At 51.2% G+C, this 59,099-nt stretch overlaps 18 protein-coding genes across 18 annotated transcripts; 9 read left to right on the forward strand and 9 right to left on the reverse strand.

Annotated features, from left to right (window-relative positions):
- Positions 1-602: 602 nt before the first annotated feature.
- On the forward strand, positions 603-1,565 carry N0V96_003026 (uncharacterized protein; the record flags this gene model as incomplete). Its single annotated transcript, XM_053189820.2, has 1 exon — positions 603-1,565. One exon carries the CDS (start codon positions 603-605, stop codon positions 1,563-1,565), a length of 963 nt encoding a protein of 320 aa, XP_053052743.2.
- Positions 1,566-4,836: 3,271 nt separating this feature from the next.
- Positions 4,837-5,856, forward strand: N0V96_003027 (uncharacterized protein; the record flags this gene model as incomplete). Its single annotated transcript, XM_065756712.1, has 4 exons — positions 4,837-4,982; positions 5,036-5,125; positions 5,253-5,482; positions 5,564-5,856. The coding sequence occupies 4 exons, from the start codon at positions 4,837-4,839 to the stop codon at positions 5,854-5,856; spliced, it is 759 nt and encodes a 252-aa protein (XP_065614479.1).
- Positions 5,857-7,108: 1,252 nt separating this feature from the next.
- Positions 7,109-8,473, reverse strand: N0V96_003028 (uncharacterized protein; the record flags this gene model as incomplete). The annotated part of the gene is made up of 2 exons (XM_065756713.1): positions 7,109-8,016; positions 8,470-8,473. The coding sequence occupies 2 exons, from the start codon at positions 8,471-8,473 to the stop codon at positions 7,109-7,111; spliced, it is 912 nt and encodes a 303-aa protein (XP_065614480.1).
- Positions 8,474-9,443: 970 nt separating this feature from the next.
- On the reverse strand, positions 9,444-10,136 carry N0V96_003029 (uncharacterized protein; the record flags this gene model as incomplete). The annotated part of the gene is made up of 2 exons (XM_053189817.2): positions 9,444-9,795; positions 9,850-10,136. 2 exons carry the CDS (start codon positions 10,134-10,136, stop codon positions 9,444-9,446), a joined length of 639 nt encoding a protein of 212 aa, XP_053052740.2.
- A 782-nt stretch (positions 10,137-10,918) lies between these two features.
- Positions 10,919-12,067, forward strand: N0V96_003030 (uncharacterized protein; the record flags this gene model as incomplete). The annotated part of the gene is made up of 2 exons (XM_053189816.2): positions 10,919-11,644; positions 11,696-12,067. The coding sequence occupies 2 exons, from the start codon at positions 10,919-10,921 to the stop codon at positions 12,065-12,067; spliced, it is 1,098 nt and encodes a 365-aa protein (XP_053052739.2).
- Positions 12,068-15,445: 3,378 nt separating this feature from the next.
- N0V96_003031 (uncharacterized protein) lies at positions 15,446-16,151 on the forward strand (the record flags this gene model as incomplete). Its single annotated transcript, XM_053189815.2, has 2 exons — positions 15,446-15,837; positions 15,986-16,151. The coding sequence occupies 2 exons, from the start codon at positions 15,446-15,448 to the stop codon at positions 16,149-16,151; spliced, it is 558 nt and encodes a 185-aa protein (XP_053052738.1).
- Positions 16,152-16,752: 601 nt separating this feature from the next.
- On the reverse strand, positions 16,753-18,255 carry N0V96_003032 (uncharacterized protein; the record flags this gene model as incomplete). Its single annotated transcript, XM_065756714.1, has 5 exons — positions 16,753-16,943; positions 17,009-17,171; positions 17,237-17,409; positions 17,708-17,915; positions 18,055-18,255. The coding sequence occupies 5 exons, from the start codon at positions 18,253-18,255 to the stop codon at positions 16,753-16,755; spliced, it is 936 nt and encodes a 311-aa protein (XP_065614481.1).
- A 2,727-nt stretch (positions 18,256-20,982) lies between these two features.
- On the forward strand, positions 20,983-21,993 carry N0V96_003033 (uncharacterized protein; the record flags this gene model as incomplete). The annotated part of the gene is made up of 3 exons (XM_053189813.2): positions 20,983-21,037; positions 21,093-21,605; positions 21,680-21,993. The coding sequence occupies 3 exons, from the start codon at positions 20,983-20,985 to the stop codon at positions 21,991-21,993; spliced, it is 882 nt and encodes a 293-aa protein (XP_053052736.2).
- Positions 21,994-22,512: 519 nt separating this feature from the next.
- N0V96_003034 (uncharacterized protein) lies at positions 22,513-23,764 on the reverse strand (the record flags this gene model as incomplete). The annotated part of the gene is made up of 7 exons (XM_053189812.2): positions 22,513-22,836; positions 22,902-23,031; positions 23,084-23,149; positions 23,208-23,262; positions 23,320-23,456; positions 23,513-23,684; positions 23,746-23,764. The coding sequence occupies 7 exons, from the start codon at positions 23,762-23,764 to the stop codon at positions 22,513-22,515; spliced, it is 903 nt and encodes a 300-aa protein (XP_053052735.2).
- A 1,582-nt stretch (positions 23,765-25,346) lies between these two features.
- On the reverse strand, positions 25,347-26,507 carry N0V96_003035 (uncharacterized protein; the record flags this gene model as incomplete). Its single annotated transcript, XM_053189810.2, has 1 exon — positions 25,347-26,507. One exon carries the CDS (start codon positions 26,505-26,507, stop codon positions 25,347-25,349), a length of 1,161 nt encoding a protein of 386 aa, XP_053052733.1.
- Positions 26,508-30,861: 4,354 nt separating this feature from the next.
- N0V96_003036 (uncharacterized protein) lies at positions 30,862-31,660 on the reverse strand (the record flags this gene model as incomplete). Its single annotated transcript, XM_065756715.1, has 2 exons — positions 30,862-31,536; positions 31,655-31,660. 2 exons carry the CDS (start codon positions 31,658-31,660, stop codon positions 30,862-30,864), a joined length of 681 nt encoding a protein of 226 aa, XP_065614482.1.
- A 641-nt stretch (positions 31,661-32,301) lies between these two features.
- Positions 32,302-33,253, reverse strand: N0V96_003037 (uncharacterized protein; the record flags this gene model as incomplete). Its single annotated transcript, XM_053189808.2, has 2 exons — positions 32,302-33,066; positions 33,131-33,253. 2 exons carry the CDS (start codon positions 33,251-33,253, stop codon positions 32,302-32,304), a joined length of 888 nt encoding a protein of 295 aa, XP_053052731.2.
- Positions 33,254-35,703: 2,450 nt separating this feature from the next.
- On the forward strand, positions 35,704-36,398 carry N0V96_003038 (uncharacterized protein; the record flags this gene model as incomplete). Its single annotated transcript, XM_053189807.1, has 2 exons — positions 35,704-35,934; positions 36,027-36,398. The coding sequence occupies 2 exons, from the start codon at positions 35,704-35,706 to the stop codon at positions 36,396-36,398; spliced, it is 603 nt and encodes a 200-aa protein (XP_053052730.1).
- A 457-nt stretch (positions 36,399-36,855) lies between these two features.
- Positions 36,856-38,271, reverse strand: N0V96_003039 (uncharacterized protein; the record flags this gene model as incomplete). Its single annotated transcript, XM_053189806.2, has 2 exons — positions 36,856-37,759; positions 37,820-38,271. The coding sequence occupies 2 exons, from the start codon at positions 38,269-38,271 to the stop codon at positions 36,856-36,858; spliced, it is 1,356 nt and encodes a 451-aa protein (XP_053052729.2).
- Positions 38,272-39,193: 922 nt separating this feature from the next.
- N0V96_003040 (uncharacterized protein) lies at positions 39,194-39,961 on the forward strand (the record flags this gene model as incomplete). The annotated part of the gene is made up of 2 exons (XM_065756716.1): positions 39,194-39,232; positions 39,581-39,961. 2 exons carry the CDS (start codon positions 39,194-39,196, stop codon positions 39,959-39,961), a joined length of 420 nt encoding a protein of 139 aa, XP_065614483.1.
- A 305-nt stretch (positions 39,962-40,266) lies between these two features.
- N0V96_003041 (uncharacterized protein) lies at positions 40,267-41,969 on the reverse strand (the record flags this gene model as incomplete). The annotated part of the gene is made up of 3 exons (XM_065756717.1): positions 40,267-41,113; positions 41,166-41,243; positions 41,299-41,969. The coding sequence occupies 3 exons, from the start codon at positions 41,967-41,969 to the stop codon at positions 40,267-40,269; spliced, it is 1,596 nt and encodes a 531-aa protein (XP_065614484.1).
- Positions 41,970-43,895: 1,926 nt separating this feature from the next.
- On the forward strand, positions 43,896-48,144 carry N0V96_003042 (uncharacterized protein; the record flags this gene model as incomplete). The annotated part of the gene is made up of 8 exons (XM_065756718.1): positions 43,896-44,505; positions 44,569-45,124; positions 45,179-45,516; positions 45,570-45,756; positions 45,810-46,048; positions 46,113-46,373; positions 46,430-47,645; positions 47,697-48,144. 8 exons carry the CDS (start codon positions 43,896-43,898, stop codon positions 48,142-48,144), a joined length of 3,855 nt encoding a protein of 1,284 aa, XP_065614485.1.
- A 1,551-nt stretch (positions 48,145-49,695) lies between these two features.
- Positions 49,696-51,056, forward strand: N0V96_003043 (uncharacterized protein; the record flags this gene model as incomplete). Its single annotated transcript, XM_053189802.2, has 2 exons — positions 49,696-50,352; positions 50,412-51,056. 2 exons carry the CDS (start codon positions 49,696-49,698, stop codon positions 51,054-51,056), a joined length of 1,302 nt encoding a protein of 433 aa, XP_053052725.1.
- Positions 51,057-59,099: the final 8,043 nt, after the last annotated feature.

Below are 59,099 nucleotides of genomic sequence, written 5' to 3' on the forward strand. Positions count from 1 at the left end.
GATCTACTTACCTGATCAGGCAAGGATACTTGCTGATTTGAAGCCTGAGGTAGCCTGCAGGACATCCTTCAAACTGATGAAGACAACGAAGTTGAGTCCCGGGCGAAGGCCTGTCTGGAAAATGTTACTCAAAACCGTTCCCCGTAACCTCAATCAACTGATTAACCTTTTACGTAGATCAAGTCCCCGCCAGGATGAAGGGATCTCATCTGAAATTCAGGCTCTACTGATGTATTACCGCTTTATGCAGTATGAAGGTAGCGACTTCGGCACCTTGTGGCATCCTTGACCGCTACATGTGCATCCGTCACGTAGCTGGTGTTCAGTCGACAGTAATTCGGCTGCGTACAGGCCCTCACCGCCGAAGAGAACTCGAGACGTACAAGCTTCATTACTAAACAACAAACACTGGACCCCGCCCTTTCTTGGTGTATTGATTGTGCATGTGTGACCATGAGCAAAACCCAGAAATTGGAGGCTTAATTGAGACCAAGGCAGATCTTCCTAATATAACTCAAGTCCCGATCCCTTCTTTCGTAGCGTTCCTAACTATTGACGTAATTACGCGAATCTTACAAACCTGGTTGTGCCCCAGATTCGAAATGTTCCGCCCGTGGCCTAACCAGCCCCAACCAGACTTCAACTGGTTTCCATTCAATAACGCAGCTGGCAACAGACCTGGCGTCAACTTCAACAACTTCGGGCCCTACCCACGCGGCCCTGCCACTCCAGCCTTTGCGAACCCAGGTCCCCGCCTCTTCGACTTCTCACAACTCTTCAACATCACCAACAACAACTTCGGCCCCGCACCCCTGCGCCCCAGCCAGCCAGGCCGGATTCGCAACCGAGTCACAGTCCTCCTCCCCGATGGCTCGCGGGTTCTACTCGAGCGCGACCTGCTCCATGAACACCTCCCCCGAACCCGAAACTTCATGCAGCAGGGTCTCTTCCCCGTCCCAGAGTTCCTCCGAGGCTACGATGATGGCTTCATGGGAACCCTGATGGAACCCCAGAATTTCGACCAAGCCTTCGCCCGCGGCGCGACATTCATCTTCCGACACCTCGAAGGCCTCAGTCAGGCATGCGCGCCGTCGTACGGGGCCGCGGGCGCGGGTATGGGCGTGGGCACTGGCAGCCGCAGCGGCGCTGCCTTTGACCTGTTCGCCCGGCCGCGTTACCTCCTCGCGAACGCCCGCGATCAATTTGTGACGGTACGGGAGATATTCTGGCACATCTTCATACTGTGTTGTGTGCTAGACCAGGACCGTGCCTTTGGATGCTCCGATTTGCTGGCAAGACCAATTGCAGAGTTCCTCCTCGACTTTCTGCCGAGCGTGGAGGCATTTCTGCCTCCAACCGCGATGCAGATTCTGTTTGTGGGATACGCTCGCATCTTTCGCGAATCGATATTCGAGATGGAGGTGTTGAGACAGATGTGGGAGTCGATGGATGCTATGGGCCAGACACACATCAGGGGAATGATGAGACCGCAGTTGGCGGCGAATGGAATGGGAAATAATGTGCAGAGAGTTTGGACTGCTCTGAGACATCTTGGTCTGGTGTAACCTTCTTCTCTGATGTTCTTTCCATTGCCAGATATCTTATTCCTTTCTTGTCCAACTCTGGTGTATGGCCATCTCATCTCGATTCATTTGTCTTTTGAACTTGGGCCAGCCAAAGAAGCTGCTTTACCTGCTGTTCTGGATAGCGATCCCACGACTAAGCCTGCTAAGCGGTTTCGGTGCTCATACCCAAGCTCCCCCCTATGTAGTTGTCTAAGAAAGTGAAATCCAAGTTATCTAGTGCCCAGCTTTCCTCGCATGGGCACTGTACCAGATTCTGCAGTTCCTGATCTCCAGGAAGCGGAACAACGGTGTCTTGTCTTCCGGTTGAGCACGGAACCTCATCTTGAGAACAACGATGGTACAGAGATTGCAAATTCGATCCGATCGGTATCGACATCCCGTCATGTAACTTTTCAACCCTGATGACCCAAAAGTGCGGGAGACAGATGTTCAGGACAGTATCTTGATCCGTCAGCTTCACCCGGTATCCGAGATCGTCATCCACGGATGTTTCTGGCGAAAATGCAACCTTGTATCTCTCTCCCAACGTCATATCTTCCTGGATGTGCAATAGATGTTTGAGAAGCGTAGCCACTCTTGTAGCAATCTCGTCGTTGTACTGGTCCACAAGTTTCTGCATCACGACCAGAGCCTGCTCTAGCATGCCCCGATCGCTAAGACGTTGATGTGCAGAGAAGTAGAAGCTCTTTCTGTCCGTCTTATCTTCAGAGGCGTCGCAAATGTAGGCTAGACACAATGCAGTGCAGGATAGAAATGCTATCAAATCAACCCCTCGGCAATAGAATTGCGCGGGTCGAGTCGCGCGAAAGGACAAAAATCTGGAAAGAATCTCTCGACTTGCCGTCACGGCTGTCGCTTTGTCATGCTTCGATGTTGGGCGCAAGATGTTGGGGAAATGGAGCTGAAGAAGGAGATGATAATACATAAAGTGGTCGTTGAACCGCAACGTTTCCCGAATCATCTCTAGATGGCCCTTTTCCGAGGCTAGGGTCGGAGCGACCCACCACTGCGCTGGCATCACGGTTGAGGCTTCTTGCAGCAATTGGTCAATTTTCTTCGCCTTTCCGTAGTTATATACTTCCGAAGGATCCCGTTGTAACAAGCGTCCGCAAGCGACGGTGCAGAGGCGGAGAAATCGATCTAGTGGAAGACAACCTTCTAGGGTGTCTGGGCGAGCGTAGACGTCTTCCAGTGCGCTCTGTGGCAAGCCTAACATGAGGGAAAGGTAGCGATCAAATTGTACGAGCCGGAACCATAGATCATTCGGTTCGATGATTGAGCCGACGAGGGAGCGTGGTTTGATGCCCCGACTGAGGCCGAGCATCTGCGCAATCGCGACTCCCCGGCGTCCGGCGAGCCAAGAAACACGCAGATTGCCGGCGTAATTCTCGTAGAGGCCCTCCAGCATGATGCATTCAAGGCCTTCCAGAGAATCAACTAGCTCGTCCTTGCATGTGACCAAGTCGTGGGCCGTCTTTACCGCTCGGGACATCATGCTGTGCCAGCTGGTGCTGAGCTTCTCTAGGTGATGGGCCGCGGAAAATGGCATACCTTGGAGGAACGAGGCTAAGATCAATAGACTCCTCGCGATGAGTACCGGATGTGACCCAGTGGGCGGTAGTTGTAGCAAAGCCGCGGATAGCGGAAGGGTGGACGGTTTTGGGCTTATTCTCGTGCATATGACAGCTCGGATGATTTGCGAAGTTTCCACCGGGATTGCCAAGATGATAGCCATGTCTTCCGGGCTTGGCCATGCAGCGAGTAGGTGCTTGGAGATAGTCTCGTCTGGTTGTGTGGAGGATTCAGGGAGAGTTGGAGGTGCGAGTCGCTCGACTGAGGAGCGCACAGGCGAGAACCTCCTCTGAGAGCGTGTCTCCTAGACGATAAGCCTCAATGTCGTGCCATGTGCATCTACAAACACGTACCAACGTTGTTGCAGCTCGAGCATCATCATTTGGAGATTCTGAGCGACGGGGTTGAGAGATTACAGTTGAGGGAACGACGGAGGAAGCCGATCGCCTAGGCGCAGTTCTCTCATCCCCGATTTGGTCCTGAGATTCAGCTGGAGAGACGGGCCGCTCTTCAATACGGTACTCTCTCTGGGTTCCTGATTTCATCAGCTGTCTCACCAACGCCTCAACTTGGCCAAGTCTATCCACGATATGCTTATTGCTGCCAGGAGGAGGTGGCAGATCAGCGACCTCTTGACTGACGCAATCACTCCCGCGGCGCTTACAGCCATCGCAGATTTCCTGTGTGGAGGGCGAAAATGTACAGCGGGCTTTTCGCCGCTTGCATTCCCAACAGCTTTGTGTGCCCTTGCGCAGCTTCCGCCGTTTCGGCGCCGGAGCGGAGTCGACGAGTGGAAGCTCCTCGGCCGGGATTTTTTCGGTTGCCGTCATCGTCAAGTTTAATTCGACGCACTGAGCACAAATCTTGAGGTCAATGATGGTCAAGTGTGACTCGTAAGAAGCCCAAAAGGCGTATCTTTGTTCGACCGCCGGTTTGACGGAGGAGTGTAGCGGCGATCAGCTGACAAGGAGGGAACGTTGTCCATTAGTAATCCCCCGCCATCCTCCGCCGCCGCACCGGTGAATCGATATGACGGTGGGGCTAGTGGACTATCAGGGGCTGGAGATACGATCCGATGCCTAGCACTCTTACACATCCCAGTCCTCACAAGTGTTGAGCCCATACGGGAGAGCCGCATGAACGGCGGAGCCCAGGAAGACATGTGTTAAGGAGGTATGCAATCATCTGCAACGACATGTAATAAGTTGTGTATATATGCTCCACGCCTTGCGCCCCGTGTTTCTGTATTCATTCAATCTTCAGGCTCGCAAAGATCCAATACGTGCGTGGTCGACTTCCAAACCAAGAACAACAGTCAAGGGCAGTCATAGCTTGGAAAGATCCATCCCACACGAGGACACCAACGCTTCAGAATGGTTCGAATCGCGATTGCTGGCGGCTCTGGCAGTAGGTTCCGACAGTGTTTTGGTTCATTTCTTGGTAGCCAACGATTAATCAAGAATCCCGCTAGACGTCGGACGAGAGATCCTTGATGCATTAGTAGCTAGAGGCAAGCACGAAATCTTGATTCTATCCAGAAAAGTTGCTTCATTCCTGTCCCCCACGCCATTTCCTTTCAAGAATCAGCTGACTTTTGCAGGATGACCCTGCCACCGATTTTGGCCTAGGAGTGAAATGGGTCAAGACAAGCTACACTGACATTGCCCACTTGACTCAAATGCTGCAGGGAGTTCACACTGTTCTCTCTTTTGTCGCCGGACCTGCCGATCCAACGAACCTCGCACAGAGAGATACGCAGAAGAATTTGATTGATGCATCCATCAAAGCTGGCGTAAGACGATTTGCCCCTAGCGAGTGGGCTTCGTGAGTCTTCCCAATCATGTACCATGCATCTACTTTGTGTCTAATTGGTCTAGTTCCAAATTCGAGCATATGTTCTGGTACGGCTTCAAGGAAGAGACTCGAAAGTACCTCGCAAGCATCAACAAAGACAAGAAGGTATTCAAGTTTACGATTTAACTATCCCGACCCTTGTAAGACACACGCGGCTTACCAGTGTTGGATATATCAGGTCCTCGAATACTGCCTGTTCCAACCGGGATTGTTCACCAACTATATGACGTATCCGTTCAGCTCCTCTAAGCATGTACAACTCTTCGAGACACCCTTCAACTTGTATCAACGCCGCGCTCTGGTCGTCGATGGAGGTGAAGACGCCATCATTACCTTCACGACTGCACAAGATCTAGCTAGAGTAGTCGCTTTAGCTGTGGAGTATGAAGGCGAATGGCCTCTCATTGGCGGGATTCAAGGCGCCCAGGTGTCAGTCAGGCAGCTCATTGCGCTAGGCGAAAAGATCCGTGGTACGTAACTGAACTTACGATAATTCTTGCTCCCAAGAATCTTGTTTCTTCTGTGGAAAAGTCACTAATATGCGAACGTAGGCGCGACGTTTGATGTGACTAAGCTCAAGTCCGACGACCTCAAGGCAGGGGTAGTCAAGGCTCCTTGGTTCCCCAAGATTGAGCACCCATCGATCCCCCCCGAGACCCTAGACGCCGTCGCTCCTAGTCTGCTTTCTGGAATGTTGCAAGGTATTGTGGCTGGTAACCTGGAGTGCTCTGACGAGTGGAACCGTCTCTTGCCCGGCTACGAGTTCACTCAGCCGGAAGACTTCCTGGCCACCGCGTGGGCGGAGATAGATGCGGGAGCCACGACCGTTTTCGCGTCCTACTAGGGAGTTTGAGATATTTGGAGAGCCGTTGTCTTTAGCCAGCACTACTCGCGACGTTCTGTGCATGAGGTATAGCAATCGGGTCTTTGCGGATAGCCTTTCAAGGCTCTAGAAGTCGCCAGTGACTATGTTATGGCAGATTGAACGGTCGAAAATCGCCCTAGATAGCACATTCAATGAAGATAAACTTGGGGACCACGTGGAGGGCATAACTATGAGACAAAGGGCTCACAGGAGACTACGGAAAAGAACAGGGTTGAAAAAGAATGAAGTTATTTGTTTACTAAAGTACCGAACGGGACCTTTGCAACCGGGTCGCTTAATTTGACTAGGCCACTCGAAATGCGGTAGGTAGTACACATAGACTATTATGGTGGAACCTGTCGCGGTGTAAGTGTGGAGGTTTCGACCTCTAGCCTTCAATTTTCTGATGTATTCCATTTTCAAAGCCTCAGGGCAGGAGCGCAGTCGGGGCAGCTATTCCTGGAAACCCCGTGACGACAGGTCTTTGGCCTCATTGGTATGCACATTCTGGATAGTGTTGGCTGTAAATATGGCTGGTCTTTGGCGTTTTGAGAAGCTCGATGAGGTTGCTTGAATTAGGCTCGAGTGTTCCGTAGAAGAGAGCTCCTTGAGAGATGTTTGTTTGGGTGTGATGATGGGAAGTAAGTACTTCCCTGCCTTTTTGTCGATGGGTGGGTTGTACTTATATTTATCCCTAACCCACATAGTGTTGAAGTGAATGTGGTGGGTGCAACTACGCCTCCAGTTCACTGATCCTTTGCATTTTAATCGCCAGCTGCCTTATTATGTCCATAACAACCAACTTAACCGTGATTCACACTCTCGAGCCGCAACATCTGCTATTATAGCCTTGTCTGTTTGCTGTTTTCATTCCTAAAAAAAAAAACTTTGAGTGAGTCGCAGATATAGGCATCTGGACAAGCTGCTGCGGCAAAGCAAAGGCTGCAATTATTGACAGAGACGGTCTACTTATCAATTGATCTCAAACCTGTGGCTTTAGCTTCACTCTTTGACGCCCTATAAGATTCAATATTAATTCTTCTACTCAGGCACTGGCCCGATTGTTAATATAGAAAGGTGTTGTTTTGGTGGAGCAAATGAAGCATCGCCTGCAAACCTCCATTATGCGTCCCTAGCAACAACGAAAGGAACCTCATGTACTTGTTAGGTGAATGCCCAAATCAAAGAAATACCTGCAAAGCCTTCATCGGGTAGTGATAATCCTAGCCCATCAAAGGGTCATGCGAGTCTTGAAGAAACCACCGAAGCTGTCAAAGAGTGCCTGATCATGCCCCTCCCTCCACCGGCACCTTAGGATAGTTCCCTCTCTCCCAATATCCAGCGCAATCTCAAATCCAAACTTGCATCCCTCAGAGTTTGGTGACTCCTCGACAGCAGTCTTGCCCTCTCGTTCCTCTCGCATCTTCTTCCGTCTCCAGGCACGACTCCACACGTTCTCCCGCGCCCTGCCGATACCGACAAGTTTCTCACGGTCCCATTCCCAAGAAACCAGTTCCAACGAAGACATGAGCTCTTGGATCTTGTCTTGAAGCTTCCCTATCTCTGTGTCAAGCGGGAAAGCAGCGATCTCGGATTCCACACTCGGAGGTAGCAGCTTCTTCCAAACTGCAGCCTTCATCCCCCTCGCGGCTTCCTCCGACGGTCTCATCGTGCCAAAACTCCACGCGACGGCCCAGCGCCTCGTTTTGTTACCTTGCACAAATTCCGTCACGGCGTAGTTGTCAACGCTCTTCTCTTTCAGAATCGCGATAAACCCCTCGAGGCTCGACTGTTTCCCAAACATGGACGTGTACCATTGTATCCTCTCGCGCAGGATGAGTGATTCCTCGAGGATTCTGGACACGAACTTGACTTCGCCGCCGTCTGTCACCATCTCCACTGGCGCGCCGGTGCATGCAGTCAAAGGGGGGCACGACTTTTGCTTCGCCGAGTTTAGGAGGTCGTCTTCGGATGTGTAGAATGGGGGATTCGTCATGACAAAGGTGAGTGACTCTGTGCCCAAATCGGTCAGGGGGATCATGGGATCCTGAGGTGCACGGGCAATGACGGAGATTCGACTTTGTAGATTATTCAATTCTACGTTCTTCTTGGCGAATTCCAGAGTCTTGGAGTCGATGTCTGCTGACAATCAGTGTCTGAACGGTAAGCATCCGAGAAATGGTAACATACCAGTCGCGAAGAAAGACCATTTCCGCTGGGTACATCCTATGAGCGGGTAGATACAGCTTGCTCCAGTGCCGATATCGAGCCCGAGGACTCTTTGATCTGGATCACCATAGGTGGTACTATCTAGTAGGGTCTTTAGCCAGAGGATGTAATTGTGGCGATTTGGTACCTTTTACCGTCAGCAGTGAAAGGGTGAGATTTTCAAGACTTCGGGAGGATTGTACTTACAGGTGGACACAAACGATCGTCAGGTAGCTCAACATCCAGTCCAAAGTCAGCTTGCAGCAGCGTCTTCGTGAGCTGCATCACGGCAGATGGATCGTTGAAATCAAGATTCCCACGTTTGAGCCTGGGGAAAAAAGTCGGTCAGCCGTGCTAACGCAAAGTCTAGTGATGATATCACACACATGGCTCCGAAGAGCGGATCTTGGCGGCCCAGCTTTCCAAAATCGGGTTCCGTCGAGTAGAGATTGCGGTAGTAGGCGTCTGCGTGGGTACCGGGCTCTGGTGGCCGTATCACGAGTCCGCGATCAGCCCGGCGAATTGTGTTTTGTAAGCTGACATCGTAAGCTGCGGAAAGAGTGCTTTCCGAGCTTCTTCGTCTTTTGCCTGTCATTGCTGTCCCGGGTGTTTGGTGTCTTTACTCGATCCACCGTCACCGAGCGAACTTTGGATTAGACCGGTGGCAATTGACAACATACAAGATGTTGGAGAGCGAATCAAACACTTTTTTTCAACGGGATCATGAGATGGAGAACATCAGACCCGGCTCAGATGGTCGTGTCGAAGTTGCTTTGATTTCAACGTTCGCGATGTGTTAGTGAAGAGAAATTGTTACTGGTGGTAGGTAGACGAGAAGTGGAGACATTGAGTGGGAAAATTGGATAGACAGATATGCGCGTGTAATTGCTGAGTCATCGCTATAAGCGGTATCAGCGTTGATCGTGAACGACACGTCGTTGAAGATCTGCTGTCCACTGTGATTATTATGGAGAGTTTTCTCGTAGTCACATAAATGGAACAATTCACAATTGAAATGTTTCATTCATAGTCTCAGTTGAGACTCTTCTGCCTCTAGTCGCAACAGAGCTTTGTGAACTTGGGCCCCTGATGGCCGACCAAAGTATAGGAAGCGGGCTAAATCTCTCGACATGTCCTGAGGCTAAACTTGATGGTATGACATTACAAGCTAGGAATGAATAGGAAGAGCTATCCCATATAGCAGAGTAGTCGTGAGCACAAACATGTCTGTGGTTGATTCTTCAAACGTATTAAAGCTCCGGAAACAAATCGAAACCTGCACGCTTCCATACTATGCAACGCTGTCGTTTTCTCATGTCCGTCATACATGCTCACATATGCATCATACCTCGCGTAAATCACTGCCCCCACATAAGGACTCTCCACCGCCAGCCTTCGAGCAACTTCATGTCCTGGTCGACAACCTCCACGTCACCCCTCTCGATCTTTGCACTTAGTCGCTTCAATCTCTTTGACACGGTCTTGGCCACCTGCAGAGAAACCTCGTTGGTGAAGACGTAGAGTACGGCAAAGACAAAGAAGGCGATGCTGGCGAAGCTGTTGCGACCCAGGAGACTGTCCTTGATGCGGGCTACTAGTGCTTTGCTGCGCCAGAATGCGTACTCGGTGCTGTTGGACGCCTGAACGTCGGTTTCCGTCTTATCGGAAGGGCGGCGGAAGATGCGCTTTACAGCTGGGATGAACGTTGCTCTGTAGGCAGTTGTTAGCGAGGTCCCACGATCTCCTCATACCATAAGATCTTACACAGCTCCACCGATGAGCCAGTTTCGCCAGCGGTGATTTTCGCCATCTTTGATAAGTGTTCCGACCTCCTTCCGTAAGATCTTGAGATCACCTAGCAGGACACGACCTTGAGCCCTGATCTGATCCTCCAACTCCAACGACATAGCACCATCCAGTCGACCTCTCTTTCTTTGCAGGGACAAATATTCTCGGAGTGCAAATTGGGTCCCTGTCTTGACCGTTTTCAGGTCCTGCGTCGTCGTGGCGAGAGGGTTCAGGGCAGCTGAAGGGCGCGGACCCTCCACCATGCTAGCCTGTTGGGCGTGAGGGTTTGTATAGGCTGCTGGGCCAGACATGTGCTCAACTGGAGCTATACTCGTCGGCCCAGGAGGCGGTCCTCCATAGACTGTCCCAGGGTAAGGAGCCGTGGGTGTGGTAGACTGGGGCGGCCGAGAATACGGGTCGACTGAGACCCCCGGCGGCGCTCCAGAAGGTGGTGGAGGGTACGACCCGGGCCCATTGTACGGACCAGGCGCCGTTGCAACCGGCCGGCTGTCCATAGTCTCGGGAAGCAGACCGCCCTGACTTAGCGGCGGTGAAAAATAGTGTCTTTCGGGCTGCAACTGGAGCAGAGCGGATCAGGCGGGAGTGGAGGCGGGTTTCTCAGATCAGAGCTCAACTGCGACAAAAGAACAACAGAACAAAAGCAAGGAACAAAGAATGGCAGTTCTATGGACAAGGTACGGGGATAATATGAGCAACGAGAAAATAATGAGGTGGCGGGGGAGCGAACTTGGAGGAGAGCTGGAAACAACTCAGCTCACTGCAGGGCGAAGGCGGAGGGAAGGTGACGGGAAGGTGAAGGCGGCATAAAAGTGGGGGCTTGCCAGCGAACGGGATCCACTGCGGGATGTGGGTCTATCACACCGGTCGTAAGTGTGGCGCAAACTCGAGGCCTCAGCCACACACTGACAGCTTCGCTTCTTCCTGAGGCGCCACTGTCTGCCAGAGCTCGCCCAAGTGTGAAGCCTTTTCAGTCTTTCGCAAAGCCAACACCATCGCCGTCGCCAATCCCCTGCATATATACACAATGCCCGATCCAACGAGCTCACGGTTCACTCCGTCCAACAAGACAACAACTGAGCGCATCTCAGACAGCACCGTAGGCCTCGTCGCGCTCTCCGACTTTCGCAAGCGACGCGCCGAGGTCCTCGACCAGCAAGACCGCGAACGAGAAGCTGCCCTGTCCGGCACATCCACACCCGATCGATCCAATTCCGCGACGCCAGACCCCGGAAGTGACTCGGCCAGCGGTACGAGCAAACCAAAGAAGAAGAAGAAGAAGCTCGGCGGCAGCAAGCTGTCTTTTGGCGACGATGACGAGGAAGAGGAGGATTCGATGCCAGTAAAGAAAGGCAAGAAGGCCGACGAAGGCGAGGATGAGAAAAGCACAACCGCGAAGAAGTCCAAAGTCGTTGCCAACTCGTCCGTCGCGTTTGTGCCCAAGGTCATGTCGAAAGCAGCCTTGCGACGCGAGGCGGCTGAGAGAGAGGCGCTGCGCAAGGAGTTCCTCGCGATACAGGAGGCCGTCAAGGCTACAGAAATTGCGATACCGTTTGTGTTTTACGATGGATCGAATATACCTGGTGGCACTGTCCGTGTCAAGAAGGGCGATTACATCTGGGTCTTCTTGGACAAGAGTCGAAAAGTTGGCGCCGAGTTAGGCGTGGGAGAGAAGGCCAATGCACGAAGAGAATGGGCGAGAGTTGGTGTGGACGACCTGATGCTCGTCCGGGGCTCCATCATCATTCCACATGTGAGTCAGTTCAGCTTCTGTCTATTCAAGTCTTTCACTAATTCTCTATAGCATTATGAGTTCTATTTTTTCATCATCAACAAGAATGCTGGCCCAGGTGGCCAACAATTATTCAACTACAAAGCCGACGCGCCACCCAAGAAGGACGGACCGGAACCTGACGAAGTCCCAACTGCCCCATCTGGTGGTCTGACTACCGCAGCTGCCCTCAAGGCGGCTGCAGTCAAGGCCCTGCCCGACATCAATACCCTTGAAGGTGCCACAGACGACCCTACCCTAACAAAAGTGGTGGATCGGCGTTGGTATGAGCGCAATAAGCACATCTATCCAGCGAGCATGTGGCAAGAGTTTGACCCCGAGAAGGACTATGATACGGAGGTGCGGAAGGATGCCGGCGGCAACACGTTCTTTTTCTCGAGGTGAAGGCTGTTTCATCGACTATGTCTGGCGAGCCGGAATCAGAGGGGGGAAAGTTATGCCACGAGTGGCGTTCTTGCTCGTTCATCCCGACAGCGTACGAAGAGTCAAGACGAGGCCCAGGATAAACAACCATCCCGGCCAGAAGACCATGACGATCAGCATGTTACCTCCCGGGCCCAATATCGTTGTTGCAAACTCCATGAAGACCTTCTTCCTCAACTTCTGGATTCGTTTGGATTCCCACACATGTCCCATGGACGTGCGGACTGCCGTCGTCGCCTTCTTGATGGCGAATAGCGAATGAAAGGCGAAGAGTCGGGTTGCTATGACTGCCGATGTGAGGGTTGAGGTTGCGAAAAGGTGTGCGTAGAGGAAGAGGAGCGACGACGCCACGGCCACTATTCTTTGAAAGCGGACCGCGATGTCGAAGGTAGGCCCGAGTGCGGCAACGAGATCTGACCGTTGGCGGATGGTAACGCCCGGCTCGTGTTTGGACGAGGTCAACAGGGCGACTTTGTTCATGATGGCGACGGCAGAAGAGGTCTCGGCGAAGACGTGGTCACGACCTACAGCGGTGCCTTGTTTGTTTTGACATGCTCCAATGCTATCAGAAGCGTGGCGAGCACTTTGCACCTCACGATATATATCAAGGGGCATCTGAAGAGCAGCGGCAACTGCATGCGATTCATTCCACCCTATGGACTTTTGGACTCGCGGTAAAAGCGCCTCTGAAGTTCTCGATAACACATAAAGTTTGGATGAACATGGACATCAGGAGTGATAGAGCCCGCCGCTGCCGCGGTGCTATATGCCTAACACAAGCGATGTCTAGAATTTTCTACCCCTCCATTGTGTCAAGATTGATGCTGTGACAGCCCCACCACCGCATCCTTTCCCTGGCGACAAACCATGTCGACACGTGGGGCTGGCTGCTCGCCGGATCGGTTCTTGAAGCTCACATCGGGCCTCGAGGCTGGAGTGGAAAATCAGCAACGTGGATTCTCATCGACTCTTATTCGTGGAATCCTATGGTCCCTCGTGGGATGTTGCAGGCTAGAATCTCCAACTTTCAACTTTGGAACGTTTGCGTTACCCCTCGATGGACCCTCATCTTTAAAACTTCAGCTTCCATTGGCTGTGCACATCAGTTTTATCTTATCGCGTTTATCGCGCCCGTGATTGAAGAGACACCACCTTAGGTAGGTAGGTAGGTAGCTCCGGATTCCCTGACCTCTCGGAGTTGGATATGGAGGCATGTGGCGGGCCCGTGTTTCGGCCGTCGACCGTGCAGCAAGAATGCATTCTCACGGGTTGGTGTATCTGCCGTTTCCGGGATGCGTCCGACTTAAGCAGATTGTTGACTCCGGCATTTTCGGGTCATCTCGGTCACATTTGGAAAATGGGGAGCCAATTACGCCACATTGTGGTGCCACACTTAGTCATCCAAATTGGACATCTCCCCCTCACTCTTGGCTAGTGCTTTCAGCCACCCTCACAACCAAGCTGTCACCAACTCTAATGCGAATCTCGCTCGTCACGATCAATGCCGCACAAACAAGATTCATAGTTATCTTCGCCGTCTACAGTAGGTATTGGATAGCGACAGACCGCCTTCTTCAGCCGCTTCATCTTTTCTCGAAGCACCGACGGCAATCATAGTGTGCACAGAGCGGTCAGATCTCGCCGCCGATGTGTTCCTGCATGTACCAGAAAAGCCAGCACATCCATTTCGAGAGAGAATTCGTTTACCGAAGAGTCACAAGTCGGAAACGGACCCAAAGATTGTTCGGCGGTCCTGAAGTCCCAGATCCATGAAGTCGGTGAAGATTAGAACACAACCGCGGCGAGGTGTAACGTTCCCACGAGGGTTTGAGGCGAAAGGGAAACGTTTGAGCGGCGATCGAATTCACTGCTTTCCGTCCGGTCCGACAAAGCCACCCGCCAAGGTCCTTCGCCTACGCAGTAAGCGAGTGGCTGGTCGAAAGGCACTTTGACAATAGGCACGACCGGCTTTGTCCGCCCGTCAACGAGGAATTGAGCGCGCCGCCCGCCCACCGGAGCCGAGTATGGCATGACGAGCATGACAAGCGCCGATCCGACAAGTGGTTCTTCAGTGGAGATGCGGCTGGAAACGAAGTCACTTCCTCCAGGCTTCCTCCCCTTGCGACTTGAATGCACCGCATGACGGATGGGACCAGAAAACAAACGCAGCGATATGCATATTTTGCAGCCTGGCTCCATGCAGGTTCCAGTTCATCGATCTTTCTGGTCGTATCTGCCAGCGTTTGCATCACTAGGGGCCACCGAAGAGGGCGCGGTTCATCTATTCTTCCCTCGTAAATCGAGAATATGACCGAGGAAATCCCATCCGGTCTTTGTCATGACAACTGGTTGGGATCAGACGAAGAAGAACAACGAGACCCTGGAATCGTCCCATCCGCTACCCAAAGCGTCCAAGGTGTACCCGTGACTGTCAACAAGGTCGTCGCTGCAAGCAAGAGGGACTATCACTGAGACCATTCATGCATATCCCATCCCACTGGCATCCCCTTTGCTGTGTTCAACACGAGCCAGCGATCGGCAGTCCCCTCCAGGGCACACGCTGTTCGAAAAGCTGCTAGCTGTCAGCTGCCGAGCCGAACACTAGGCAGGCCCCAGCTGAGTTTACGTGAAAATATAGTGATAATATGAGGAGGAGAGACAATTCTTCTAATAATACACATCTCGCACCAACCCGAACCAGAATGGTGCCTGCAGCGACAAGCCGGAATCGGGCAATTTTGATCGTTCTTCCAACACCCCTGCTCCGCTCAGCACCGTCTTCACCCACTACCTACTGTAGGAGCGAGCAATGCGACCCCCCTCACCCCTCTTTTTGTTTCTCCCGCTTGTCTGCCAACGGGCACGATCTACGCCGCGTTTGTGGGGGAAGAGGGGATGGGATGGGATGGGTGAGAAAGGATGTCGCTCGATGGCGATACGGTCTATCCAGTTGACTGCGGTCGCAAGAAATACGAGAATGGTACCCTTTGTGCTACGTCATGGTTCAACGGTGCCACCTCTCCGGCCTTACCGACTTTCATGCGATGGATGGCTGGGACTCCCGGGTTTAGACTCTTTGATGGCATGCTGTATGGAAAGGCAACTGGCGATCTTTTGTCAGTGTCGATGGGACTGGTAAAAAGTTTGACGACGCTATGCGTACTTAAACCTGCGTGATGTTCCTCGTCTGAAGTCTTGAGATTTTGCATCACAACAGCACGCCTCTCCCATCTCATCTCAACTCATCTTACTTAATCCCACTTCATAGTCAATAACATCAACACATCCTCTCAAATCAAAAGCCCCATTAATCCATCACAACCCTCACCGGCCCTCAAAATGCACTTCCTCGCAACCCTCCTCCTCGTCGTCCCAGCCCTCGCCTCCCCCATCGCCCAGCGCGAGGAGACGTGCGGCCAGAAATCAGGCAAGCTCTCTGAATGGACGCTCTCGGGCTTCGACTACCACGCCAGCTACATTTTCAGCACGCCCGCGCACCAAAACTCGTGGGGCTACATCAGCTTCAACGTTTCCAACCCGGTACTTAACTACACCGTAGCCTGCTCCGCCGCCAGCAGCCGTCTCAACGACTTCTTCTACGGCGAGCAGGTCTACCAGTGCACGCCGCCCGAGGGCGGGGAGAGCACGGCCACGTCGTTCACGTGGAGTACGCCTGAGAAGGCCGTTGCGTTGAACCAGTCGTGGACTTGTAATGATGATCCCAAGTACCCGTAAGTTACATCCTCTCTCTCTCTCTCTCTACAGTTGGCTTTCATCGCGTGGGGTTTCTCCTGTCGATGAAACATTTGTGCCGAAAATGTGACGGAGTACGTTTCTGCCATGAGGGACGCTCAGGCTAATTGGAATGTGAACAACCAGAGCCCGCTACACCGCAAAGGGCGGCGCCGTCGCCGATCTCCAGTGCGAGGAGACGTTTTGGCAAAACGACAACTGGACGATTGGTCAGATTTACTCGACGCGCAACATCGACTGCGGCATCATCACGCTGCCTACCCCGATCAAGGAGATTTCTGCGGTCGCGTAAATGGCACTATTCTCAACCACGGTTCACGGGTAATCAAAGCTCCAGCGCGGGGCCCAATTCCATCCGCGCATATTAATCGACGACGCTTTACACGACTGTTATGATGATTTGGCTATTCGCTTTCACGACACTCCTTTGACAGATGCTTCGCACTTTTGCATGGTTCCGGCGCCTAGAAAACCTTTCCCGGTCATTAACTATATTGATGGGAATGGGAATGCTATTTTGGGATGAAAATGGGAAACGGAGCATATAGAAGCATATTTGGGATAATTCTAATGATCTAATTCTTCTTCACAACCGAGCGGAGTTGCTGGTTGCGCTATTCGGATGACCGTGACTTACTGTGTACGCCCAAAAGTCTTCATATGCAGCGCTTATGGTCTAACATCAGACGCCTCTCGTCATTCATGATAGACGTACTGATAAGACACCTGGACAAACAAGTTATGAACACAATTTCGGACCACAACCTCCCAAGAAACTTGAATCAAAGGTGCATCAAAGCAATTGGGTATCTTTTCTTCTCCCTCCCATTAACCACCTTCCTCTTCTTTGTCCACATCTCGGAGGCTTCACCCTCATATCAATGAGTCTCCTTTCAGTCATCAGCCGTCTGCCGACACAGCCATGGGTCCTCCATTAGCTCTCGGGCGGATAACCTATCCTCCGGTTTCCACTGCAGCATCTTCCTCAGGAACACCAAAAACTCGGCTTGCTCCGCTCCCTCAAGATTACACTCCTCCTCCTCGAACGAGGACTCTGGTATCTCGCCGTCCACAATCAGTTTCCCTGTCTCTCTCGCGTCAGTCTCAGCCAGCCTGCGTTGTGAGATACTCGAATAGCCGACGACAAACCTTCTTCGTCAAAAAAGTCTTTCCATGATGACCCTCTATCCAGGAGATCATCCGGCGGGGGTCCAAGCAAAGATACCGTCCTCGCAAAGTGGGCTGCCCGGGATGCATTCCGATCGCGGTGTCGGGTGTTGTAAAGAAGCTTCCCCTCGAACAAATCCCAAACCTGGTAACGGCAGAAATTTCAGCGTCAGCAATCGGTAGGCCCCTCGCCGCGGGCTGATCTCTTACCATTAGTCCTAAAGCCCAGATATCAATCTTTTCGTCCCAGGGAATTCCAAGGATGATCTCGGGCGCGCGGTACAGATCAGGCATCACCTCGCCGTCGAAGTCGCCTTCTCCGTATTGCGCATCACCGAAATCTGAAATGACAGGATCGCCTGGGTCATCTGGGATCTCGAGCCCTGTTGATGCGTAGGTGGTACGATCACCCATGACTTTTCTCGCACTTGGAAGCCTCCATTCTTCGTTCACTAGTTCGTCCAAGATTGTGGTGTCTGAAATTGAGAGCATAATGTTTCCGTCCTGAATGTCTGACCTGTGTGTTAGTGAAGCCGATCCGGGGAACGATGCAGAAAACACCCTCTGAGGCGCCTAGGGGTAGGGTGATGAAGAAAGAAGCACAATCATCCTCACCTGTATGGACGACATGTGCAACTGAATGCATATAGTCAATGGCCAGTAGCAAGCCATATATCAAACCCTTTAAGAGATTCTCTGGCAGCTTGCCGCCTGCTAATTCTCGAATATCGGCCAGAGATAAGCCGAGAGGTTCGAAAATCAAGCAAACGTGCGGGCCGATTTTCCCCTGCAGCTCAAAACTGTCCTTGATGGAGCGAAGGAGTTTCTGTCCTGGGTGCTCAGACTCGAGGCGTTCCAAGTGACGAAGCACTACTTCCTCGTTACGAGCCTGCCGATGCCCGGTCTCATAGACTTTCAAAGTCACATAGCAATGCTTCCTAGACTAGCAGTCAGTTAACTATCCTTTGAAACGACGACAAGTCTAGAAATAACCCGCGTACATACTCAAGATCACGACACAACCATACTGTTGACGCAGAGCCAAAACCCAACTTCAGCAGCACCTGATACCGCGACTCATAGACATGACCAATCTGAACCGGGTACCATTTGTCGGGATTATACCAAGCGAAAGCCTCTTCTTCAAGGCGCACCTCTTGGCCGTACAGCTCTTCCGGTTCGGCGTCCGGCAGCCGCCGTGGGGGCGAGGCGTCTCTCTCCGCGGCCATTGGCGTCAAGGAGCCGCGACAATGCGGTTGGAATAAGCGGTGAGGTGTGGACTTGGAGACATGGCGTTGTTGCGCGCAGGGTTTGCTCGAGGCTACAGCTATTTTTTGTGGGGTGGAGATGTTAAGTGCCCGTGGTCCTGCGGGCTTCCCCACCAACAAAAGTCTCGTGTGACCACTTGCAACTTGATTCGGTTTCCAGCCACCTCCATTTTTCTTTTGCGCTGGAGCTGAGTAAGTGAGCTGATCAAGTAGAAACTTTGAGATGATGCGCAATTGCCAAAAAGAGCAAATCTCGCAGAAACCTTTTGTTCACGATTTTCATCCCGGCTTTGGTCAGGATCCTCTTTCGTCTTTGCAAAGCTTTTGGTAATCTAAGCAACGCAACCAGCTACAATTAACTGGTTATTTAACACTGGATGAAATTGACCATCATCTAATGACCCTCTTATCGAAAGTCCTTATCGCGTGACGAGACGATAAGTTTTTAGACATGAAAACCCCCTGCCTTTCTTTTGTGTATATTCTACAGCATACCTTAATGGTTGTGCACAAGCAGTGAAACAGGTAGGAGCCAGGCGATGAACTTCAGGAATGAATGCTTCATCCCATTCGTAATCCTTGTGCATATCGGACTTTGAGATTGGCGAATGCAAATGTTACTCCAAAGCCCGTAAACTATGGCTATCCAGTGCGAGGTATAAGAAGGAATAGAACATTGGAATAGGTGTAATCTCATCAGAACTTTCGACAGAAATGAACAGGAGAGAATCTCATTCATCAGACACCGCCTGCAACTTAGTTTCAAAGTTGAATTCAATACTGTAAAAACACAAGTAGAAATATCCATCCAGTATCACGCACCTGGAGTTCTGTTGAGTCCAGTCCCAAAGCTTGCTAGCCTGGTCTTTATCTTGTCCGTCCTTCCCTGCAACACACGAGACTTTAATACGCTCGTAGTACTATGCGCTCTTGAACTCTTTTGAGATAGATGCTCAATGTTGGTTGCGTGCGGCCCTTTTGGAGGAGTTGGCCAGTGATTGATTCGCAGACTGCAATAAGTGTTGCATAGCTTCAGTTGACCCAGTCGTGTCAATCGCCAAGTTGGTGCTGATAACACCAGGATAAGCAGCCGCAACCCTAAATTTTGGGCACTCTTTTGCTATTTGTCCTGCCCACGGCATGCTCGACAACTTGCCTTGAGAGTAGAGCCCATAAGGACCTAATGGCTCTGCCTCCAACTTGAGGGTGCAGTGCTGGATGCCCCCCTAAAGGGCATAGGCCTTACCATGGGAAGACAATGAGATGACTCGGACATCAGAGTTGAAATCGCTTGTGGTGACCTTTTGCAGGAGTGCATAAACGAGGTGCCTGGGTAGTACGTGTCCCATGCGGTTGGTTCCTATTTGAGTTTCGTAGCCCTTGTTGGTCAGGCCAGTTCCTGTGGCCATGGTGCCAGCGTTCAGTATTCAGAGATCGAGTCGCTCTCTTCCCGTTGATGCAGTCGAAAGAGCCGAGGTCAAGCTCAAGCAGTTTGATAGGTGCGTCGGGGGGGGTTTTCTACTTGACCTCGTCTGCGGCGGCTTGGGCTTAGTCGAGGGTCGGCACAGCGAAGAATATCTGCGCTGGCTTGGATCTTCAGGCCGCGTTTTCCCCCCAGACCCGAGTTTGCGACGGTGATTAGAGTGACCTTTTCCTCGAAACTGTGGATGACCCGCTCGGGGTCGAAATGAATGGCGGTACTATTGAAACCGGCATGTTTGACGATCACTTCAATTCTTGTTGCTTGAAATGCGCAGCCGAAAGAGTGTCTTCGTATGCGACTGATAGTTTTGTATCTTGTCCTGTTCGTTGTAACATCTGCAAGTCTAACCTGACAGCTCATTCTCATCTCGAAGCTTTCGATGTTGCGCGAGTCTGCGCCCATAACGGGCCTTAATCGCCCTGGTTCTCTCTGGAAACCGTAATTTTACATCTTGGAGTCGTCAGCAGCTATGCTACTAGGCCAATAGTAACGCTTAGTCGGTGGTTTAATGATGGCACAGCAGAGGCACGTTGTCTGTCAGACGATACAGCTGGGATTATGACGGAGATAGTAAGGCTTCAGAGTTCGACCAATGGACAAGAATGCTAACGATCAGATATGTTGATGGACTCGTTGGTTCTTAAAAAGCCCGAAGGAGCGAAAAGGGACTATGGTAATCGCTGTATTTCATGAGCCGACTCCGAAAATTAAGCCAAGGATGTAATCGCAGTGAGAGATCAATTAAGATGTGGGGGAGTTGTTCGAGTGCGAAGAAAATGCGAGACCAATGGCAATGAACATTGCCGAGTGCGAGAAACATTTCTCAAGCACTAGTGTGCTTTGCTGTATCTTACCAGATGCGAATGCGATTGCCGTTGCGTTGCAGTCTGACCAACACCGCTTGAGTCACCCGACCGGCACGGTGAGAAGAATCGGGTTTGGGCTGTCAGCACCTTGAATCCTATCTGCGCCACACTTTGGAGCCGATAAATCAATTGAACCTCAAGCCAGCAGTGACATGTGTGAGCCTTCGAGTCAGTACTATAAAGTTCAAGAGGTTACTTCCGCGACGATAAGCCGGAATTGGGACAGAAACGTTGAGATAGATAAAATAATTTCAGTCTGATTACTCTCTCACACCTACTTGTTCTTTACCAGACTCGGTCGTCAACAACATCTCGAAAACTTCAGTTGTCAACGTCAATATGAACCCAGTTAACACCAAGCCCTACACTCTTGCCCCAGGCGCAATCTGGTTGAGTAAGTCTCAGCATGTTGATAATCGCTTAGGTTCACGCTTCTAACATACGACCAGTCACCGGATGTTCGTCAGGCATCGGTCAAGCACTGGCAGCTCTAGTCGCAACTAAGCCGAATCATCGCTTGATCGCAACGGCTCGGAGTCTCACCAACCTGGATTACCTGCCCGATGACAATGCCAACCTCCTCAAACTTGCCTTGGACGTGACATCCCCAACCTCGGTGAAAGACGCATTCAAAGCCGCAACCGAACACTTTGGCCAAGATTTCCATCTCGATGTTTTGGTCAATAATGCCGGGTATTCGTTGTCTGGCGATACGGAATCTGCGACCGAGGATCAAGCTCACCAGGAAATCGAAACCCTCTTTTTCGGCACGGCTCGGATGACTACTCGTGCCATCGAGAACATGCGGCAGTCTGAAACCCGACGAGGCGGTATCATCTTCAACATCTCCTCTCTTGCTGGACAATGCGCCTTTCCGGGTCACGCCTACTACCATGCGGGGAAGTGGGCCGTCGAAGGATGGACTGAGTCTGTGGCAAGGGAGATGCACCCAGATTGGAACAGTAAGCTAGCATCATATCTCATATGGAAACTCGTAGGAGTCGCTGACGGATTTCAGTAAATTTCTGTATTGTAGAGCCGAGCGGTGTCGAGACCAACTTCGAGGGGCATAGCAAGGCGCGTACTGAGCCTCATCCAGCCTACGCCGAGAAAGACATGCCGGCACGTGTTCTCGAGAGATACGTGGAGATGGGTATCAAGTCGGGAACTCTTACTAAGCCGTCCGCAATTGCAGATGCTATTTTCAGCATTGCGTCTAGCAAAAAACGTATTCCCCTGCGTGTTCCCCTCGGGGAACCTGCTTGGGGCTTTATAAAGCAGAAGCATGAGACCTGCTTGAAGGACCTCGAAGACGTCAAGGACCTCAGTCTTTTGGTATCTAAGACGTAAGGGAACTAGGCATTCAGAATGTGTCAGGAATCTGCGGATGCAAGACTCGAAATGGAGGCCTAGGGTTCAGAAAATGTAAACTTTTGTATCTCTTTGGATATTCCGGTGAAGTTTGAAGTGAAATGGGAGCGCGTGTCGTCCATCCACTATGGATGATTATTGAGTTCAGGCTGTCGTTGCTTAAGCATCCTATATGGTTAAGGCTTGCCAAGAAATTATGCCGCTTTGAAATCTCTAGTCCGGGTCCATTCAACTGCTTGTTCCTAGAGATGGTCGCCAAATCCTCACGCAGCATTGCAGTGGACTTTTCCCGTCACTCCAGTCTTTCGTTACCAGAACGTCATTAATTCGTACCCAACCGGCCAGCCGTAGGAGGACGGCTCGCAATATGTACATATATTATACATCTCTTTTCCTCAAGCAGGCACCAGATGGATGGAGCCCAACCATCAAAGCAGCTCTATAATACCGCGTGGAGCTTGCCTCGTAATCCACATATTAGTAGTTCCCATCGACCCATTACCGGCCCACCTCGACGTGGTAATCCTTGGTGACTTGGATTCCTGAGTTATAGTTTCCTCCGTCATCGGAACTTCTATCGTCCGCAAACGCCGTGGTCTGGCTTCTGGCGCCTTTCGGGTTGACAATATGCTCCTGGCTTCCTACGGATGTGTCGTCAAGCTTCTGATGGCCATTTCTGACGCGTGACATCTTATGGGAGCTGCCGGTGCCGCCGAACGTGACCAGGCCGGAGTGGGGAGTACTCGGATTCGTGGAGCCGGTGCGTCGATGGGGGAAAAGCGGCTTGATTGACGGAGCGTTCGTGCAGATAATCGCAACAACCTGATAGGGGGGGGTATTAGCCAAAACGAAGTTTAGAAATTGGGAAGCACGGCTCTTAAGCTTACCGTTTCACGGATGGACCAATTCAATCCCAAGTCAAGTCGCTCGGGGGTGCTCAAGCAGATAATGCACCGTAATAGCGTGCAGATTACAATGAAGAAACCGGCACAGAACATTAGGCCGAACGCAAGTTTCCTGTGGCTTTTATAAGAATCACATGCGCATTTTGTGTTCAGTCGCAACTTACTTTTGGAGAGTGGTCTGCAATCTCCACAACAAAGGGATGGGAATGTACATGATCATGATGTCGGTTCTATGAATACGCGTCAGCTCAGATTTACTGTGAAAGTTTCAGATGCATCAGGACTTACACAACGTTTGTAGTCACCAAAGCGTAATACTTGGAGGTGTTTTGCGTGCAGTCATCTACCGGACGTTAGATTCTCGCCGTTCGACGTTTCGAAACCACGCTAATTTCCTTACCTCCAGCATATGGATACACTTGCCAAAGCTTGTGCATAGGACGGCAATGTCCTGTAACAACCGCAAGTGTAGCCAAGTAGGCAAAGACAGTAATGACGGACACCACCTTGACGAGGCGTTCCTCGGGCAGAGTTTTTCTGCAAAAACATTGTTTAGCGCATGTTTTGTAGGAAAAGGCTTGATAGCAACTTACGTGACTCTGGAGAAAAAGAAGAGCATGATGCCCTTGAGACTCCAGATCATGCTAACGTAGACATACCACGCAGCAAAAAGCCATTTTGCTCCCGTTTCGTGGCTTTTGTATTGTTCTGGCGTGAGGCTCAGCGCGACTTCGTCGGTCATACCGGTGATGCTTCCCTTCTCAACTAGATAATGGTCGTTAGAACAAAAGTAAAGTTTTCTTGGCACACAAACATCTGTTCTTACCGATGATTTGACACATCATAACCTCCAACTAAGGTTCAAGGTGCTGTCAGCGGAGCCCGCTCCGTGGTGTGGTAGGGAATAGGGGTTGCCCGTTGAGACAACGAACTAACCGTGAAGAATATAATGGCCGCTACGGCCAGGTAATCGTCGCCTTGCCATTTGAAACCCACCACCTTCTTGCATCTCGTGAAGATTCGTAGAAAAAGAACCAAAATTCCAATGGCATATTCCACCCACATCTCAATCACCGCCGGCATCAACGCTTCAGCGACCGCCATTGTTGCTGGGTTGTCGGAGTTGACCGCAAGTACGCGCGCGCACACACACTCGTTCTAAATCGGGGATAGGCAAAAGCAAAGCGCGCTCAGAGAGTTGAAGGAGTAGACCTGCGGGTAATGCTGAACCGGCTAGACGGACGCCAGTTTTGGGCAGCTCGTGCTTAAGAATCGGGTCGCAAAAAGGTTGCAGACTCTGCCGCCTGCAGGACCCATCTGCAGGTTACTTCCAGCCTGCAATCGGCAGTTAGGATCGACCAAACCCTCGTTCATTGGGTCCAGGGGAACGACTGGAAGACATCAAGATACTGAACCGTGATTGTGGACTAAGGTAGTAATTCTACGTTACAGAAAAGCGTTCTCAGGGTTGGAGGAGACAACATAGGTCCACAGTGCTGAATCGGTAATGACGAGAGAACCCCCTTTTCTCTCTTTTCCTCTGGACGTATCTGGCCGAAGTAGATTGTCTGAGAGGTCAGGGTGTGGAGATCGGCAAGCACATTTCCACATTCAAAAGTTCTGCCCATGGGACATGACTTAGCAAGCTGGCAGACAAGGACTGCATTGGCCCGCGGAAGGGAACGTCAAACTCACTTGGCAGCAGAGAGCATGGGCTCCTGAGGCATTTGCGTGGCATCGGAGAAAACGACATAACATGACTTTCGTCCCATGCGGGATTCGTAATAATGGAGAGTTCATCCTATAGCTGGTTGTGTGAACTATGAAGTTGTAATGATGAACCATAAGATACTTGGTAAAGCCGTTGGATCGTCAGCAACGGGAACCACTAGGGAACCACATCCTCAACCACAATCAGCGGATGGGCAGGTTAGATCTCGGTCGACGGTCGCACATCCCCCAAAACCAGACCATTTCTGGTAAGATAATAGATCCCTCCCGTGGTCTCGCCTTCTGGCCCGTTGGGCCGCGACGAGGTTGTCGGCCGGCGGACCCCATGCACGTTGCATTTCTATTAGTCGTTGCTGAAGAACGGTCCCGTCCGGGGAACTGGACCGGCTTGGAACAAGGGGCCCCTGTGAACTCTATTGTCAACGACTGACTCAATCCCAGCTAGCCCCCACTCGGAAACACTTGCTGATTGTGAATGTGCAGTTCCTGATTGAGCGAAATTTTGGCCTCGTAATATACCGGATGAACGTGGAGCACGGAGCAATGAACACGCAAGACGGAATGCTTCTCTGCTACCTGTGCCCATCGGCTGGTAGAGGAGGGTTTTCATCTGTTTATCGTGAACGGTCACGCATAAAGGAGGGTTACGTGGGCGGTTTTGACACAAACATGAGATGACATTATTACTATTACGGTTTACCATTCAATGGGCTGGGACTTGATCGGTGCGTCGAAGAACGCTGGCAGCTTGGCGATGTCCACCTTTTCGCTCGCGAACGCGGGGTGGGCGTCGTATGCAAGAAATCCTGTTCCGTCATAACACCCAACGTACTCCGCGTCCATTTCTTCACCCTTCAAAACTGCCACATCAACCCAGAGCAGCAAATCACCACCCTCCATAACTCCACCAGGCCCGTATGCACCGAAAAAGTCGCGTCTGAGCTTGACGTGAACCTTATCCGTTCTGCCGATGTGTTCCATTTTGGAAAGGTCAAGCCAAAAGAGAATCTGGGCCTGGCGAATGTAGTCCAAGCCGGGGAAGATTCCGTTGCCGTGACCATTTGTCAAAGTCCCGTTGGTACCATTTGTACCGTTTGTGCCGTTGGTTGAGGCGCCGTTGACAGCGCTTTTCGTGGCACCAGGTTGCTTATCTCCCGCGAAGGCGTGGCAGGCCCTTGAAGAAACCATCCCACCGGCGGGACCAGCGTTCATGACATTGGTGACCCATTGCTTGGTCAGACCGTCGAAGTTCTCGTTCCAGTGTTCGCGCTCGTTATCATTCATGGCACTGTAGTCTTGGCCCTCGACAACAAAGGAGATGTTGTCAGGGAACTTGGACACTCTGACCCTTCCGGGGCGGATCTTGTCCGTCAAAGGACGAGCCTCGGGTACCGCAGGCAGAGGAGACTCGAACTTGTCTTCCGGGCCATCAGGGGTCATACGCGAGCGGTAGGCGCCCCAGTATCCCGTTTTCGAAGTGAGGGGGATCAACTCTCCGCAGTGACCGAAACCAGAAGGTTTCTCCTTGTTGGATTCGTACATTGATCTGGTGGCGGGCAAGCTCACGGTCTCTCTCCAGAAACCAGCATTCTCAGGCAGAGCGGCCCAGAAGGCAGAAGTTTCCGGGCTCTCCCACCATGCCTTGAAAACCTGGGGAGATTTCCAGTAGCTCATCCAGACCTTGGAGGGGAGGTCATTTTGCTCGAGCTCTTCGACATGAATCGCGGCGGCCTTGATAAGTCCGTCAAACTTGTTGATGAGAGCCAGCTTCTCCGGTGAAGGTGAGTCGGCGTGATACTGGCATCCGAAGATTGACACAGTGAAGTGATGGGCTGATGGGAAACGAGATCGAAGCATTTTGAAAATCTGCACAACGATATGCTAATGACTGGGGAGAAAATGAGGCGGCAATGAAGCCGAATGAAGGACCCTCGAGCCTTTATAGCGTAGCATAGCAATCCTACTCTCCCCCACCACAACAAGGACGGACAATTCGTAATGCAGATGTTCTCTCTGGGCAGCCTTTGGCTCAGCAGCTCTCAGCAGCTCCAGCCAACCATGCATCGAACACCCCCCCTTCTCATTCCTAATACGCGCAACCCAAATGCATGGCCATGCTCGAGATGGACCAAGATGGGGTATTCGTCTTGACATATGCAGGGTCGCAGTGTGGGCGGAGAGTGAAAGCCAATGGCAAGGGTAGAAGGAGGGGAGACGGAAGAGCTAGCCAAGGTCCTGGAACATCTTCACCGCCGATCAACAACGGTGCAACATCTTCAAAATGAGAAGCGGAGATGCGGGGCCCAGCCAGACTTGGACAACTGGGGTGCCCCGAGTTCTGCTTTGTTCTCCATCTCAAAGAAATCCCATCATCGAGAGTCCTAGTTACCGACCATTTAACCCCAGGGCAAGGTTATATTAGGCGACGCTCGGATCTCATTTCCTAAAGGGGATTCCCCTGCAACGTTTTCTGTCAAGTTACGACATTTCATCAAAACAGCCTCACTTGACCGGGAAACAGAACCCGCAAAATCGACAAGCTTATCAACTTGTCAACCTTTCGAAGTGCGAGAAAGCGATCCTGCGGAGACCGACTATCCAACATACTATGGATATCTTAAATTGGAATTCCAAATCTCTCCTTCGGCTAAGCAGTTGAGCGCTTACCGCGTTATCTTGACATCTTGACGCCCCACTTTCCAGAACTTGACAAGGATTTCGAATCCGAAACCGCATCAACTTGGAGTCCTGAACAAGTGAGCCCCTTGCAAACACTTCTCATCAGCAACATATTAGCAACAGACGTTCTCTTTTACTGGCGTTGATTTGAGATGTGACGAGTGTTGAACATCATATGTGCCTTTGCAGGCCGTTTGTCAGATTGGGCCCTCTGAACAATTCAGCTGACGACTCCGGCCGGGAAAATGAGCCAGGTGATTTGATTTGATGCCTGTGGTATACGTTGCTAGTTCGTACTGTTCTGTCAAGTGTAATCTAGGGCAGGGTGATGGCCCGATACGCAGCATATCTAGAAACAGAGTCTCAGGAGGGCCGGTCGCAGAAGAAAGGTGGAAGCCATATTGACTCAGGTACCTTAATTCAATCAGTCGATTTTTCCGTATCGCGCGAGGTTGTATGAGAGGCTGGCGGTGATTATTCCCCAGTGTTCTCTTCTTGCTTGTCCCACTGGACAGGAATTTGAGGAATCATCTGTTGAGAACTTCAGATGGTCATACATTTCGGGAAGTGATGTTTGAGCATCCTCTCTGGGTTTCATATTAGAATCACATGTCGTTGGTTTGGCACTGGACTATAACACGACGACTGCTGTTTCTGGGTGATGTGTTACCTTTTCTTCTTGCTTTTGTTTAACTCCAGATTTGACGTTGCACTTAAGTACCGTTCTGTGTGCAAAAGACAGATGTCTCTCGTCTAATGTAGTTTACACTAGAGATCCGGATAGCTTGACCTCCAGTCCTTTTCATCAAAGGCCAATGAAACTAAACTAGTCGAAAAACAAGATGTCGTCTTATCGAAATATTACTTTCCACTGCTGGTCAATTGCATGGTAAACTAGTTGCACAATGGCAAAGTATAATACTTGGGCTCACTGGCGATCAAAAAGTGAACCAAGCAAGTTCTATTGATTAGCTAAGAAATACATGCAGGCACTCGAAAGGCCGAGGTCAAGCTCGAAACAAATCTTATCGACACCTTTTCACTGTAATGGAAACATCAGGGTAGCATTGAAAATCTGATGGACCGAGGCCATTGCTCAATAAACATGGTTCTGATAAGAATAGATATGATACCTTTTGTGATGACGACTACCTCTAAATCTTGGTCACCAAGAGACAGGCCTCGGAGGGAATTTAACCTTTGGCTCAACGTTTCTTGGGATACAAAAGGTTACCAATGTTTCAAGGCCAACAGTGTTAATTGACAGCTACGATTAGATTTTGATTACAACGTGATTTATTCGAGCAATGATACAAACACCGAGACCCAATTTACAGACTGGGCTAAAATTGCTGATTCCATACCGGAGTCACCTAAGTAAAAGCTAACAAAGACAGGGCAGGTAATTGGAAATGGGATAGAGACACTTCAAGCGAATCCTCTCGACAAGTGCTTCTGAAGGCTCAAACTGACTTAAAAGTCGCAAATCGATAAGTTATGAGACTCTTAAGGGCTTTATTTCGGATCAGCAGTCCATATACTCTTGCACAAGAGTTAGGAGTTGCCCGTGGAAAATAACATTCAAGTCAATCGTCATTTCGAATTCTTTCAGAGACTTCTGTGGGAGTTACTCCGCAGAAACCAAAAGTAGTTGCTAGAGTGCAGAAGTAGTGAGGCCTATGATGCCTATTGTCGGTCGGAGGCCGGTGCTTCATACAGCAGTCAATAGAAACTAGCCGAGGCCCTTTCCCTACATTATCCTGGATACTTTTCCCCTTAGATTCCCAGGGGTGAAGTGGTGTATAGATGTCTCAAGTGTCTCGGTTCGCTCAACTGGATCACACAATCTGTAGAATGCTAGGCTTCAGCCCTGGAAGCAGCTGAACCAAAATTTACTGGCACAGAAGAAGGCAAAAGATGTATTTGAAATGTCTGCAGACTTTGGTACCGTTTGAGCGGTGTCGGTCGTTTGATAGTAGTTGCTACCTCCGCCTTTATGACAATAGGTCATGGCTTTGGGCAACACCAACTAGTCTGCAGCGTGAAATGCGGGCAGGACTTTGGGGCGACCTTTAATATTTTCGCGCATGACGGAACAAAGTGTCTAAAGCAGTATTTAATTGAGGGGATCGTAAAGCTAGAGGCCGTAGGAGTTTTGAAGTGACGTATCAGGGAAGGAATGCATGTGAAACGCGATGTTGGAGGCCTTCATGAATGCCACTTGTGACGGCGTAGCATTCAATCGCACCGCCTCTACTAATCCCAATTGCCGTCGGTATGGCCGGATGCCTCATCTGCCGGATATTCACGTGGTTTCAGCCCGCCAAGGATGAGTGAGAATGGCAGTGGCCTTCCAGCTTCGCCCGCGGTAGCTGTGTGAATACTTGGCGAATCAACTTCAAAACCTCACCTCCAGAACACCTTCTAAGAATAGGTGTCGATGAAATTGGTCATCTCCGTCATTATACTCAATATGGAGTGCTGTATTTGTAGTTGTATTCGAATGCCGATGCAGTATCTTCATCCGAAGAGGGCTGTGATGCATGAGGAGTGCAATACCTTGGACTTGGCAAGGGAAGCCCGATGGACAACGCGACCAATTTTAGCTTGCCCGTCGTTTCAATAGAAGAAAATGACATCGGCCTAGTGATGAGACCACTGAAGGACGCACCTCTAACAACATTCTGCAAGTTGGATAAGCTTAAAATCAACCACGCACCAACCTTGATGACAATCTTTCTAACAAGCATCAAAACTCAAGCTACGTATCTTAGCCCAACGCACCATTCTGGCACGAGCGTGTGATCATGCTCATCAGCCTACGACTCTGCCTGTCGGCGTTTCTCGCCCTTCACGTCACCACGGTACACTGCCTACCCTTCCAACTCAGTCTCGCCCCAATCACGAAACACCTACCGACTCTATCGCCGCGCCAAGTAGGCAACGGCGTGAATGGCAACCAGACTGGCAACTCAGGTTCAATCAGCTCTGGAGGAATCGGCGATGGAAACGGCGTTGGGTTCGCCGGCACAGGAAATGACATAGACACAGGTATGAAGCTGGGCGACGATGGTTCCCCCAATTTCGAAGGCTCCTGCTAACGCTTCCTGTCTGTGCAGGCGACGACTTCGATATCGGGGACGGTAACAACACAATCGGCGATGGGAACACGATTGAAATCGGCGATCGCATTACAGAAGTAACAAATATCAATGTGGGATCTGGCAACCTCTCTGACATCGGCATAGGCTCCGGCAAAGGCGCCAGGAACTCTACGGGGAACGCGACGGAGATGAGCATCAACATTAACTTGCGTGTCATGGTTGAAGATGGTCGAGTGAGCGTTGGAGTTGTGTAATCTTGTCATCAATGAGAGACTCGGGTGAAGGAGTTCCATCCAAAACACGCTCTGAACCACCATGCAATAACGAAGACTAGTCAGTGTCCCATCTAATGTTGCATTCGACACTAGAAGCAATCCAGTCTCATTCAACCTAATCTACAGTTCACATCCAGCCTTCCTCTCCAATCTCTAGCATGTAATTGGTCTCGGTCCAGGGGCAGAGTACGCCTTGCCGCCATTGTTTGGAAGACCACCGGTGCCATAGATGTTGATGAAGATCGAAGGGTCGTTTTGCTGGTACGCGCCCGGGAAACTCACAGTCGAGCTGGGCGAAAAGCTTCCAGAGCCCGTGACCTTGATATTCGCACACGAGATATAGAACTGCGCACCCTTCACCTGATGAGCAGAGTGGAGAGCCAACAGCTCAACACGCAGCAGGTATTCCCCAGGCGCGATACACTGCGGCAAGTTGAAGTAGCTCCAGCCTCCATTATTAATCATCTTATCGACGCCCCATAACCCGGAGCTCGTGTCCAGATTATCCTCGGTGACCTTGAACCATTGAAGCCCTGTGATTCCGGTGCTGGAAGCACTGGGAACCCTGGCGAGCCAGGCGGTGATGGGGCCCTTGTGGGACTTTGCGATTGGGTTGTCTGGGTCGCCGGGGTACTGGGCGCCTCCGATGACGTGTTGCCACCAGGAGCCGATCTTGTCTCCGGGCGCGACGGTGATGACTTCCTGGGAGGATGTTGCGACTTTTCCGCAGATGATGTCTTGGGAGGTCACGTCTTCGGTTGGGTTGTTTTGGTTGGGTGCTCTGAGACCTGCTAGGGAGCCATATTCTTTGCCATTTACGGATACTTTCTGCGAGACAGTCGATGGTCAGCTCGGAGTTTGATGGAGGTTTGAGGGATGATTTTACCTGGAAGATGCAATGTCCTTGGGCAAGGGCAGCACACGCCGCTAGCAAGACCACTGTTACCTTCATCATGTGGCAACAGCCTGTGTGCGGAAGTCGGAATAAATCGAACAAGGTGTGTGTGAGATTAGCACGGTAAGGAAGAGAGACGATGGCTGAAAGAAGTTATAACACTAGCAGCACATTCCGGAAGTCGTGCAGATGTCGCTTGTTCTTGTAGAGAACTATTCGCAGGCATTGGCTCTTCTTCCCTTTCCACGGAGACACTTCCGAAGCCAAGAAGGCGACGCAGACCGATACCATCAGCACGGTAATTCAACCTCGGGGAAGAACAAATGGATTCCGGAGGCTAGTTGGTCATTGATCTGCCAGACGTGTTGCGTAGATTGATAGATCACACCCTGTGTTGCTCGCTTGCCTGTCGCAACGGAGGACTCGTTCCGCTCGAGAGTAACATCAATTTAGGCAGAATGTGTCCCGGCCATGGCGTAATCTAGTACTAGACGACTTGTAGGCCGAGTCAGTGGTGTTTGATTTTGAGATTAAAAGGCGCGGTTGAATTTCATAAAAGGATTTGCCCGTGGATCGAAAGTCCTGATCTCTTTGAGGCCCCTTACCACAGACCGAAAGAGCCTTGCTCAGAGTGAAGTGGCTGTCTTATTGATTGCCCCTAACACCTGGCCCTTTTGTGAATACCACTTAAGTTTAAGTCATACTGCGCCGCCTTCCATTTTCGTAACCTGGTCAATGAGGTCGACGACCGTTTGATCAAAAGTTCGGTACTCGAAGCCAAGCTCTCTCGCCGCCGTTTCCCCATCTAGCCCATGCGAAGTGTCGATCGCTTGTTCCTCCCGCGCAACCTTGCCCTTGGCCCAATAAAAGTTGTCCTCAATGATCTTGGCAGCTAAACCATATGAAAAACGATCCTTAGCGGCCGGAACGAACCTCCTGTTACCCAACTCCGGTCTAAAGAGCGATTCCGCGTGCGCCACCGCGAGATCTCTGACATCGATCCAGAACGGAACCCGAGCAACGGGCAGAGGCTTTTGTCCGGTTGCAATTTTCCAAAGCATTGCGTTTGACTCGTTCAATTTGTCGGCGTTGCTTACTGGGTGGACCACGGGACCGAACGTCATTGGCGGACATAGCGTTACGATATCGAAGCGGGGGTTGTGTTCTTTTATAAAGTCCCATGCGGCTTTTTCCGCGAATTTCTTGGAACCTCGATAGGCAACTACGGCGCTTGTTTTCGGAGATGCGGCCTCTTCGTAGGTCAAGGGGTTCCAATCTTCACCCGTGTATGTAAAGTATGGTGGCGCTTCGCGGTTGACATCGAGGACGGAAGCGAAGGAGGAAGTGATTACTACTCGAGTGATATTGGGGTTGGTGACGGCTGCTTCGAGAATAGAACGCACTCCGTTGATAGCTGGTATAATAAGTTCCTTTTCGTTATTCTTGGTGTCGTAGGTAAATGGCTGAAGAGAACAATTAGCAAGAACTCTGAGATGACGATCTCCATCATTTGAAGAGAATCCTCACACTGGCGACGTGAACCACGGCATCGACATCTTTGACGGCCTCGGAGAAGACCCCAAGTTTCTCAAAGTCGTCAATTCGGACAAAGTCGAGCTTGCCGGCGTACTCGGGCCGATCTTTTATCATTGCATTCCCTTTGGCCAGAGATCGGGTGGCCCCGCGGACCCTGAGTCCCCGGGACAGGAGAACGTCTACGACGTGCGCACCAATGAATCCTGTAGCGCCAGTGACTAAGACATGGCTCCTGTGAACGTGATGTGGTGAGCTTGGGCTTCTCATACTCTTGGCAGGATTCTATAGCAAGTATATGTACTCACGGTATGCTCGACATGTCGGAGGCCAAGGGGTCCGAAGCTGAGGGTCACGGGCCTGTCGAGGAAAGAAGAAGGCCGGCGACTTGGTTTCAGGTCTTGGATTATTCGTCAACCGTAAAGGAACCTTTGGGCAGACGTGGCAACGGGATTGATGAAACCAAGCACGTAGTTGATAGTTGGTGAGATGAATGGGCGCCTAATTTCTACAGCGTAAGGCAAAATGCCCCTCACTCTTCGGCCAGCTTTACCCCGACTTGGCGTCGGCCTTTGTAACGAGAGCCTGGGGTGTCGGGTATCATCTGTCGCGACGGAGTTTGCTAGCTCCTCTTCTCGAACATCTGAGAATCAGAATGCGTAAGCAGAACGATAAATTGACGCTGAAATTCTGTCGCTTTTGGTTGGGTCGCTTTGGGTTAGAAGAGAAATGCCCGGAGACTCTGATATGTTTGTTTCCTTTCTTCGTTTGCGACGACCAGGGGAAAGGGCACTTGCCGTGGGCCCACAATACCTGACCGCTGTCAGTCTCGACTGCCAAGATCACATCACCAGACTCTGCCAGCCAGGAGTCGACGTACGAGATGAGTGCAAACTCTGAAGAAGACTCCTTGAACTAGGGCATCCCACAACGTTGAGCCTACCCTTAGACGACCGCAGGCACCTGAGAATGGAAAGGTAAGGTAAGGTACGACCGATCCATCAGGGAGCACGAGGTACGTACAGAGTGGGCGGCCCGCTGATGTGCACGTGCATCGGCCACACCCCCACGCATCTCTGACCAACGAGAATCCACAAGTGACATTCAACCCAACGTCTGGTAAACATTAAAATGCACTTGGGCGAATATCTCGAGAGCGGTGCCATAATTCACCTAAAGGTCGTCCACTGCGGAATATCATTTGGGGCTTGTATGGAATTTTTCTTTTCGACATTTGTCTTTTCTCCTCAAGGACACTGCATAAGCTGTTCAGAAGGGTGAAATAAAAGTTACAAGGTAAGTCTCCTCTCGTAATTACCTCATAGAAAACCCGCACGATTTTGGGCCAAAGAAAAAACAAAAACCCACAAGGTAGCCTTCACAGAGAATCTGCCTCATATTCATACCAGATTCCATATGTAAAAGTCTATCGTCGAAGTCATCGTCCGGTGTCCACATCAATGGGAGTGAGGAGAATACTGAAAACCACGCTGACGCCGAGATGTGTTTCCGTTAGGTCAATGTTTATGGTCGAGGCTTTTAGAGTACCACGGTGAGATCAAGGCTTTCTGGTAACTTTAGCAAAGAAAAGGTATGACCTTCAAATTCCATGGTGAGGTAGGTACCTTATATTGAGCAATATGGCGTCTGAGTCCCAGTTTGTTCGTTTAGGTGGGTCCATCCGAGGAAATATTTTGCGGGAAGGAGGCACCTCAACGGTTATCTGTCAGCGCCTTCCCCCTTCGCACGTCACAGTCCACGGATATATACCAAGCTATCATCCGATAGACAATAGCCTTCATATACCCCCTCGACTCTGATTCTGTCACCAGCACAGCAGGCGACCCCTAGGCCGGGGTTCAGGTCAAACTGTGGCGTGGTGGTGGAAAGGTTTATGGTCAACAATCAATTCGCCAACCAGCCTACTCGACGACAGGCTAAGCGCATACGAGAGTACCCGAGTTCGATTCGCAGCCTGAGCACCAGATATTTCCCAGCATGAGCACCAAGAGATGTAGCCCCCAGTCCAGCACCGGGGGGGCGAACTCTTTTGTTATTCAGACCTTTGGGTCTTTGGTTTTTGGTAAATGTTTTGCTCTGATTATTCAAGTGGTGGTGGATAACGATGAACTCAAGATTTCCTTGGTGAGCGTCTTATGCTCGATCGTATCTCTTGTGCTTGTTCAAATTAGAAAGCTCTTTGGGAATGCAAGGACAAGTTAGAGGTAGGTAGGGTATAAAGTTGGTCGTTCCCTTTCCTTCCTTCCATTTTTCGGCGGCTGATTCCCTGGGCAGCTCCTTCCTACCCTGACGTTTACTTGCTGCGTCACGTGCAGTAGTCTAACCTACCTGAACTTATTTTGGGAGACGTCAAAGTGATGCCCCGCATCTCCTCCAGCGGAAATGAACATCATAACCTTCGTCTCATCCGCCTCTCATCGGTGCTTTCATCTCGCACACTGTCCATCACAACACACCAGTATTCTCTCACTTTCATTCAAATTAGATCTTCTCTCCGTATTTCAACTCGAACAAGCAACGCATTCGCTTCGCATCAACTGCGCGAAATGGCATCCAAGAACAGAACCGCGTCCGACACACACGATGATCTCGCCCCTCAGCCTTGCAAGAAGAAGACCCGAGTCCACAGCCCCGACAAGACCTCCAACGTCAATACTGGCATCTCGAACGACACAAGGTCCCCTGCCAAGGCCGATGAGATTACTTTGCCCCGTCAGATGAAGGACCACCCCAAGCAGGGCTACAAGAGAGATGACTCCAATATCCCAGAGAACCGAGTATGATGATATTCCCCTTCCCTTCTCATTAAAATAACCAATACTTCAAAGGAACAGAGTGAGACTTGAACTGACTGGCTGGAACTCACTAGGGCCAGCTAGAATTCACCACCTCGGGTTCGTCCAAGCCCAACAATGAGATTCTGCCAAGCATCGTCGACGATGTTGCCTACGATGCAGATGATGAGAGCGACATCAAGTTCATTAATGCCGAAACTTACTACCAGTTTGAGAGGGCTCAGCGCATGATGATGTACCGCTGCAACCAGGTCGAGATTGACCTCGGTCACCAGTCGCCATCAACAGAGGCGTCTGGCTCTTCTATGGAGTGGGAGCCTCTTCAAAGCCGTCTGGAGACGATTCCAGAAGAAGATTCGGAGCTTTCTTCATCTTCAGTGGCAGACGAATGGGTCTGGCCTGAACGAGTCGACATATCCGAGGGTCTTGATTTTCACTTCAACTAGCTGGGCCTTCACCTCGCCAATCGTAAGCCCTAACAGTGCCAGTGTGCAGCGAGCCCAAACGCATTCGTTGGGCAAGGCTTCAGGATCGCGCCTTCACTTTGGGAACACAGCATAAGGATTCATCCATGGCAGACCTTTGGGATGGGGCAATGCGATACTTTGCGTTTCGGCCTCTGTGGTGGAACAGTCTTGAACCTGGTTGGAGTTATTCACGAGCACTTATGTAAGCCCACTCTTTGGCATTAGAACTGTGTACAAAGGCAGCGTTGTAGCCAAATTCTTCTCAAAGGGGAGGTAAAAAGCTTGTATCAATCAAGAAAGGGCCTCTTTGACTTTGTTCTTGCTAATAGAACATGAAAAGTTACTTTGCTAGCCACATCGTTGAGGTATCACCCTCAAATCAGGGTCAATAGGCGAGTGTTCAACTATGGTAGGTAGATAGTCAACCGCAACTACCTTAGACAATCCCTCCAAGTTTTCTTACATCCTCTGACCTAACCACACCCCAACACCACTCACTTGCCTTCTTCGCCTTTTCAGAACCGACCTGAAGCGCCGCCTGCGTGATGAACTTCTCCGTCAGCTGGTCATCAGACATGGGCACCTCGACACTTCCAAGGGCATGGTCGACGTGCTTCTCAATTAGTTCCTCAACACCGCGCAGCTTGACAACCAAATGACACTCATCGGTCCTCATAGACTCGGCGACGGTCGCATCAAAACGGTCTCTCAAGCCAACAACAGGCGCGCCGGTGACAAGCGCGTCCTCGTACTCAACCACAGTAGCCCTCCCGAACAATAAGCCTACCGCGCCGCCGTGGTAGACGCTGAACTTAGCCTCAAGACCATCCTTTGGTGTCTTCTTGCCAGTGAGCTCGAGTACGAGAGGATGAACAGTCACGCCGACACTCGCGACCTCCTCCGCGGAGATACCTCGTCTCTCTAATTCATGATGCAACCATACAGCGCCCGTAATGACCGGATGGATAACAATACCACACGGAAAAGGCTTGAACGAATTCTTCTCAATCTCCCACTTCCCTGGCCCTCCCTGTCCAAGACTCTGGACAAGCTCATCCAAGTTTTCCTTCGTACTGACGACCTTGGCCCAGCCCCGCCCAGCTTCCAGTGCCTTGGGCGAACTCGTGAACCCCTCGGCGGCTAGGACCGCGGCAAGAAGCCCGTTCTGAGCGGCGCGTCCGACGTGGAAGGACTTGGTGTCTGAGCCGAACATCTCGCGGAGACCCGTGACTTGCGTTGCGGCGATGCCGATGGCGTGGGCTGTTTTGTCTGTTGGGAGGGCGAGGAGCTTTGCGATGGCGGCGGCCGCGCCGATGGAGCCCGTTGTGCTTGTAATGTGCCTTGGAAGAAGTGTTAGTCTCTGCAGTATTGTCTGCGTGAGGAGAGCGAGAGGACATTACCACCCGATGTCATAGTGCTCTGGGTACACGGCCAAGGCGACCTTGCACTCAACCTCGATGCCGGCGACCAACGCCGTGATGAATTCCTCCCCCGTGACCGGGCGCTGCATCGTCTCGGCGAAACTCAGCAGCGCGGACGCGACGCATCCAGTCGGATGGACAATCGTCTCGAGATGCGTGTCATCGTAATCATGGGCATGCGACGCGATGCCGTTGATGAGAGCAGCGTGTTGCGCATCGATGCGTCGATTAGATCCCAGCACGGAAGACGTCTCTTTCCCAAAAAAGGGCGAGAGGGCTTTGAGTGCGGTCAGGGTTGTCGGATGCGCGCTTCCGCCGATGGCGCAGCCGACCCAGTTGTACAAGGAGCGTACGGCTGCTTCTTTGACGCTCTGGGGGAGGTCGTCGTATGTGAGTGAAGCTATCCACGTCGCGGTGCTGAGGGTTGCCATGATGACGTCATTTGGCTTTGGAGGAGTGTGCTTCTGGGCTCGATGTGCTCTGGTTGATGTTTGATGTTTTTTATGAGTTTATGAATGGTAAATGAAGGGTCGTCCGTCGGAGCGAGGTCGGCGGTCCAGAAGAGCCGGTAATTAATGATGGCGCGGATGTATGTGCCGCGTTATTGCCGGTTACGATACCGCAACACCACATAAGGTAGTCGGAAGATCGAGAATGGCGATGCGAGTAGAAGTATCGACACTCATAAACAGTGAATCTTTTTACAATCCACCGGTATCGATGCGGACTAGATTCTACCTACCTTGTCACCGGTCAAAAACTCCCTTGATGCTTCTCCGTTGCTCAGTTGTGCTACATGATGATATCTTGGCGGCGTCGCCATAAGCGATTGAGGCGTGCAGCCCTCGCTTGTTTGCGGGTATCGCTCCAATAAGGATCAAGCTACCGCCTTACAAACATTTCAATGATGGTCCGAAGACCTCATAGCCGGAACGTAGTCCTTTGTTAAAGATAAATGTGACACGGTCTCCCCTTGATCGTGAAAAGTCTGGTGGGCACTCAAGGTCGGACTTTCTGTTTGTCGGTGCACTGTGTTTGTTCTTTTAGGCTTGTCGTGCTTCACCGCCCACCACACTGTGATCAATCTCGCTTTATTATCAGCCAAAGGAATGAGAAAGCTGAATACTGGTCTCACTGGTATGAAGTACGAGCTGAACGGTAGAATTATTCACTTGCTCTGCCTCTGGCGTGGACAGCGCTTGATTGGGCGGTAGGAAACGTAAGAGGGCTAATTCCTGAAAGAAGACTGTTTATACATTGCTGAGAGTCCAAAATAGAGTATCGCAGTAAGATCCCTAGCATTAGAGCACTAGAGGTGTTTATGGTCATAGGTATAAAAACTCACTGCGAGCAATGGCTTCGTATCAGTGCAGTCTCGAATCGAAGTGTCTGGTAGGTAGACTAAAACTGGAAATCGACCATCCGGAACCTCGACCTTCACTATCAAGAAGCAGTAAATCAACAGCAAAATATGAGTGGTAATCGCGGCGCTTCGGATTTTACGGGGAGTTCCGACCCCAACAAGGTTCCGGGGCCGTTCGATGTTGAGACTCCTCAATTATCTGAAGAGCAAAGAACTCGGCTTCGGAGGGATTCTGACGCTTTGAGGAATAGGGTCAACTTCGTTGCGAGTTGTTCTATCCTCCCGCCCCGGATGAAAAGTGTTTTGGAGGGAATGCCGTCTCCAATCTGTGTTCGAGAGTTTGTTGCGCTAGATGATGGCTACTAACTGTCCAGCAGGCCGGCGAGAGTGCGATGCAGGCAAGGTTGATGAGCCAAATTTCTCCGCAGGCGATACAAGACGAGAGCGGGTCGGAAGGAGAGTCCACGGCCAAAGCCATGGTGAAGACCCGTGCCGAGCAAGAGGAAACAGAAGCACAGCGGCAGCAGAGTCAAGAGCCTCAACAAGATCAGGCATCTGAAGAGGTTTCGGTTACATCCGACTCGGAGGACTACGAGTCCTTCAGCAATGAGGAGAAGAGCAAAGGATCCGGATCCGGGTCGGGGTCGGGGTCCGGTGCCGAAGAGACTGGTGGCCTGGGGAGTAGCAATAAGAGGGCCCCCGGGTCTGATGTCGATGATCCCGATGACCATAAGCGGCCGAGAGCTTCGTCACAGTGATTACATGACATAAGCTAGGGTATGAGCCTGCAGCAGGAAGTGCATAACTGGAAGTAACAAAGTCCACCTCGGATAGCGAACGAAAGACTCTAGGAGTTCATATCAGAAATCACCTGAGATAATTGGTGACCGGTCAAATATCAAGCGCCATTTTGCTGTTAAAGGTTTATATCTCTAAAAGGCCTTATAGAATCGTCCTGATGACTTCAATACTTACTATCGGTGTCTCAAAGCCCCTAGCGCGATTCTGAGCGACATGTATCTGACCGGCTGTTCTCCTTCGGGGAAACAGTCCATGCACCCTCTCAAGAGTAGTCATCCGGTCGTCGGCCGTTGACAAACTTCCAAAGTCGGCTGACCTCATACACCTTGAGTCCTTCAATCACGCCATTGAGCTGATGGTGAGCAGTACCGTCAACACCATTTGTGAGATTGCGCTGCTCATCAATCTTCCAAGGATCATTGCGAACCTTTGTGCGGGACGCCATGAAGGTGCCCGGGAGCGGAGAACCATCCCCATTCGTCTGAACCTTGCTCAAGTTATCGTCAAGAGGAAAGATATTGTCAAGATAGTGCTGGTTAAACTGATGACCGGAACCAGTTCGCTCAATAAGTGCCCCCTCAAACTCATTCCAGTCCGGACTGAGGTGGTTCGCCTGCTTCGGCTCTGTCTTACCCACGGCCTTGATGACTTCCGTCTTCTTGTTGACGGAGATGAGACCGGCGATTTCACCGAGACCGAGGAAGCGTCCATCTCTCTTGGCAGTCTGTTTCTTGAAGTGGAGGACGCCCCATCGAGAAACAAAGTCTTTTGAGTTGGCGTAGTGCTCGATGTGGCGAATGGCACGTCCCTTGGGCCTGGGAATACCGTGTTCCCTCTTTGTGCGAGGATTGTTGAAGTGGTTTGCAGCGTTACCGAAGGTGTAGATCTCGAGCTTCTGTAGGACCTCGCGGGGGTGTTGATTGATGAGCCAGTCTAGGATGATGCTTCCTTCAAGTCCGCCTTGAGAGTGAAGAATTAGGATGACTTTCTTCTTGTCTTGGTTGAGCAGGGCGGTGGAAATGTGCGAGAAGCAGACTCTGGTGTCGGTGGTACCAAAGTAGAGGCAGCGCTCCAGGAGGCATTGAATCACATCAAAGATGATGCCAGCACTGGTAAACAATGTCAGCGTGTGTCCCGATAGCATGGAGTCTGTGTACTTACGTCTTATTGTGTACACCTTTCACCCTTCGATGGAAGGTGACGGAAATCCGGTCGATGTTGCTCTGAAGCCAGTTTTTGCTGTAGGTGTATGCTTAGTTCATGCAATGAATGTTCAACGAGGAAGTCCTCTTACCCGACAGCAACACCATTGAGAAAGATCCACTCTTCTTCGGGGTGGTTTAGCTCCCACTCTCGTGCCGAGGGAGTATCGGCCGACCAGATGAATCCTTCAGGCATCCAGCCATTAAGCCCGATGCACGCCAAATAGTTAATACCAACGAAAAGGCCTACATACGCAACGAAGACGTTGAAAGAGAAGAACGAGAGGAAAGGCAGGGAAATCAGGAAGGCTGATTGAGTGACGATGAGGATGGAGTGGAAAATGATGTCACGAATATTGCTCCAAGAGGGATACAGCTCGTCCATGGGCCCAGAATGGAAGTAGCGCTGAGCCCATGCTTCGAATCGACGATGGAGCTGGCTCACGAGAAATCGAGGCTGCTCTTTGAATCGGTTGTCGACTCCGAGATTGAAGGAGCGTGCCGGAGGCTGTGACCAGAGTGGCAGGACAATGCATGGTAGGAAAGCAATGTTCTTGAGGAATAGGAGCAAGTCGCTTGCGAGAAGGGTCCACGGTGCGCCGGTGTAGTAGTACGGCTGCTTGAGAAATGGGTCGGTGCCGTTCCATGTTACATCTGCTCCGCGGCTCTTTTTACGGAGACGGATGTCCGAGCCGGTCCGGACTTCGAGCTTCTTCTCGTTGACATCCTTGGGAAGGGAATAGGTGACTTCGACTGCCGCCATCTTTGGAGGTACGCACAGCTAGTAGTCTTGGTGAAATAAGTTGTCAATAGGAAGGAAACCAGATAGCCGGGATGCCGCCAGATAGCTGGATCAAGTACTGCTTTTAATTCTCTTGGAAGGTCATCTGAAGTCTGGAGAAGCTTCAACTTTTGGGACTGTTGAGGCTTTCCTGATGCCCTAAAATGCCAGACGTGATGGCCACCGGGGAGGAATTTCAGGCAAACCTTGATGTCTTACTTTCACATGCTGTAAGTAACAAGATTTTTCACGTGTCGCGTCCGTAAATTTGATGCTTTTGACAGTGCTCGAATGATTGAGGCTTGAGAGTGAGGTTCCCGTGGTCCCGGCAGTCGTGCTTACATGAGTGCAGGGTTGGAACAAAGTTTCCACTGCATTTCTGCCAGTGATGAACCCAACAAATGGAGCGGTGTTCGACTGAAGATGGCACAGATGGCTTTCTGACCCTGAATTTGCTGCAGATCCGAGCGCCTCAGGGCTGAGTGTGAGAGCTGGTATGTTGGATATCCCTTGACTTGGCCCCTCAAGACAATCGCAAAGCTAGTACCAACGAGCTGAAAGCTAGTCGGATGATCCCCAATCCCACCTTTGAGACATCGTCGGAGCTGCGAAGCTCGGAGCTATCTCCACCAGCATGCTGCCCCTCCTGTTTACGCACGCTTTACGCACGCTTTTTGAAGAATGACTACCCCAAATCCGCTTTCGATCCGGTTGCGGGCCGCTAGACCTCCCGTCTGCCTGCATGCATTCTCATATTCTGGATTATCTAGATGATAAGCACCCCGAGCCAATTGGGTGAACCCAAGAGCATGCAATGTTTCGCCGGTTTATCGCGACCATCTTCTGCCCCCGGATAGAAGAGAAGCGACTGGTCCGTCTCAGTTGCCCGTTGAGCCACTTCGGCATCTAGTGAGACTCCCGGCGGGAAACCGACCAATCATCAGACCTGCTGGGCTACAGTCACATCACACTGGGGATTAGCATGAGCCGGGAAGCAGAGTCCTCGTTGAAATTCGATCTTCTGTCGGCATGCCCTATCGCGGCTGCGCCCTTCCGGTGGAGATTGCCCTGCGTGTGGTGGTATACAACTAGTGTGCAAATAGTCTCAGCGCCCGTTAAGAAATGTAAGTCCGCAGAAACTCACCCAAAAAGCCAGCGGCAAATACCTAATCATTCTGAATTCAATGTCGTCTTTCAGATTTAGTGAACATGAGTAACCAACCTCCAATCGCCACGACTCGACTCAAAAGTTATCAGTTCTCAACCATTGGGTCTTTCAGTAACAGAGTTGAGGTTCTCGACTATTTTACCTGCTCGACAACGTTGTTGCTCGGCTTACTTTTGCCTTCAGAACGCACATACCACCTCTGATGAGTGTCTTGCAAGAACATATGCAAGCAAGCCACATTGAGAGACGTCGTGTAATTGTTTACATCCTCAAGGACAATTCTTACTCCAACCACATACAGACATAGGGCTAGTTACCCCATCAACAACCAGCACGAAGTGTCTCTCGGATGATTGCGAACATTCTCCCGTCTCATCCGAGTGAGACTATCCGCATCCGGTCATATCATGAGAAGATAGAGGCAGTCAACATTTTGTATGCCAGGAAAGCATGTGAAAGTCGCGAGGACCCTGTCCACCGTTGAGAGGAGTTTTTGCACACAAGCTGTCGTCGACGGGAATATGTTGACTGTCTTTGCCCGTCTGGGGAAGCCGCTACGGGCCGAAGATACTTGCCGGCGCTTGTCCTTATAAGAAGAAACCATCATCCACCAGACGGCCAGGAAGATCAAGTGTACATGTAAGTAATCCGACCTTTCCTTCTCTCCCTCGGAAGGGCGGCACATGGAACTTCTTAGCGCTCTTTGACGACAAGAGGCTACTGCTACGAACAAGATCGCGATGGAGGGCACCACGGAGCCCAACGGTTACGACCACCAGCAGATCAACGGTCTCAACGGCGACTCCAACGGTCGCACCGAGCCTGACTACACAGAATCATTCGACGCCCCCTACCCGGCCACGGAGCCCCACGAGGGTCACCGCCAGGCCAGTGACACATTCGATCCTGTGACTGGTGCATACCCGCGCATCTCCCGCCCCGTTGAGCTGATCCGCCCGTCCTATGACGTTGTTGTCATCGGTTCTGGATACGGTGGCGCCGTCGCCGCCAGCCGCATGGCACGTGGAAACAAACAGGTTTGCTTGCTCGAGCGTGGCAAGGAGAAGTGGCCCGGCGAGTTCCCCTCTGATATCGTCCCAGCCGTGAAGGAGCTTCACACTACCAACGCAGCGACGGATGGTCTTCTCGGTGCTCTTGGAAAGTTGGGCACCGGCGGTGATCCAACTGGGCTTTACCATCTCATCGTTGGCGATGGTCAAAATGCCTTTGTAGGCAATGGCTTGGGCGGCACGAGTTTGCTCAATGCGAATGTTTTCCTTGAAGCAGATGAAGGGGTTCTCAACCTGCCTATCTGGCCCAAGGAGATAGACGCAGGGGAACTGAAGAAATGTGAGTTGTCATCTCCCTGTCACACACGAATGTCATAAAGACTCTAACACCTGGAACTTCCAGATTACAAGCGCGCTGCCGGTGTCTTGGAGCCTAGAAAGTATCCAAAAGACTTCCCCAAACTACACAAGCTGGAGACCCTCGAGAAGCAGGCTAAGCTCATGGGTTGGAGCGAAAAGTTCGACCGTGTACCCCAGACCACCCGCTTCGAGGATGGAGAGAACAGCACTGGTGTCTACATGCGTGCCTCCACGCTCAGTGGCCAAGACACTACCGGCCTCAACGACGGCAGCAAGTCCACAACTCTGGTGAACTATCTTAGTGACGCCTGGAACTGGGGTACCGAGATGTTCTGCCAGTGTGAGGTCCGTTATGTCACGAAGGCTAAGGACCGCGAGGGCTATATCGTTCACTTTGCGTGGCACGGTGGGAAGCGCGCCAACTTCAAGGACCTTTTTTACGAGGATCTGATGTGGGTGCACGCCAAGGAGCTGGTTTTCTTCGGCGCTGGTAGTATCGGAACTACCGAAATTTTGCTCCGCAGCAAGCAATTTGGTTTGGATATGAGCCCCGACGTTGGGCACGGCATGAGTGGCAACGGTGATATCCTCGCTTTCGGGTAAGTGTGAGACGCCTTCTTCTAAGAATGCAGTCGACTAATTCCATCGTGAAGCTACAATACTAGCGAGTATGTCAACGGCATGGGACGCGAAGATCCCCCACCAAACCGTCCCGTTGGGCCGTGTATCACTGGTATCATCGACTGCCGGAAGGGCCTGGACAACCCTCTTGATGGCTTCGTCGTTGAGGAGGGTGCTATTCCTGCCGCCCTCGCGCCCTTCTACCAAGCAATGCTCACGTATTTGCCCGGCAGAGTGTTCCCCGATAATATCTCCATCAAGGGCGCAGTCGGTCACGTAACTGCAGCTGTCGGCAGTCGCTTCTTCGGCCCCTACTTCCCCGATGGAAGCACTGAGAAGACGCAGTGTTATCTCATCATGTCGCACGACAGTAAGTCTTTCTCATCGCGTTTGGCGGTAACTGGTCTAACTAGGTCATCTCAGGCAGTCAAGCAACCATGCAGCTTGACAAAGACAGACCGCTCATCAACTTCTCCGGCGTTGGCAAGTCGCACAGAGCCAAGAAGCTGGCGGGCTACTTGGCCAAGCTGACCAACCTGATCGGCGGAATCTACGTCGACAGTCCCTTCTACGCCGCATTTGGTGAGAAGGAGATCACTGTTCATGCCATGTAAGGTGAACCCATTTTGTGCAAAGACGGGGTTCTTGCTAATACTTGACCAGTGGTGGTGCTCGTATCAGCAATGACGGAACTGGCGCCAGCGGCGGCGTGAACCACAAAGGCCAACTGTTCAAGGGCACTGAAGGTGAGGTCCATGAGGGCTTGGTGGTTTGCGACGGATCCATTGTTCCTGCGGCTCTTGGTGTCAATCCTTTCGCGACAATTACGGCCCTCGCGGAGAGATCTGTTGATAAGATCGCGGATGACTTCCATATTAAAGTCGATCTCAAGACAAAGAATGGTAAATATCCTTGGTTCCTTAATCCAAATATTCAGTCTGTCTCGATTGTACTAAACAACCATAGGCTCTCTGAACCTGTTTGGCAAGCCGGCACACGACCCCTTCGAGGGCGAACATCCGCCTGTGGCCAGAGTGCAAGAAATCATCAACACAGCCAGAGATGACATGACTCCTGGCATTGCCTTCACCGAGACCATGGACGGATGGATTCACTTCGGAGAAGATTCCAAGACATTGGATTTCCAAAGAGCCACCTTGACTGCAAAGAGCCGGGGCGAATATGCCCGTTTCTTCCTCAGTGCTAGGTCATGGAACACTCACAACCGTAAGCCTTCACCCACATACCTCAATCTGCTCCCATACTTACAGAAGTACACGTAGTCGTCCACGACAAGGAACACGAAGCCAACCTTACCGGCACCTTTACTTGCCCCACTCTGGGTGGCACATCTATGGTCCAGGGCGGCAAGTTCAACTTGTTCAACGACGACCCGAGATCGCCTGACACCTCCAACCTGACTTACAACTTCCTGATATCCCAAAAGGATGGCAAGAAGTTGCACTTCAATGGCTACAAGGTCGTCAACTCAGACGTTGTCTTCAACCCTGTCAACCTCTGGAAAGCCACGACCACTCTCTACTGCACTATTACTGAGGTTGACGAGCATGACCAGCCCATTCATGAAGAGATTCGCGGTAAGGGTATCATCCACATCCGCCCCACAGCCTTCCTTCAAGAATGCACAACCATGGAAGCAACCGGATCCAGCCTCTACGCCAAGGTCTCTTCAACCGCCAACTTCCTCGGATACTTCACCGCCAAGGCAGCTGGAGCCTTCCTCACACCTTTTATCCCTCAGATCTGGCCCAGCCTGCCTTTCAACAGCTACCAGAACCCCACACCCTGGTCGGAAGAGATCACAGTGGAGGCCAACGACCGCGTCAAGACGAAGCTCTACATGTGGGAGCCGCAGACTATTGGTGGGGACGCAAGCAGGGCCCCGATTGTTTTGTTCATCCCTGGCGCCGCCGTCGACCAGCAGATCTTTGCTTTGCCCACCATTGAGAAGAATGCGGTCAACTACTTCCGGGCTAAGGGGTACCGCGTGTACTCTATGGTACACCGCGTCGGCAAGACCATTGTTGCTCAACAGAACTGGACCACATACGACGCCCGTCGCGATATTCAGGCGGCTCTCAGGAAGATTCGCAAGAGGCACGCCATAATTGACAGGCTGGACGGTAGCGGCCCCTCGTCACCGACGTACGTCGTAGCGCACTGCGCTGGATCTATCGCTCTTGCTTCAGGTCTGCTTGACGGAAGCATCCCTAGGCAATGGCTTAGCGGTGTCACCGCGTCCCAGGTCTTCATGAACCCCAAGTTCCCCAAGGTCAACCACGTCAAGGCTAGCCTCCCCATATCCATGGCCAACATCTACAATCTCATCCAGGGCAAGTGGTTTGACTGCACCAGCACACCTCGCGATGGATATGTCCAGCAGGCTATTAACCAGTTGCTTCGCTTCTATCCCGTTGGTCACCGCAACGAGATCTGCAACTCTGTTGTCTGCCACCGCAGCTCTCTTGCTTTCGGCCGGTTCGTATATCCCAACCCTTTTCAGCCTCCACCATGATTGACATTTTCTAGGCTCTGGTCCCACAAGGGACTCAACGAGGCCACTCACTCTCAATTAGAGAACTTCATCGGTGGTGCCTCAATGGCGAACTTGAACCACTTGATGTACCAAGGCACCCACGAAGTCGTGACCGACTCGCAGAACGAGAGCCTCGTCACACCGCAGAACATCGCCCGCCTCAAGGGTCTGCCCATTTTCCTCTTCTCTGGATCTGAGAACGAGGTTTACGCGCCCGAGAACACCGACACATCCTTCACCACCCTCACGGAGGCTAACGGCGGCGTCTGCTACGAGAGACAGGTGTTCCAGAATCGCGGGCATTTGGACGCCTGGATGAGCCCTACCGCCCACAAGGACATCTTCCCGCGTGTTGAGCAGCACATCCAGAATGTCCTGAACGACAAGTATTCGCGACTTGAAAGGTTTGCATCAGGCAACCCGCTGGGGTTGAAGAAGTGATGCACACTGATTTAATAATCCTCGAGGCCATCAAGCTGGCATTGAGGGGCGTACTTGGTGGTTATTCTTTGAAGGGGCTCGCAAGTTTGCCAAATATTTGGATGTTCGTCTCCCAAATCCGGGTAATTTTCTTTGTCAACCAAAATAACCACATGTACCATAATTCAGGTACAGGAAGTAATACCACAGTAATACCACATTGCCTCGTGCACCATGACTAAAACCTTGGGCGCTTAAATCCTGTCACTGCCCCTGTTGCTTTTCCGCGGAGCAAATGAACACGAACTTGTTAAGACTATCACCTGTCAATCCAACCATCCTCGGGTTTAAGAGCCGCAAGGCAGAATATCGGAACCGGAATTGAACGATTGAATAGTCCTTTGAGCTGCCGGGGTAAGTCATCTTCGGCCTGCAGCAGATTGCGAAAGTCAAATAAACATCAGACAAGATTGGCCATCCCACACAGCCGTTTGCTCGTCTGGAGTCCCGACGAACGTTCCATGTGAGAATGAGCGTTACGTCTTGCCTTTTTCGGGGTCACCTTGGCACCCAAACCTCTCAGCTCTCGTCGTATTGCCAAACATGAACTGTTGTTTCTTGTTTGTGGGGAAATGCAGCCAAGAAGTCAATGGTGCTGGCATTCCTTGACTTCTCCGTGCCGGCACCGAATTGAAGATTAAGATAACGCAAGGAAATAGAGCTTCAGAAGTTGTTAGTTATCCGATAGCTGATGAAAACAATCTCTTCGGAATCCGGCAAAGATACTCGTCTAGAGCCCGGCCGGAGGTGATCCGGGAACCATTAGCCTGGACACAGCGGAGCAGCGGAGTGGGGCCGTGCGTGATCGGAGGCGGGGAGAAATCAGGCCGATGGATGGAGACCCGTAAACCCCGAGAGTCCGATGGCCGTGAGGATGAAAACGGTTTCATACGTGGGATGAATGACGCATTGGATGTAGCTGAGAGCTGTGGTGGTTGTGTGGCTTTCTGGTAGCTTTATCCATAGCTCAAGCTCGTACACACTGGCTTAGCTCGATTCTAGCTTTGCATAACTCTGCATAGCTTGCGAGCTCCCACACCCAAATCACCTCATTCATCATGCGACAAGTCGATGATGAGGTGAAGTTCTGGAAGAGAACTGATGGTGCTTGAGGCCGCAGCGACAGCTTGAGCTGCTATTTGTTCTCGCGTGGAACGGGTTCCCACCTCGCCCTCGCCCACCGTCTGGTCGTGCCTCTCCGGCTCGTCCGGGGATTCGAGTTCCATTGGGTGGCATGGGCGGGGGAGAGTTTCACTTCGCTGCTGCTGTCCGATCCCGTTGACGTCAGCTTACCATTGGATCTCTAGCTGTTGGCGTCGTCCCTAGTGTCTCTGCCTACAGCCATTCCGCGTATGCAAAGTGCGTGGTGTTTGCCTCCCGGTGCCGAATTGTCAAACAAAAGGATCTTTATCAGCGTTACCCCCCGCGTGGTTGCTTTCTTCGATTCCCTTTTTCCTTATCAACCTTTTTCCAGAATCAAGGTAGCATTGTTATCTGGAAAATCAATTTAAAATGAAAGCTGTTGCAGCCCTGTCATGCGTGGCCATTGCCAACGCATTTATCCTTCCCGACCCGAAGATCTTCGAGCAAGCGGCCATTAAGAATGATGACCACGCTAATCGAGGTTCCTGGTGGGACCGCGTGCCTTCCAAGGACTCCATCGTGAACACCGTCGAGGATGGCATCGATTCCTTGTCCGCACACATTGAGGGTGCATTGCACTCTTTCGAAGAGACAGTCGAGAACAAATTCGACCATCTTTTCGAGGAGGAGATTTTCAACGAGCCCAAAGTCTCCGACAAGACCATCTATGAGCTCATTTCGAAGAGCGAGCACACCACCGAGTTTGCCAAGCTTGTCAACGAATACGAGGACATTGTCAACATCTTGAAGAGCACTGAGGCGAACCACACACTTTTCGTTCCAACGAACCGCGCTTTTGAGCATCTGCCTAAGCACAAGAAGCCCAGCAAGGAGGTTATTGAAGCCATTCTGAAGTACCACGTTGGTATCGGCGACTACGATGCGAAGAGGGTCCTTCGCACCCACACGCTCCCCACATTGCTCAATGAGAAGTTCCTCGGCGACAAGCCCCAGCGTCTTCGCACCAGCGTCGGCCTCGGCGGCGTGCGCATTAACTTTTACGCCAAAGTTGTTGCCGTCAACATCGTAAGCAAACAAGGTCCCCATGGCTCGTTAATCCACCAAATCTGACATGCCATCTGCAGCGCGCCAAGAACGGAATCATTCACGCCGTCAATAGCTTGATCATTCCGCCACCCATGGTCGGACGCGAACTCACCCTTCTCCCCAGCCAGTTCTCCACGCTCTTGCTCGCATATGAGAAGACCGATTTTGTCAAGTACATCCATGGTGTCAAGTCCACCGGTACCACCGTCTTCGCACCCTCCAACAACGCCTTTGCTCGCCTCGGACCCAAGGCGAACGCCTTCCTGTTCAACACCGACCTCGGCCTCAAGTACCTGAGAGCCTTGCTCAAGTACCAGATTGTCGGCAATGCGACTCTCTACAGCGACGCACTGTACCGCCCTGATGAGAAGAAGGACGTCAACACCATGGAGCACTACCATGTTGATCTTCCCACATTGCTAGGCAAGAACATCGCCGTTGATGTCGCTACCTGGGGAGGCTGGACCAAGGTCAAGCTCAACGGTTACATCCCCATCGTCGTCGCCGATGGAATCGCCAAGAACGGTGTCATTCACGTCCCCGGCCGTGTCCCCATTCCTCCTCACAAGCACAAGGTCGATTATGTCGACGGCGAAATTGAGGTCGAGGATTTGAAAGAGAGGCTCTCTGAGTACGTTGATGGGAAGGAGAACGATGCTAATTGGCTTGGCGAGGAATTGTAAAGGCTTCTATGTCAATTAGATCAACAAATAGCCGTCTGCCTTGAATAATTTGGACGACAAAAGCCACAATGCCGGATATTAGCAATACATATATGCCTAAGCTCTCTCCATCGAGTATGCCCCAACCATCTATGGCCATGACTCTTTCACCTTGATGATAGGGGTACCATGTAGATATTGTACCTTGATATCATGGAAATCAATCCGAAGTACGTAACTGAGGAACAACGCGATCTATTTATGGGAAGCCTTCTTCGGTGGTACCGCCATGGTCTCGGCCGCGGGACTGTCTCAATGAGTATGGTAGTCCTTTGGCAGAGATGTCTCGCCTTCCCAAGCGCTGTCTTCACCCCCTCAACTACCAGGAATGCCAAGCTAGGTAAGGAGTCCTAACTTGTTCCAGCACAACCCCGACTTCTGCGGCATTCAGCCCTACGGACATTGAGCTTCAGCGAAACAGCCCAGTGTTCTCAGCCACCCTCTCTACTCTGGCGTGTCTGAGCCAATATCGGTGCTGTTTTTTCACTCCCGACCCATCGAGTGAATGCCGTGCCCAACGTACCACGAATAGCCCCTCGATAACTTACTTCCCAAGGCTGTCAGCTATACACATGAAATCATGAGAATCGTTTTTAATGACCGCTTCATGCATCAAGTACCTCTTTATCTAATGTTGCCAAACGCATCAAGGCATTCTGGGCATGCGGGAGAAATGGAAGAATACCACAGAGAAAGAAAAGCCATGTTTTGGGTCCTTCGTGCTCCCTGACCTCGGAGCGAATCAGCCTTCTCAACCAAAAATGCCATGGCCCAGCCCGCATCTACCTATCGGTACTCACCAGTCCGGAATCTGACTAGCACCGGACCTCAGCTCAGGGTAGCCGGCGCCTTCTAGGACAACCACACATGACAATTGGCTCCAACCATCGACCATGGGATGCCACTGATGCAGACTGCAAGCGGTCAAGCGGCCCTCGATGAGGCTGGTACAGTAACGCACCGGAAAGACGACGAACCACGCGCGGAGCTGAGCTACTACAGCTGTCCGGTTGTCTCAAAGCCACCACAAGAAGAGATTGGCTTACCTTTCGCGTGTGCGACCCAAGGACCAGGAACTTTCTTCATGTTGTCCAAGGGCGGATTCGTGGCTCGGCGAACTCTGTCTCCCTCCCCAGGCCTCTTCTGAATTATTCGAAAGCTGCATGTGGACAAGATTTGACGTCGATTTCTGGCCCAAATCTGAATATCAACCCGCGAGAAAGGATGCCCGCAGCTTTCCAACGATCAATCATGCCGTGATATGAGCTTGTAGCAAATATGCATCAACCCGCACCAGCGAGACAGCCGACACTTGAGTCGCAAGCGCAGTATAATCTGCAAGCTACCGAGGACATCGACGAGGACCACAATGAGCTGGACGAGAAGAAACACCCGCCTCCGATACCAAAGCGACCAGACTATCGACCCAAACCGTTGCAATGGCCTTTCATCGTATGCATGATTCTTACCCTCTACATATTCGTGGGGCTGGTGATCTATGCTCGCAATACGATGCCAAATTCAGACAGCACAGCAATAATTGAGCCCCGCCGTTACTTGGATTCACGGCAAGAGTCTAGTTCTATCAATGAGAAGTCCTCAAGTCCAAGTATGTCAACACAGGTTCTGTCGTCTTCGGGCTCCCGTCCGTCTTCTGATGGACTGCCGTCGACGATCGTCCAAACTAGTAATGCCGATCTCCCGACGACCTCTGCACCTGGGCGATCTCCTGCTTCGGCGTCAATATCGACGGCTCTTGTTACTATAGCCTCGTCGGACAAAGCCTTCAGCGTGACTCCTGGAGCATCGACTGAGCGAGAGCAATCTTCTGATATTCGACAACAGAAGGCACAAGTCACCTCAACCCCCTCGGCGTCGGCAATTGAGGCCCAGAGCCAGACAGCCTCCGGACCGCCCTCGTCTGCGCCACCTGATGATCTTCTCACAGCTACTACTACTGCCACAGATAATCCGATTTCAATGGCTACATCATCATCGTCATCAGGCACTACGAGATCTAACAATGGTGGTCAGAGCAAAGAAACTGACTCTACTCATTCTCCACCGTCAACAACCACGAAACCGGAGAGTCAAGACAAGATTAAATACACGACGTATTCAACAACAAGTGATAAGGAAGCCAGCTTTGTTTCATCCTATGACGGTTCGAACCAGCGCAAAGCTCCTGTCACTGTCACCTCATCATCTTCCAGCCCATCATCGCCGGAGCCCATTGGAAGCGACAGGGTGCTTTCTATCATCAAGTCTGAATTCACTTCCACATTCACGAGACCTGGATCCACTTTCCAGTACACGACATCCATCGTGAGCAGTGCTTTTTCGACTTTCACGACGGCTCTTGAAACCACCATTCCCGAAAGTACTGGCGAGACCACGTATACACGAGTGATCACAACCGCGACGCAGAAGTCGATCACAAGAACCTTGGCAAGTAGCAACGTGGTTATTACTACGACGATACCCGAGCAAACCACCCGAACGGATGTAATCAGCGATGACGAAACAACCTACTACCAGACGACAACCAAGACTGTTGGGCGCGTGACGACCTCAACCTCGGCTGCACCCGCCTCGACAATCGTCGAAGTCACTGGTGAAGTTGGAGAGGCGACCATAACTTCAACAGCCCAGTTTACATCGCCTGCGAGGGTCAGCACCTATACATCTGTTGGTGTTTCTGCCGTACCGACTACCATTGCAAGTGTCTTCACCACGACCGCGGCGGGGGTGGTGTACGTGTCCGTAGGGACAACCGAAATCACCAGAGTTGTCACCGTTCCCGGCGGAGGGTCACGAGGCCAGCAGAGTTGGCAGCCTAGCCTAGTTACACAACTCATCACCAGTGTGTTCGACGGGAAGATTGTGACAGTTGTGGAAACGGGAAAACCTCAGATTTTCGTGACCAACGCCGAAAGCCTTTTTACGGCCGTGTACACGCCACCTGCAGAGACGATCGTGACGAGGATAGGGGGTGAAGAGACGCAGATGGTAGTCACAGTCACTCCATCTCTGGATGTTGGCCTGATTGCTGTCCAGACCACCGTTGCTGGAAAACCTACGGTGGTGCTGATTCAGGCTACAAACGCTGCAGGCTTCAAGCCGGTGTCTTTGACACTTGTCTCCCAAGTCGGCGGCAGTACTGGCGTCTTCACAGCCACCGATGCTCCAGAGACTATCAGGACAACCATCGATGGTAAAGAGACCTTGGTAACAAGAACACCGGCCCTGAGAGAGTTTACCTCTGTAATCGGAGGAACGCCAACCACAATGGCGTTGGTCACAACACCGACTGGAAGCATGCCTCTATTGTTCACAGTGATCACGACGATTGGAGGCTCTTTGAGCACAATCATATCAACTCCAAGCCCTACCACATTTGTCACTTCGATATCGGACAAGCTCACTACGATCACATCTACTCCGAAGCCCAGTACACGTGTATCCACTATTGGCCCCTCCACGGCGGTATTCATCTCTGTTTCCCAGCCAGCGTCGACAAGCAAACCCGATACCGTCATAACCGAAGTCGAGAAGTTCGCTTTCACCGATGGCGATTACTTCCTCGGTAAGTTTCTTCCGGTGATTCTGGCCGTCATGGTTGCGATTCCTCTGAGAATCATCGATCTCAACGCGAAGTTATACCAGCCTTTCCATGCATTATCCCAAGAAGGAGGTGCACTCGGTAAGAATAGCATGACGATCCAATTTGAAGGCTGGAATGGGTTCTTGGCTCCGTTCAGGGTTCTCAGGCAGGGTCATCCGGTTCCTTTCATCACGACACTGATCGTATGGTCATCGTCTCTTCTGGCACCCTTGGCAACTGAGGCGATTGGAATGAAGCTTCACGGCAAATGCAAAATCACCGCCATTGACGGCTGCGGCATTCAACTAGGCGTCTCCCCAAAATCAGCACACATCTTGATCGCGTTGCTCGTTCTTATCGTTGCTCTTCTGCTGGTTCTCCTTTATCTTCTCCGCAGCTGGGAAACCGGACTCCACGCGAATCCTTGGAGCATTGCGGGAATATCGTCACTTTCTCTGAACGCAGAAATTCGGCCACATCATGTCAACTTCAAAGCTACCGAAAGAATGATGGCAGGCAAGAGCTACATGCTGAGCTTTTTCGAAGATAGGCACGGTCGAGATGAATACGGCTTCATCTACTATGACGAATCGGCCGACAACTTGCAATCGGCAGGGTCAGGAGCGCTATCGACTGATGACGAGTCGGATGTCATCAAATATTCGCACGGCAAGGCGAGAAGTGCCCGGAAAACAAATCCTTTCATCGCGCTTACGTACTGGTGGCGCATCGTGTTCATTCTTTTCCTCCTTTCTTTGTTCATCATAATACTTTACTATCACGTTACACTTGGTCTTCGTACTTCTTTCAAAGACTTCATGGACAGTCAAACATTTGGCCTCCGTTTCTTCCTTGCTGCATTGGGAGTTATCATCATTTTTTGCTGGGAATCAATTTTCATCAGTAAGTAGCCTCGACCCTAGAGCCGGCCCGGAGTGAGGAGCTCGACTAACACAAAGCCCAGGTGTTGCTATTGTCAGTCCGTACCATCACATGGGCCGACGTTCGCAACGACCAGAGTCGTCCATTCTTTTGACACGCCCCACGAACGGATTTTATGGCATTTACGCCGCGATTATTAACGGCGACATAGTGCTGATGCTGGCAGCCTTCATGTCCATAATAGCCGAATTCCTTCCGATGCTGTTGGCCAATGTGCCGTACAACCTGACTCAGACAATCAGCTCGCATAACGTCTGCTTCAATATTAGTTTGACGATCTTGGTGCTGATGATCGTGGCTCTGGGGGCAAGTCTATTCATCAAGTGGCCCGAAATGCCAGTCGATCCCCGGAGTATTGCCGGCGCAATGTATTACATTGACGAAAGCCGAATGTTGGATGACTTCGAGGGTCTGTCGCAGCTGTCTTCAATGGACAGGAAGAAGAAAGTTGGAGAACTTGGACGCAGGTACTTCTACGGCGCTCTGACCGGAAAACATGGAAGGCGTATGGGCGTTGAGTCGGTAGAGAGCGTCGAAGACACTGTATATACCGGGGCGAATTGGCTTCCACCGCATGGTGAACGTGATTACCACGAGCCAGAGGCGTCCCAGTATCGTGCTCAAGTTACATCCAGTCCAGAAGGATATCCCGGACCAAGACAGGATGCATGTCACGAATAAGGGGGCTGGATGTGACGATGTTCATCTCTAGAGAAGGCGTTGGACCATTCAGGTCCTTCATCATAATTAATCAATCTGCCATTTTTAAATGGCAAGACTTCAACTGGGTATAATTCCATCGCTCTCCTTCATCTCACGTTCTTATTCTAGCAGTGGATTGCCGGACTACCACCAGCAAGTCCGCCGAGCAGAAACGTTCCTAGCCAAACACCACTGAGCACAGAGAGGAAGTAGCCAACATTCATCGTCATCACCGCAAGCATCCTGGAAAGATTGTTAGCCAAATTCCTAGCATGCAAATTCGAAGGTGGGGCCCACAAGAGATATCCAATTCCACCTACGATGACTTCGTAAGTTGCCCTTGCAGCAGCAGCACCAGCGCGCCACCCTTTCCAACGTCCCACAATATCTTTGCGAATTACCGAGCCGGCCTGTCCTGGCTCAACACTCTCTGCATGGTGACTTGCCAAGGCTTGCTTGTCCGATTCGTAGGCAGGATAGTTTCTCCAGAATCTGTCTTCAAGTACTGGCTTCAGAGCGAGTAGGAGGCGTAAGATTGAGCCCAGTACGATGAGAAAGATGCAAGTACCCGCGTATTGACCGGGACTTGTTGGTGTCCATGCGTCAGAGTAGAGAGGTGTTTGGAAGGCTTCGAAGAATGTCATGGCCATTTCAGACATTGACATTGACATGCTAGACATGTCGCCGGAGGCAGCACTAGTCGACGTTGCCATCGCCATGGCGGTGCTAGTTGCCATGTTCATATCCATCGCGGTGTCTTTGGAGAGATTTTCGAATCGGTGGATGTTTGAGTTTCGAGTAATGTAAAATGGGTCTAAATTCTCTGTAGGCGGAAGCTCGTTATCGACACAGTCGATTTGTTTCGGTGGAATTTCGCAGAGTCGAGGTAATCGGGTGTACTACAGTGCTTAGTTGTGGACAGACACGACTCAAAAAACTGTCAACATTGATGGTGGCATCATATAATTTATCAAAGAAGACCATTTATCTAGTCCCATTCACACGAGTTAGATGATACCGTGAAGTGGAAGATCGGCACGAGCATTTCTATGAGCAAGTTTCTCCCTCCATCCCGGGTGGCACGGCATCTGACGTCCGTGTCGTCGGAAACAATGTGGGAAAAGAGGGTCCCGAAACGCGCAAGTTGACTCCATTCTCCACGTGGAAATCTGCCAAAACACAAAGCTTAGCCAATTGCAAACCCTGATCCAGTTGCCGTCGTATTATCTGTTGGTTGTCTAGTGTGACATTAGAACCGCATTGTGGCATGGGTGGTGCTTATGTTCCGGATGAGGAGAGTTAACGAGCTCAAATGTGCTCAAAACCCTTGGAGTTGCAGCGCAGGATTCCCGAACTCACGAATCGAAATAACGCGCTCAAATGTACGGATTCGATACCCTGATAGTCCTCAATATCACGGCAGTATCTTCCGCGATGAGCAATTAATAATATTCTATTGGCATACTTGCCAAAATACGCGAAATCTACTTCAGCATCATTTGATCCACAGGCAAGGTGATTCTCAGCGTTTCGCCAAGCACGATGGTAATCACATTTCTATTGTAAATTATTCCTCGTCCTCGTCTTCGGGCAAGGCTTTACCCCTAGAATCCTACTTGGTTAATCGAAGCCCAACGCCATCATGTCTCTACCCTGGCTGAGCCAACCGGTAATGCTGCACTCCAGTCGCGATGCTGGAACTTGCTCTATGACACCAGAGCAATGTGCTTTCAAGACTGGCTACTGGGTGTTTTGGTACGAGGCTGATCATCGATACGGACTACCTACTGTTGCTTTCTTCGTAACAGCAATATTGCTCGCAGCTATCGCTAGCTTTGCCTCGACATACGCCCCGACATCGTGGAGAAGGAACACATTATGGCTACGGATCTTGTCATCAGGCCGTCTCTTGTCCTACCAAAGTTGGCGGCTTGGTTTCTGGAACACGCAGTCTCTAGGCACATACCTACTTGGCGCTGCGGGTGCTGTATTTTTCTTAGGTACTCCTACCTTCTCGTATGGGCCCTATGAGACCGACGACTGATCATCTCCCAGCAATGACCCTTGGTCCTCAGCCATACTACTGGCCTAACACAAAACAACTGAGCTTCGGAAACTCACCGCCGATTGCCACCCGTGCCGGGTACATGGCTTTAGCATGCATGCCATTTCTTTTGTGAAGAAGTCCCTCAAGATCTTGTATTTGCTTTTCAGCCTTCTCTAACTCTGTGTGTAGCATTCTAGGTGCGAAGGCAAACCCGATCTCAGCCCTGACCGGTATATCTCACGAGAAACTCAATATCTGGCATAATTGGGTGGCATGGGCTATGTTTGTACTAGCACTGGTCCATACATTTCCCTTCATTGTATTCCACATCTGGAAAGGCGACATAGTCAAGCAGTGGAATGATGGAGGTATGTGGGTTACAGGCGTCATTGCGATCCTAGCTCAAGCATGGTTGACCTTCATGTCCATTCGTTGGGTCCGGTATGTGATAGTGTTCATCATTGGCCTTCAAGCACTCTTATTGAGACATCGAAACTGTACTGACAGTCAACTTACCTTGACAGTGACCGATATTACGAACTGTTCAAGGCAACTCATATTTTAGCCGCGGCCGTCTTCTTCGTTTTCTTCTTCATTCACTGCGACTTCCGTCTTACCTCTTGGGACTATTTCATCGTTACAGCTGTGCTGTACGCTCTATGCTTCTTCTACTCACAATTCAAAACCTTCATGGAGCACGGTGTCAACC

Source organism: Colletotrichum fioriniae (assembly GCF_027942845.1).
Source record: "Colletotrichum fioriniae strain IMI 355084 chromosome Unknown scaffold_3, whole genome shotgun sequence".
NCBI lineage: Eukaryota > Fungi > Ascomycota > Sordariomycetes > Glomerellales > Glomerellaceae > Colletotrichum > Colletotrichum fioriniae.